General features: G+C 41.7%; 1 protein-coding gene across 2 annotated transcripts; it reads left to right on the plus strand.

The window, feature by feature from the left end:
• Positions 1 to 18,341: 18,341 nt before the first annotated feature.
• On the plus strand, positions 18,342 to 30,911 carry LOC308090995 (G patch domain-containing protein 1-like). 2 transcript variants are annotated; one of them, XM_080436280.1, is made up of 20 exons: positions 18,342 to 18,435; positions 20,124 to 20,258; positions 20,493 to 20,578; positions 20,954 to 21,114; positions 21,693 to 21,790; positions 21,888 to 21,949; positions 22,093 to 22,344; positions 22,750 to 22,900; positions 23,386 to 23,465; positions 23,715 to 23,922; positions 24,320 to 24,679; positions 24,768 to 24,946; positions 25,157 to 25,284; positions 25,728 to 25,834; positions 26,008 to 26,198; positions 27,094 to 27,379; positions 27,689 to 27,799; positions 28,865 to 28,983; positions 30,054 to 30,199; positions 30,651 to 30,911. In XM_080436280.1, exons 1-20 carry the CDS (start codon positions 18,366 to 18,368, stop codon positions 30,682 to 30,684), a joined length of 2,964 nt encoding a protein of 987 aa, XP_080292406.1. In that variant the 5' UTR covers positions 18,342 to 18,365; the 3' UTR covers positions 30,685 to 30,911. The 2 variants fall into 2 exon arrangements, with proteins under 2 accessions (XP_080292406.1, XP_080292407.1); XM_080436281.1 differs by having other exon boundaries at positions 30,057 to 30,199.
• The last annotated feature ends 41,178 nt before the right edge of the window (positions 30,912 to 72,089 follow it).

Consider the following 72,089-nt stretch of genomic DNA (forward strand, 5'->3'; position numbering starts at 1 on the left):
AGTGAGCCTTAAACTGGCGGCCTTGCGGTTGTCAGGCAGACGCTTAAGCGAGAAACCATTGGACCGACACACCTGAAACGGTGAAAAAGCAGCTCAGACAGATGATACAGAAAGAAGACCATGCAATAAACATGAGCATTTTAAACCCTCACTAACCCTAACCTCAGTAAAACTATGCCTACCCCTAACGTCAAGAAATACTATAAGTAAGAATGCCAAATCGCGATCACCTCACACATCGTCGGGGACGGGGATCAAACCGGCGACCTCCGAACTCATAGGCTGCCTTTCTTCTCATTGAGCTAGAGATATGATAATCCTGGTAGTGTCTGTTGATATATATATATAACTCTTTCCGTCCCTGACGGACCAGGCCTTTGTTTTGTTAACTACTCTAGATCACTGGTTCCCTAGCCATCTACCGATAGAGAAATTGTATGTCTCCTCGGAACAGAAACCAGTGAAAGTAGCCGATCTACATGATGACAGAGAGAGAGAGAGAGAGAGAGAGAGAGAGAGAGAGAGAGAGAGAGAGAGAGAGAGAGAGAGAGAGAGAGAGAAAGAGAGAGAGAGAGAGAGAGAGAGAGAGAGAGAGAGAGAGAGAGAGAGAGAGAGAGAGAGAGACATGGAAACGGAATAGATTGAAGAGAGAGAGAGAAGAGAGAGAGAGAGAGAGAGAGAGAGAGAGAGAGAGAGAGAGAGAGAGAGAGAGAGAAATGGAAACTGAAGAGAGAGAGACAGAGAGAGAGAGACAGACATGGAAACTGGTGAGAGAGAGCTCACAAAACGTTGCTATCTGAAAAGTTTTGAGATTGTAGATCGGCTATTTTCACAATGAAGTATGTCATACATTGAAAAAATCACACCCTGTGTGAAGTGGGCGGTGTCTTGCTAGCTAATCACAATACTGAATGGAGTCGATCAATCATGTACAAAGGATAAATACATTTATTGAAACACTCTTTATGATGGACAAAACCATAACTTGAAAAAAACAAATTTTTGTTTTTTTTCAAGTTATGGTTGCTTATATAGGGCTATGCACATGTGTCATGTGACACTGGCCAATCACAGTCCTGAATAGGCTGTGATTGGCCAATCACAGCGCTGGATAATTCTACTAATTTCCTGGGCCCAGATCACAGCGCAGGAAAATGTACATTTTTCCAAATCTCACTTATAGGGGCGGTTTCACCGCCCAAAAACAGGTTCTCAAATAAGCATTTCATGTTATCTTTAATAATTGCACATGTATTCATTGATACAGTCTTGTTGTTTGCAATGCACTTTAAATGAAGTCTGCACCAATGAGGCTTGAATCGGTGATCTTGAGGTTGTGAGGCATACACTTAAGCGGGAAGCCATTGGACCAACAGACCTGTTTTAGTGAAAACAGAGGTCAAACAGTTGATACCATTTCACGCAAATAGCTGAAAAATTCAGGGTTTAAGTGTTTTTCAAACTGCTCAAAATTGCGGACAATCTAAGGGCGGAGTTTACTGGTCAAAGCGATACATGTGTTCCTCATGAGTCAAGGCACAAGTGTAAGCAAGTTTCACGACTTTCGGCCAAACGAGGCATGACTTATGCCTGTTTAAAGTTTGCATTTTCAAAAAATCGCTATAGCGCCCCCCTTTGGCCAATTAGAGTAAGATTGGTTTCAGTGATATTTGGAATGACCCTCAACCTTTCTGCAAAGTTTCAAAGAAATGTGAGTCTGCATGTGTGTGTTATGGGCAGATGAATAGTTTTCATAAAACTGCAATAGTTAAAATCTATCTCCTCCTGGGATTTTTGAGTAATTTGCACGAAATTCTTTACACATGAACTTTGGACCTCTGCCGACAAAACGTTAGTAGCGGATTTTCCATAAGTGAAAAAATGCAGAAGTTATGAGCCAATGACTGTTTTTCATATAATTCAAAATGGTGGGAGATCTAAAGGTCAGAGGTCAAAGTTCAGAGGGTGAAAGTTGTTCAGCATGAAGAGATGTGTATCCAAGTTTCATGGCTGTAGGTCAAACAGGGCATGAGTTGTACCTGTTCAAAGTTGGCATTTTTCAATTGAGTGCTATAGCGCCACCTTTGGACGAAAGATTGTGAGAATTATTTCTTGATCGTTTTTCATGACCATCTACCATATGGCCGAGTTTCGTAAAAAGCGACAGCACGGTTCAGCCAGAACTGCGAAAAGTGGCAGAAGTGACAGAATAAAGCGAATAATAAAACAGGTCCAGAGCTGAGCTCTGGCCCCGTAATAAAAACAAAGGAAAAACCCAAAATACACTACAAGTCAGACAGGCACACCTGGCTCGGGGCCTGGGCACAGCCATGCAGAGTTCACAGTCAGTCTGTCCATCATGCTGCCTGTCCTCCCTAGTGAAGCCCTAGCCCTCAGAGGGATCAGCTTGCATAACACTCCATCACCCCCTCACCCTCTCAGCTACAGTACAACCACTCTGTCTATTCGATACTCTGTGTGTGTGTGTGTGTGTGTGTGTGTGTGTGTGTGTGTGTGTGTGTGTGTGTGTGTGTGCGTGCGTGCGTGCGTGCGTGCGTGCGTGCGTGCGTGCGTGCGTGCGTGCGTGCGTGCGTGCGTGCGCGCGTGCGCGTGTGCGTGTATGTGTGTGCGTGTGCGTGTGCGTGTGCGTGTGCGTGTGCGTGTGTGTTACTTGTATTACTACTTGTACTGTAAAGTGCCAAATGGGAGAAATAGACACTGTGGGGACTGAGAGTTAGGCTTACAATTAGTTAAAGGAGTAGTTCACCCAAACAATTACTTATTGTCTCCGCCAGGCCGAAGGCATGGCGAGAGAGTATGTTTTACCCCCTGTCTGTCCGTCCGTCCGTCCGTGTGTGTGTCCGTCTGTCACCAGCTTATCTCCGGCACCGTTGGCCTGGTCGCTCCGAAACTGTGCACACACACTCCCTGGATGCCAATTCAGAACCTCTGCCCCAAATCTTTCACATGGGCCTGTTATAGCGCAACCAGGAGGCCGATTTGTGCAATATTACTCCCACAAATTTTATCCAAACGTCATGCAAATCGGTACACAGTATCACTATAGTCATGTGATCAACACGGATCTGTCCGATTTCCCATATTCCATCCTCATTGCCTAAGGTTGGCTTCCAAAGTTTGCAGGATTGGTCCGTTTTGAACAAAAAGCCTCAAAGTATACACAGCTTGCGATTTCCCTGAAATTTCACACGCACATTCCCACTAGGCCGAGGAAGAAATGCCACCCTTCTCACATTGGCCTGTTATAGCGCCACCAGCAGGTCTAATTTAGAAAAACACATTTTTGGAACAAAATGCCTCAAATCATGAATGCAGTGTCAATGCAAGAATAAATGGCACGGTTGGCACCCTTTTCACATTGGCCTATTATAGCGCCACCAGGAGGCCAGAATAACGTACCTGACCTGGCGGAGACCTGTGCTCCGAGGAGCACTTTTTCTAGTTTTCTATCAATTACACACCCCATGAAGCCTTGAATTCGTGGATTTTGTTTTTGTTTTTGTCGCATCCGGTCGTCAATAATATCATTTAAAAAAAAAGAATGAACGAAATGAATTCAAGGCTTTGTGGGGTGTGTAAGTGATAGAAAATAAGTAATTTGTTTGGGTGAAGATTCATCTAGAGGTGCATTTTAGGGGTTGGGGTTGGAGTTATGCCTGATCTATACATAGTTGCGTGCCGGGGTTGCGCCACAAAAATAGCAGATGTACAAGTTGAGGCAGCACAACGCAATTGTGAACTTGTAGACTGTCTTTGGTTGAAGACTGCATATAGGACCAGACATACTGTAAACAGACTGGTCTGGTGTAGAGCAGTGGTTCTCAAAGAGGGGTCCTTGGGGAAGTTCCAGGTGGTCCCCAGCTAAATGATAGATAGTTATTTAACTCTCAGAGTTAAATTAACATTGATTTTACAATATAAATTGGGGTCCCAGAAATAGAAATTAAAATTAAATTAAATGGGTATCCGTAGCCTAATGCCAAAGGTCCTTGAAATTCTAATGGTTGAGAATCACTGCAAGAGCCGTAAAAATCTTCTCTTATGTTGGTCCCATGTTGGTCCCTGACCCCCAAATGGCAGTCCATTTGGGGGTCCTTGACATGAAAAAGTTTAAGAACCACTGGTGTAGAGGACCAACCAATAGATTGACATGTGTGGTATTTTAGGAGCGGTAGACCACAAGATTGACAGGTCTGGTGTCTGGGACCAGTAGGCCAATAGGCTGACAGCTGAGCAAACAGATACAAGGGTCAAAGTCCTGTTGCTAGGTAGGAATGGTTGCTAGGAAACAACTGCTCTCAACCAGACTCAAAGACATTAGCCCACTTATCGCCGGATGACCTCAAATGACCACCATGCCAATCCACAATGGAAGACATGCATTTCATGTATTTATTTATCCCATATGTATCTATCGTGCATTAGTACATGTCGACAATCCTTTCTTGTTAGACAGCTGAACCAAATTAGAATAATGTAAGGAACTTAACCTTGCATGATAACTCTGATGGCCAAGAAGTGAGTAAAGCTAGAGCTTTCCAAACATGGCCCTGTTTAGTAGGGGGTACTAAGCACAAAAAATGGCCAAATCGTTACGCGGCGGATAAAAGCATGAAATTTGATACAGATGTCCCTTGGGTCATCCTAAAACATCCTAGAAGGGGTGCCCAAAAAAATCTTAAACAGGAAGTGAGTTATGGACAAAATTCAAAATGGCCACCTAAACTGTTGACCGTTGACTCAAAAGACACCAAAAGAATCTCCAAAAAGCATAAAATTTGGCACATATGTCCCTTGGGTCATCCTAAGACATCCTAGAAGAGGAGCCCAAAGGAATCTGAAACAGGAAGTGAGTTATGGACTAAATTGAAAATGGCCGCCTAGTGTTGTCGATTGACTCAAAAGACAACTAAAGAATCTCATAAAAGCATACAATTTGGCACACATGTCCTTTTGGTCATCCTAAGACATCCTAGAAGGGGTGCCCAAAAAAATCTTAAGCAGGAACTGAGTTATTGACAAAATTGAAAATGGCCGCCTACAGTGTTATCTATTGACTCAAAAGACAACTAAAGAATCTCATAAAAGCATACAATTTGGCATACATGTCCCTTGGGTCATCCCAAGACATCCCAGAAGGGGTGCCCAGAAAAATCTTAAACAGGAAGTGAGTCATTGACAAAATTGAAAATGACCGCCTACAGTGTTGTCGATTGACTCAAAAGACAACTAAAGAATCTCATAAAAGCATACAATTTGGCATACATGTCCCTTGGGTCATCCTAAGACATCCTAGAAGGGGTGCCTGAAATGATCTGAAACAGGAAGTGAGTTATTGACTAAATTGAAAATGGCCGTGTACAGTGTTGACAGATGATGCAAAAGACACTCATAAAAAATAATCTCATATAAAAGCATGACATTTGGTACAAATATCCCTTGGGTGATCTGATTGCATCCTAAGGGGTGCCAAAAAAGTTTTAATAATCTCTCAATGGAAAACACTCCTCCCACACAGGCTGCACTGCTACAATATTCAAATCGAGCAGCCAATCTGGCATTTGGTCAGAAGCCTGAAAGCTATGCAATCTCTACCATCTCCTGACAAATATGGATGGATTAAAGTCGCTGATTCGTGGACACCTTTATGGACACACTTGCCAGAGGCTGCTTAAGTTTGTAGAGAACTCAAGTGTGGCTGCAAAGCTGAGCCCTTCTGTTCGAGAAAGTGTAGATGCCGGGATGCTGGGTTACCTTGCAGAGCATTATGCCAATGTGCTGGTAATTGCGAAATGGCACACATGAATACATGTAGTTACTAATCACAAAAAAAACAGTAATGATCAAGAACAAAATACATGAGAAGATAGAGTGTAAAAACAAGCAAGAAGATGTAGAGTGCAAAATAAATAAGATGCAGAGAGTAAAATAAGAATATGCAGAGTAAGATAAGATGCAGAGTAAAATAAATAAGAATATGCAGAGAGTTAGATAAATAAAGAAGATTCAAAGAGTACAATAAAAATAATAATGCAGAAAGTAAAATGAATAAGTGATGTAGAAATGAAAACAGAAGGTAGCTACAAAATACGGCAGGTTATGCACTGCATAACCTGTCGTATTGAGTCTGCATAATATGCAGACTGCCATGGTCAACTGTTTAAACAGCCATTTAGAATTTCTTCAACATGGTCCCTTCCTAAAAAGTTAATAAACAAGCAAATAAATAACCCCTTCTAGGATATATTAAGAAGCACTCAATGTACGTACCAAATTATACACTTTTATGACGTCCCTTTATGTTTTCTTTACTTTAACTGCTTTAGGCGGTCACTTCCTGTTTAAAACCTTTTTGGGCACCCCTTGTAGGATGCGTTCAGATCACCCAAGGGACATTTGTACCACATTTCATGCTTTTATGAGATTCTTTAGGTATCTTGCATCATCTTTCAACACTGTAGGCGGCCATTTTCAATTTAGTCAATAACTCACTTCCTGTTTCAGATTATTTTGGGCACCCATTCTAGGATGTGTTAGGATGACCCAAGGGACATATGTGCCAAATTGTATGCTTTTTGGAGATTCTATAGGCTTTTTGAGTCAATCGCCAGCACTGTAGGCGGCCATTTTCAATTTAGTCAATAACTCACTTCCTGTTGAAGACTTTTTTGGGCACCCCTTCTAGGATGTCTTAGGATGACCCAAGGGACATGTGTGACACATTTTATACTTTTTGGAGATTCTTTAGTTGTCTTTTGAGTCAATCGACAACACTAGGCGGCCATTTTCAATTTGGTCAATAACTCACTTCCTGTTTCAGAATTTTTTGGGCACCCCTTCTAGGATGTCATAGGATGACCCAAGGGACATGTGTGCCACATGTTATGCTTTTTGGAGATTATTTTGGTGTCTTTTGAGTCAACGGTCAACAGTTTAGGTGGCCATTTTGGATTTTGTCCATAACTCACTTCCTGTTTAAGATTTTTTTGGGCACCCCTTCTAGGATGTTTTAGGATGACCCAAGGGACATCTGTATCAAATTTCATGCTTTTATCCGCCGCGTAACGATTTTTCACTTAGTACCCCCTACTAGTTCCCCCAGCGGAACAGAGCCATAATTCAGCATGAAATCCAACAAGTGTGCATTCAACTTCCAAGCTTCAATTACGTCTTCCAATATTCTGCAGAGACAGTGTGATAAAACTATTTCAGTCATTTAGGTGACAGCCTTATCCAGAGTAATGCAGCACAGCAGTGGTTCTCAAACTTTTTCGTGCCAAGGACCCTGAAATTCGTATATATTTGGCCGCGGACCCCCATCTGAAAATGATTTGTGCTAGGCACCACCAAGATAGAAGATTTGTATTAAGAAAATACAAAATTATTCAAAATTGTGACACGCTGTGACACGCTGTGAGCTTGTAGATTTGCTATTTTTTAACAGCCAATATGTACATGGATAAAGTGGTGATGCTGTATTAACTACTTTTGCTGGGGACCCCCTGGAACCCCCCCAAGGACCCCTGGGGGTCCCCGGACCCCCACTTTGAGAACCAATGCAGTACAGGAATGCAAGCAAAGAATAAACGTTCAGTTCCTATAGGTCAGCAACATTTCATTTCAATCATCCAGCATTAGGGGACACAAGGAGTGCGAGCCACTGTCGACAATGTTCCTGTGATCCTACATCAGGAGCAAGTGACAATATCACACGGTAAAACGTTACTGAGTCAGATGTGATCACATGTGGGAGCAAGAAGGAGCAGGGGAGCAGGGAGCAGAGGGGAGGTGAATCAGGGGAGATAGATAGGAGGTGAGGCAATTCACACAGGGACTTTTAAGCCTGATTTATAAAGTACATAGTTGCACGCATGTCTACGCAAAATAGCAGAGATCTGCAAAATAGCAGAGATCTGCAAAATAGCAGGTCTACTCTGCGAGTTCACAACACGTCAGGCTGTGACGCGTTGTGAGCTTGTAGATCGGCTATTTTCGGTGTGCGATATGATGCATAAACATTTCAGGCATAAACATTTCTATACAATACATTTCAGTCAATTTTACAATAGCTTTTCGGGGTGCGACATGATACACATCCAAGTATAAATCGGGCATAGCGGTCTACATTTCAGTCAAGTTTACAATATCGCCGCCTTCTACAGAGGTAGACTACACTTCTCACTCACTCTTTGTCCCTGTCCTGCAGCTGACCTGGCCCAGCTTGGCCTGGCCTGGCTGGGTTAATGCTGACACACATGGCTCAGTAAGTCCGTGAATGAACGATAAGAGATTTTGTCCTGTTGGTTTATGACTCATATCTGTCTAGTGTAGGACTGCCATGTGGGGCAAAGGTTGCTATCAAATCACATTGATGTAGGACAGAGATCAGTGATACAGTAAGACAGACACACGCACACGCACACGCACACGCACACACACACACACACACACACACACACACACACACACACACACACACACACACACACACACACACACACACACAGGTTTGAGGAGGTGGTCTGATCGCCGTTTTTGCACTTTGAACTGGTTGAACTTTGTAATAAAATGGAGTTCTACCTCATATGAGAAAGCACATAAATCATCTTCAGTTTATGGGGCTGTCTAGGTTTCCTACAAGCTCTTTCTACGAAACATGTAGACATGCATACCTATATGCGTGCAGACACACACATGCCTGGACATACACACACGCACAGACATAAGTTATAAGCATGTGATGGTTGTATGTCACAGTGATATCATGTGTGACTAGCTGCTTTGAGTTACAGTAAGCTACCTGTCAATATCTCTACAGTTTAGTACCTATTCCTCCATCTACTGCACAGTAAAGTGTGTGAATGACTGTTCATTTAACTCACATTTGCCTCAAAATGACCCAAATGGACCAGCTAAAATTTGTACACTGGCATAGTGAAACTAACACTGACTGAGGGGAGTGGAGAGGTAAAAGTTCACTCTGCAATCAGAACTCACTGATCCTAATGTCCCCCCCCTCTCTCTCTCTCTCTTGAAAGCCAATGATTGAGCCAGTGTAACTGTCTCTTCCAACTGTACTTTACTGTCTACAGAAGGAGTACTGCCATGACAAAATGGTTTTGAACAGTGGAGTGAGATGGTACATATGTTAATGTAGAGGAGAGGGGTAGAGACGCATTTATTAGCCTTTCAGCATCTGTCACCTCTGATTATGTTTATCTAGGAGGAGAGAGAGAGAGAGAGAGAGAGAGAGAGAGAGAGAGAGAGAGAGAGAGAGAGAGAGAGAGAGAGAGAGAGAGAGAGAGAGAGAGAGAGATGGTTCAAAGCGGTAGAGAGGCTGGGGAAAGAGGGAGGGAGGGGAACAGACAGATGAAGACAGGAATGAGAAAAGTAGGGTAAAAGAGAGAGAGAATCAGAGGGAGGAGGACAGAGGGGAGGTGGTGGCAGCAAAGGTGAAAGGAGAGGGGACAAAGAAGAGAAGGTAAGAGAGAAGGAGAGAAAACAGGAACAAAGGTGGAGAGAAAGTCAGAAAGGTGAGTTATAAACTGGAGAGAGCGAATAAGAGAAAGGGGGAGAGAGAGGTGGAGAGATGCCAGGCTGTCAGACCATCTCTGAGACAGAGGCATACTGGGACATATCTCAATTCCACCCAAGCAAGACCTGAGATGGATCTCAATCAAATGTCAAGGGCATCATGGGAAATATTGTCATCTCTACACAAAACAGCTTCCTCCTCCACCTTCTCCTGCTGTCCTCTGCTCCTCAGATCTAAGGTGGGGGCAAGATGTAGTCTCTCTGTAAAGAGACAAAACATGCACAAACTTTTCTGACTCCAGTGCGTGCGTGTGCGTGTGCGTGTGCGTGTGCGTGTGTGCGTGTGTGTTTGTCTCTTATAGCAGTGCTGGCACATAAAACCCTAGCCCTTCCTCTAAACAGGGTTCATATCCTGCCCTTATGTCCACACCTACACCCCAGGAACAGTAGCTGCTGCTAATGCCCACTCTAGATACAACATTATTTACAGCATACTTGCACAGCAGCCACATGCAATATGTACATGCACACACACACACACAGGTATGCCTCAGAGAAGCCAGAGCACAGGGTAGTCGCTCGGGTAGTTAGGGTTAGTACTGCCGCTTGAGTATAGTTTGTGGGTGCGTTGCCTTGCTCCAGGGTAGTTGACAGGGTAGTTGACTGCATAAGTAACGTCAGCAACTCACCAGCCACCAGCACACAACTGGAATAACCACTTGTCAGAGCTGGGGATCGAACCAGCAGCCTTCCATCTCTTGGGCGGCCTCCAAGCCCCCAGAGCCACGGTAGAACAGTGAAGCGGTTGACTGGAGTTCAAATCTGAGATTGCAACATTTCTGCATTTAAAACGCTACTGCACGTGTTATAGATATATTATAACTCTATGGCGGCCTCCCCACTAAATCTAATCGAGGGGAGAGGGTGAATGCAGTCCCCTGCTAGCAGAAATGATGCAATCGATGCAATCCCTCTATATGAGGTATTTGCAGGGATCAGCGTGGCTGGAGAGCAGTTGCCAAGCCTCACCCTGGCTGAACATCATTGGTGATAAACATGTCTGCCCAGCCAGGTGAGTATCTCTAGACCTTAGTGATGAGCTGTGATCATTAAAACGCTAGCGTCCCTATTCTGGGCATGTCGTAATAGATGAACATTCTGTGAAAGTAGGTGAATATTCAGCAAAAATAGCAGATGTACAAGTTCATAACACGCTGTGTTGCAACATGTTGTGAGCTTGTAGATTGGCTATTTTTTGGCAAAGAGAATTAGTGTAGAGAGGGTGAAAAGGAAGGGACCGAGGATAGGCCCCTAGGGGACCCCTGTCAACATAGTGTTTAATTAGTTAACGTGAAAAGTTAAAACTTTACTGAGCTCAAGAGATCTGGTGTGAGTCACCAGGAAACCCACAGTCCAAACACTTTGCAGGTTTGCACTCAAAAAGATGACAAAGGAAGCCATAGATGCATTTAAATAGTCTTTATGAGGGGTTGACAAGTGTACAGACACTTCAGCCTGTGGCCATGAATGAGGGTTAATTTACAACCCTGGGTGTCCTCATACGACAGTCCCACACTGAAGACCTACATAGAACTGAAGTACTGCAGTATAGTCACTACTTTCTGTATGTTTTACATTTCACAGGAGTTTAGATTATTACATACCAGTAAAAACTACACTCAATGACTCAAAAATGCTACTTTATGATATACCGTCCACTTCTGTATATATCCAATAATAATTTTGACTGCAGAGGAGATCAACTTTTTCATTTTTTTCCTCAGTTTGTTGTTTACTGGTCTTTGGCTATATGGGTGGTATGTAGGGCAATTGGGGTCAAGGTTTACTGAGTTTTAACTGCACAGTTTAACTTTCTGATCTCTGCAGCTCCGAGGACAACTCTGATGTAAACCAAACAGTGTTATTGTTGTGGCTCTTTAAGATAAGAGAGATGAGATCAGCTGCTTTTATCCCAGGATGCACTGCAATTGTTCCGTGCCATTTTATATGGCACAGATCCATATGCCGCAACTGTTGTCCTAGGACCTAGAGAGCAAGGCACTTAACCCCCCATACAGTGCTGCTGCCCAAGTGGTCAACAGTGGGAGACTGGTCCCACTGGGTAGCTGCCAGTGGCCGGACTGTTGCTGTACTGGGCAGTTCCCAGTGGACAGCAATAGAAGACTGCCGGTCCTACTGGGAAACTGTGTTTACTGCATGAGCATGAAGCACTGCTGAAACACTGCTTCAGAAGCTGTGTTTCTGTAACAGAAACCTCTCCATGGTTCAATGACCATTAACCACTTAAAACCCCTATATACAGTACTTCATTGACCGGTGTCCCCCAGGGTCTATCCCTGGCCCTCTCCTTTGTTCCCTCTACACCAAATCTCTTCACTGAACGAGTTGCCTATTTTCAGCAAATTTTCACCTATAATGACATCCTCAGAATAAGTATGCTAGGGTTCATGTGGCCATAGAGTCTGTTCAGCAAATTTGAATTTGAACATCTCGTCATATAGTTAACGATCCACTCCATTCTCATATACTGCATCTTATTCCTTGCAGCTACGATGACCCAGTTTCACTCAGGGGGACTTAATTAACGTTTATCTCATTTCAGATCTAGTTTAGGAGCTGTGTGCTGGTATGCGGCAGTTAGTAGTAGAATGCATGCAAGCTTAACTGTCTCCAGTGTGTGCAGCGGCAGTGAGCAGTGGAGGCTGGTGGAGGAGAAGAGGCTGCTCCAAGCCAAACAGCTGCAAACGTTCACTCATTAAACCGAAGACTCCCCCAGCCAGCAACCACACTATAGCACCGCCAACAACCTCAACGTCCCAGGACACTTAAACGATTATAGATCATCCTCACAACGCAGGGACAATTAAACGACCGTGGATCATTCCCCACCCAATATTGAAAATAAATAGATTTCGCACATACGCTTCAAATAAACAGAAAAATGGGCCTAAAAATATGTTTTCAAGTATATTTTGGACCCTGGAAACATAGTTTTGATAGATGATGCTCTCTAAAAAGATTTTCTCTCTCCGATATATTTTGTCAGAGAACACTGTTTTGTGAAATGTATTTTCGGTATATGAGACGTCTCAGGGATATCTAAATGATGATGGAATGATCGACTCCCTTGAAGCAGAAAGAGGTGCATAATTTATGCCCCAATATTATACGATGGTGTCGTACAGAGAAAATAGCAGATCTACAAGTTCACAACCTTTAGCGATAGACCTCCACACAGGGGTCTTTCCCCTGCAGAGTCTCTCTCTCTCTCTCTCTCTCTCTCTCTCTCTCTCTCTCTCTCTCTCTCTCTCTCTCTCTCTCTCTCTCTCTCTCTCTCTCTCTCTCTGCATACTGCGGGTAATGTTATATAATATGATTAAGACATATAGAATCTGTAATTTATGTGTCATACATTGAAAGATATGCAGAACCAGGCCAAACATTTTAAAGTAAATGGAGAAACAAATCAGTGGCCAAAATATATCTGAAAGATTCTGTGAAAAGATCCAGATTCCAAAATAGATTTTTGGCCAATTATATATATATTTTTTGAACCTTAATGTGTGTTCTGTTTAATCTTAAATGTGTAGATCTTTCTATGAGTACACGCACACGCACACGCACACTCGCACACGCACACACGCACACACACACACACACACACACACACACACACACACACACACACACACACACACACACACAGTCCAACAGTGAGAGAAGTACAGTAACATTAATAAAACAGTAAGTTATTAAATAGTAATTTATGTCTCTGTAACTAAATGAAAAGCAGCTCAGGCTGTTTTTTATTAATCTCAATATTGGTTCTTCTCCTCTCCGTGAACGTTGGACAAAAGAGACTGCCCAAGATAATAAAGCTTCTACCATTTGGCAAAAAAATGACTTTTCACACATGTACTTAAGAAGAGATATTTTCCAAAAATATACAAAAATGCCCAGAAATGTATTTAAAAACTAATTTGGGACACTGAAAACACTTTGACAACATACTTTTTGACCACATATATCAACAAGCGGTCTTTCAAAATATGATTTCTCCCACAGGAGAGATCATATCCATGGTATAAATGTTTCCTGCCAACTTCCCTTTCATAAATCGTTCACGGTGTTTCTTTTTGTTTAGAAGAACAAAATGTTTTGTTTATACTGCAGTCACTAAACAATAGAACTGATTTATTCCATCTGAAAAGTATCCCCAAAGTGATTTTACACTAATGTCTTTCCCTTTGAGAGAAACTCTTTGTCCCCTTGCTGATGTAATCAGGAAGACAGTCAAACGTTTCAGTTACATTATCGTCATCAAATAGGCCAGTAGTTCTCAAACATGTTCACGTTGAGGACACCCAAATTAATATGAATTTAGCCGTAGCTCCCATTTGAAAAGATTTTGTGACAAGACAGGACCCCCATAAGAGTACTGTACATTTGTAAACATTTTCCAACTGTGTTGCAGTTTAGATATTTTTAAATAGCCGGGAGAACAAATAGGGCTAAAGTGTTAAACTGTTCCTCATTTTGCTGACCCCCTGGAGCCCCCTCAATGGCTATCCAGAGATAGACATTACAGCACAGTACAGTGAACAGGTATGTTCTAAAAACCACCGAGTGATACAGTTGAGAACCTGTGCATGCATTGCACACAATGCACAGTACAATCCTCAGTATTAATTTAACTCTCAGAATGTACCAAAGTAACCAAATGGGTTACAAATGGATAAATTAACACTGAGGGTTCTACTGGGTAGGTTTGCAATGACTATGTTGTTATGTATCCATAGTTAAATCAAAACAATTCAACATAACCAAAGATAGTGGAGATAACAGATTGTAGTGACAATCTCTCTTGAACAGAATCAGTTACACTGAGGGCTGGCACAGAACACAGTTCAGATTGGCTTATGGTTGAACTGTCTCCTAAAGCCAGAAATCGGCGGTAAAAGGTTTCTTGGACAACAGCATCATCTTGTGTCAGATTAACATATGGCATACAACTGACTGAGCTAAGCAGTTCGACAGCATTGACACCATTTATACTCAGGAGATCAGTTGTAGCTGTAGATCCACAACATTACAATCTAAGAGGGGCTGAGCTACGATCCTAGAAAGGTCATGCGAGGACAACTGACAATTCTCTATATCTATTTCTATGATTGCTGTATATTTCTAGGTTATTGTTTTTTGCAATATTGTGTGTGTGTGTGTGTGTGTGTGTGTGTGTGTGTGTGTGTGTGTGTGTGTGTGTGTGTGTGTGTGTGTGTGTGTGTGTGTGTGTGTGTGTGTGTGTGTTTTTTTTGTGTGACTGGACTTTCCGTGGTATCATGTACAGCAGAGAGCAGTGTGTTTATGGCCGTCCTTATTTGACCCTGCTGCGACGCTGTAATACACAGAAAAACAGCACTGTCCTAAACACAAACTGTAAAATCCTGAGAGGCCACTTGGTTACGGTTGCACACTCTGGGTGTTACAACAAATGGATAAATTATCACTGAGGATGTCCTGTGAAAGTATTGCTGGCATAGCACTGAATAGACTATTAGGTATACATTCTGATGTTAAGTCTATAATGATTACAATTATAATTTAGTCCCCACTCCTTTGGGGGATTTTTTTTGTCACTGTACATTTGCACCTACTCAAGGTAGTTGATGATTGTCTTTGTAGGTCAGGGCCTTTCATTATGGTTGGTGCTGTTTGTATCAAGCCCAGTATTAGTCTCCCATGAAGGAAAGGATTCCAAATAAGCCAGCCGCCTTCTTCCTTTCCTTGCGCATTAACTTGTCATTTAATATGTATTGTTTCTATATATTTTTTGTATAACAATGTGCTAATAAACTAAACTAAACTCCTACAGTATCTGTCATCTATCTGTGCATTATTATGTGAGGTGGAATTGCTTTGTTATCTAGATGAGCACTACTCGATACAACACACTTGATAAGAATGAAGGGTGTGTGTGCGTGCGTGTTGTGTGTACATGTGCAATGTGTGCGTTGTGTGTGTGTGTGTGTGGGAATTTGTGTCCACTGCATTAGACTTACAGCTGTATCACTGCAGGTGACATAAATGCACCTCTCTCCTGTTAACTTCTGTTGAGTTGTTGGGTTCTGTTGGGTTCTGTTGGGTTCTGTTGGGTTCTGTTGGGTTCTGTTGGGTTCTGTTCTGTTCTGCTGGAGTCTGTTGGGTTCTGTTGGGTTCTGTTGAGTTCTGTTCTGTTCTGTTGGAGTCTGTTGTTACTGTTTCTCCGCCAGTCAGCAGCTCCACAGTGATGATGGAGAAACAGGCTGTCAGAGAACAGGATAGTTTACTGTCCACAGGCAGACAGCATGAAACACATGGGATGGAGAGGAGAGGAGAGGAGAGGAGAGGAGAGGAGAGGAGAGGAGAGGAGAGGAGAGGAGAGGAGAGGAGAGGAGACTATTTGCACAGAATCAGGTCAAAGTATGGCCAGCGATTTTAGTGTTTCTTAGAAAGGGAAAGAAGCAGAAGAAAGGGAGAGAAGCAGAAAGAGAAGGCATAAGGGGTGAAAGACAAAAAGGGGAAATGTCAGGGGACAGGAGCGATAGAGGGACAGGGAAAGAGAGCGGGAGAGGGTAGATAGAGGGAAAGAAGGAGAGGGGGGTTGAGTAAGTGGTCTCATAGTAGACCTTAATGGAAGAGGTGTGAGGTAAAACAGGCCAAAATTCCACTTAACAAATGAACTATTATGAAGATTAAACAAACTGTAAAATGCTCAGTGTTAATGTATCTATTTGTAACTCTGAGGGTGTACAAATTAAATGTGTACACTCTCAGAGTTAAATTAACACTCAGGATTTTTATGTCTATGCACATTTAGACAACAGCACCTATTCCTACCTATTATTCTCGATCTACCCTTTGTCTGTCTATATTTCTCTCTCTCTCTCTCTCTCTCTCTCTCTCTCTCTCTCTCTCTCTCTCTCTCTCTCTCTCTCTCTCTCTCTCTCTCTCTCTCTCTCCCCCTCTCAACAGCACCAATATCCCCCCCAGCTCAACTTCACCACGAGGTGTTTCATAACAGCTGATGAACAGTGTGTGTTTCTCTGATGTGAGGTGAGGACAAGAGCCAAGACCACTTGAGTGTGATGTCATATAGAGGCGCCCTGATGTTCAACATTAGACCCCAACATGACACTTTGATTTAACCTTCATTTCTCCGGAGGAAACTGGATGAAAAACATATTGCTGGACACTGGGAGCTGCCCAGTACGTATAGCCGCAGTTTTCTACTGGTAGCCACTGGGAGCTGCCCAGTACGTACAGCCACAGTTTTCTACTGGTAGCCACTGGGAGCTGCCCAGTACGTACAGCCACAGTTTTCTACTGGTAGCCACTGGGAGCTGCCCAATCTAGACACAGTTTTCTTCTGGGAGCCCAGTGCTACCACATTCTAGGGATCGTCTTTAGCATTGGACAAACTATCCACAACACCTTTATACTACATGGGCAGACTACTATAATGTTGTCAACAGCGCATAGTTAAAACAAGTATTTTAAACTTCCAGGACTATTCAAATACACTCCTTGTCAGGTTTCTGTATATCTTGAAACTTATCTCTTAACATATTCCCAAGTGCGAGTGAGGTATATTTTTGTGGTAGAGAATTGACAAACTCCATCAACGTTAAGTTATTTTTACCCCCCCCTCTGAAGACAGACTGGTGGTGCAATCGTGTTCCAGAGCGCAGGGAGGATTGGGTTTTATGTGATACCAGGGGGGCCGTTTGGATCAAGCTTGTGCTGAGCTAGGCTGTTTGGTCTTTGTCAAACAGCATGTGCTTTTATACGACAGAAGGGATTGTCAGTGATTTCAGGGTCAAAGAAAACAAATGACAAAGCATTTTGTGCATTGGACCAACATTTGATAGCCACTGCTCTGCTCTTGGGAGGCAGAGGAAAATTTATATGGCTCCTCGCTTGGGGAACATGCCCCCACACTTTACTGTTATTCTCGGTGTATGTGAGTGTCCTGTGTCTTTCTCTGTGTAGTGTGTATCACTCTCTGTCTGTGACACTGCCAAAAGGAAAGTCTGGTAAATAATTGTGTGCTTATTTTCCCCACTGAAGTTGATTATGCTATTGAAAAACAAGGCTAAGATTTTAATCATAGAGGAAGTTGTAAAATAACAAGTTACTTTACCACAAGATGTCGCCAGTTTTTCCCAACTGTTTTTTTTTTGCCGTGGGGTGGGATCAGAGGGTGGGATGTATGTCCCTCTTTGGCTCCTGTTCACTGTTGCCATGTCCGCTTATTATAAGTGACTTTTTGCTTGTTTTTCTGTAAAGTTGCTTGTAAAGATTGGTAGTTGCTTGGGCTTGTTTCTAAAGTGTAGTTGCTTATTTGGGCTAGTTTCCAATGTTTTAAAAATATTATTTAAACCAGTGGTTCTCACATATTTTCATGTCATAGACCCCCAAATTAATATGTATTTGTCCCCCATCTGAAAATGTTTTGTTCCAGGGCCCGGAGGCAGGCCCAATACCAGATTTGTGTTGTTAGAATGTTTCAAAAAATCTTCAGAATATTCCACATTTTACTTCATTTTTTTTTTAAATAGCAGAACTACAAGCTCACAACAACGACGCGTTGAGAGCTTGTAGATTGGCTATTTTCAAAAAGCAGCTTAGGCTACAGTAGTCGCTTCTTTTGTGCTTGTTTTCCTGGACCTGATTGCTTGTTTCTCTCGCAAAACCTGGCAACAATACTTGGGACGTATGTCCCTCTTTGGCTCCTGTAGTTGTAGTGAAACATGGCGTCTGACAGCGACAGCGACGAGGATTTCGTGACTTATGGCACTCCTCTTGAGCCTCTGGAAGAAGGTAAAACATGTTTCAATGTCTCCATAATGGCTCCAACATTACATTCACACGTTCTCATCATTATTCTGTCAGGACTGAGTGTCTGGGAGGTCTCTGACAGTCATTTTAGGATGGATTTCAAGCTAGCATGCTAGACTTCGTTAGCTGTTAAGGTGTTAGCTAGTTAAACAACAAAGAGCCAAACAAGTTGGAGTAATGCAATTTATTATGCCATAGAACTTTTATGTTCCCCCTATGGCCTGAGTTATCCTAAAATAGCTGATATTCCATACATTGTGATTCCAGCCGCCATGCATTTTATTAGGGATACTTCATTTCGGCGTTCTAATCATTTGTGGCTCATTCGTGTGTATACTCACCCAATAACTAATTGCTGAGACTTTGAGTCAGCTCTTATCATCTATTCTCATATCCATTTGAAAGTTTTGTCCGAAAACTGACATTCAATCTGTATGGGACGGGGAGGCAAGTCATAGCAGCACTAAACACATACACTTCCTTCAATGAATACATGGGGCACACGTTTTGCTGTTGTTCCGGGGTAGATTATCATTTAATCAAATGATTGAAAACGAGCTCTTCCAAACTCCAACACTTAAAATAATCACTTGCACGGAATTTATTGTCAGAAAGTAGCTCATGTCTGTGGTGGAAACATAAACTCTATGAAACAAAAACTTTGCAGATAGAAAGAGGATAATTCTATTCTAGTTTTGTATAGGTCTGAGTCTGTTGTAGTCAAATGTTCCATTGAAAAATCTCAAAATAAATGATAAAAGAAAAGAAAAGAGATTATAATTCAAGCTTTCCGTACAGCTGCAAAGTGAGTTTAACGTTGTTTAATCCAATCAGATAGGACTTTTCTGTTTGAATGTATGGGCTGTCAAGGGTTGGTATTGCAACTCTAGATTCCAGATATTAATCTCAAGAGTTGCTTGTGGCTACAGCCATCAGTGCAACCCCATCACATACAGAAAATCTGGTCCGTGTGAATCTCGTGGAAAGTGGAGATATTTATTTTATTGAATAAACGTTTTCTGCCATAATTTTAAAATTCATATGAAAATAGACGACAAAAGTCACAGCAATTAATGAGAGGGAGAGAAAGAGAGAGAGAGAGAGAGAGAACAACAATGGTAATTAATTATAATGACAAAAGTAACAATAATAGCAGCTATGATTATATCACCTCATGGGAGATGTAAATACTAGTCCACAGAGCCATATTCCATGGAAACCATTGATCTGCTGCCGGAAGCTCTGACTGCCAAATGAGGAGGCACAAAAACTCAAGGAAAGTGGTCCCTGAATGTTGAGTTAGTTATAGGACATGAATGCATACAATATTAGTAAGATGCATTAATGCGACATGAGTAGAAACACCTATAAAGGTGTCATATTTGTTTCATGGTTCAAATCTACTGCCGAGCCAATTACATGCAGAGGAAAATGAACCAGAACAGCTAACGTGTATATGCCACCTTCTGGAAACCTGGGACTACAGTTATGCACAGAGCCTGCTTCTATGATGCTTAATTGTATTATTTATTTTAATTATATTCCGTCATCCGACCGTGTTACTCGCCAGAAAAAGCGAATCTACAAGCTTGTATATATCGGCTGTTTTCGGCGAGCAACACGCTCGTAGTTGATGATGATGATAATAATACAGACTTGTATTTGAACAGATGAGCCATTGAAGAAGCCGGTTCCAATCCACGAACAGACGGTGAAGGATGAGAAGGGTCGTTACCAGAGGTTCCATGGAGCCTTCACCGGAGGGTTTTCTGCTGGATACTTTAACAGCGTTGGCACCAAAGAGGGTTGGTGTTTGTTTTTAAACCTTTTTTTGTAATCGACACACAGCTAGGGGTTTAGATTTTGGCCGAACCACACCATGGAATACTACAAAACAAATTATTATATATTTCGAGTGGGGGAGGGGGGACATTGACTTTGAAGTCATGTTACACTGATCGGCTGGATACAGCTCTCGGTGAAGTGTGTCATTCTACGTATTTAAATGTTAAAGTCTGATTCATCTGTTGCTCCAACAGGATGGGCTCCTTCAACCTTCGTATCGTCACGGGGACAGAAAGCGGAGAAACCGCAAGCCAGACCTCAGGATTTCATGGATGAGGAGGTCCATATACATAATCTGTATAGATAAATATGCATGTATACCCTACATATTTACAATTTAGCAATTATCCAGAGCTGATTAAAATAAGCAAGATTAACATTGTAGTGCCCCTGTCTCTGCATTTGATGTATATGACATGCTACATACACATAAGTACACCTACTGTATATACATCACTTATACATATACTTGTATACATACTACACATACACCTGTACACATACTGGACACACATACATATACCTGGATACATACTGCATATGCCTGTGTACATTCTGTGTACATCTAGTCTAAAAGGAATTGACAGACTCTTTTTTTTCAAATGATATTTTATTTTACATCGACTATTCTAATGGTCTCTCTCTCTCTCTACAGGATTTCAGTGAACATGGTATTGCTCCCAGCGAGATCAGTCGGACAGAGGAGTTTGGGTCAGGGAAGAGAGACCAGCTGCAGGAGAAGGCCAGACTCATCAGCTCTCTGTCAGCTACTATACCTGGAGACACCCTGCTGAAGGAGCTCATAGCTCCAGCCAGGTACACTACAAACATTATCGTCATCATAATGAATAATAGCTTTTATTTGCATATTACCTTTCCAGATGTCAATAGCACTTGACAAAAAGTGACCAAAAGTGAAAAGAACCAGTATAAAGACAGGATTCAGCCCCATCATAATAATAATAAACATATCACTTTTCATAACCACATTGTAAAATCCTTATGTGTCCATTAACTCCATTTGTTTACATTTGTGTACACTCAAGACTTGCTCCTTTCTTCTTCTACACCAAAGCTCTTTGCAGAAAAATGGCCCATCTACAAGCTCACAAGGCGTCATGTTGCGACATGTTGTGATATTGTAGATCTGCTATTTTTGCGGAATATTTCTCTATTATGACATTCCTAGAATAGGGACGCTATGGATAAAGAGGTTACATTAACAATGAGGATTATCTTCTTCATGTCGGGGCTGCATGTTTGGAGTGTGTAGATGTGCTATTTTTTTAGGGGCTACAGGTTCACTTTGTTGAGCAGCTTACATACTCAGTAGCAGCTTTAACGCAGTAGTGCCAGTCTGTGTTATTTGATTGTTTGTTTGTTTTGCATGTCAGGACCTCCATAGGGGTGGAGCTACTGAGGAAAATGGGTTGGAAGGATGGCCAAGGGGTGGGTCCTCGAATCAAAAGGAAGAAAGGCAAGCAGAAAACAGGTATGTTACCCATGGAGACAGACACAGGTAATTCCTTGTACCTGAGATTCTCACTGGTTACACTCAGCATGTAAAAATACTCTTTTTCTCCTGTTAGAATCATCTGGTCACAGGATGTATGGCTGTGCTCCACCTCGTGCTGGCTCTGAGGACTCTGAGGTGTGTGTGTGTGTGTGTGTGTGTGTGTGTGTGTGTTAGAGAAACAGGCTTTTCCTTGGAGGGGAACTATATTCATATTAATACTTTTAAAAATATTTGTATAAGCTATATTCCTTAACCTCCCTCCTCTCCCTGTTGTCTAGGAGGATGATGAAGAGTTTGCGCCAGAGAACATGACCTTTGCCCCTAAAGATGTCACGCCCATTGACTTCACCCCTAAACAGAATGTTCATGGGTTGGGGTACAGCGGTCTCAACCCCCTCAAGGCCCTGCTCGCATCCGGGTCCAGTTCTGCTTCTGGACACATCAATCTGTTTTCTCTGGACTCAGACAGAACCACACAACTGTTTGGACAACAGGGAGCACACAGAAGTAGGAAAGGCCCGACTGGACAGGTAAGCTGTGCGTGCCTAGGTGTGTTCATTTTATCCTCAGACAGGTTTGGTGTGAAGCTACAGCTGGATGCTATGAGTTAGAAATTGTCTGCTTATTGTCACATTTTCTCTAAACTTCCTTTATTAAACAATTCAACCACACCCCTCCATGTTTATATGTTTTATGTCTATTTGTTGAAATCAGACTTCTGAATAACAGGTTCTGGGGGAAGCAACAGAAAGATTAAGAGTAGATAATTTGGGTGAATCATCTTTCTTTCCGTGTTGAAATGAAAATATGTGATATTGAATTTGTCATTATTGAGCTTTCAGATATACGGCATCAAATTGGAGAATTCAATATATTGCCCAGCACTTTGTGAAGCTACTGTTTTCTGATGCTCATTTCTGACCTTTCACCTTTAGGCATTTGGGGTGGGGGCGATGGAGGATGATGATGAAGATGTGTACCACAGAGACTCCATGTCAAACTATGACAAGGTCCTGGGGGGTAAGGAGTCTGGGGACGGACTCTATGGATGGACCGCCCCCCAGCAGTACAAGAAAAACAAGACAAGTGAGTGGATCTCTGTTTACAGGACTATTCAAACATAATATAATAGCGCTAGACCGATAAATCAGCCATTATTTAAAAAAAAATTGTACGACATCATTTATACAATTATATACGCTATAACGTTTTCAAAATTTAACAAACATTTTCTAAAATAGCTGATTTACAATCTCAAGAAATATAGCGAGCTCAAGCTCGTTGTCGTAAATTCTTTCTGCTCACTACATCGGATTTACAGCTGTATTGTCACTCCCTTCAGTAGAAATAATTCTCTCCAAGAGAGATTGACATTACTAATTTGATCGTACTGTTTAGCCCGGTTTTATGTGAATTTCTTAACAGCCTAAGTTGTTGTAAGTATGTATAACAACTAGTCTTTGTAAACTTAGGGTATGTTCACAGCAGTGTCATCAGTGGGGCTTTAGACCAGCTATTCATTTATTTTTCATCATCACTCAGCTACATTATTCCCCCTTCCTTTGTCCCAGACATGAGTATAGATGCATCCTATCTGGGGAAGATTCTGGAAGGATTCACTCTGTCCTCTCAGACGGTTGAAAAGAAGACAGTGAGTGTTCAATCTACGTCTCATTGAGTGAACAATATACAGTGTCTTCTTTCAATATTATACTGTCTCACCTATCACTTTTCTTCCTTCGTCTCATCTTTCTTTATCTTTTCCACTTCCCATCTCTTTCCTCTCCCCCTACCGATTCCTTTATCTTTCTCCTCCATCTCTCTTCCTCTCTCTTCATTTTTATAAATCTCTTCCTCCCTCTGTCTCTCTCCTCCCTCTCTTTCTGTCATGCTACTCAAGATTTTTCCACCTCCGGCCCTGCCCAATGACTATCGTCCAGTTCATTACTTCCGCCCGGTGTTGGATGTGTCCGGTGTGAGTCCCGCCCTTGCCCAGGCCCTGCAGGCTTCCAAAGGCCAGCTGACTCCAGACAGTGGCTCTCAGCCAGGCAGACACAAGCTAGATTCAGCCCAGAGAGGACAGCTGCTGGGAGAGACAGCACTACAAGGTACTAATCAGCCCTTTACATACTCTGTATACTATACTGTACACAGCTCAGTGACCTTGTGGTTATAGAGTGTCATCCCTGAGAGTGGCAAGTCGGGGTTCAATCCCTGGCCAAGTCATATCAAAGACTATAGTAATATGCCCAATGCCTCCCTTCTTGGCACTCAGCATCAATGATTGGATTGATCAGAAACAGGAGATCAACTCCTGACCTAGAGTCCACATGGCTCGGAACTGTTGATTAGCAAGGCTATTTACTTTACTCAAGTACTTAAGTTTTTTTTTGGTAGTCCTTATATTTAGTTTGATTTTAGTTTACAGCTCGTCATGGGAAAAATGCCCTTTAACAATACCTGCTACTGTTATTCCTTTTTGCTACAATCTGTCCCCCGTCTCAGGTCCTAGCTCCATATTTGAACTGCTGTCATCTGAAGACAGACAGAAATTGGCCAGCCTTCGAAGCACCTCCCATCCTCCCGCTGGCCCAGCCCCCTCTGCCCCTCCCTCCTCCTCGTCGTCGTCCCACGATGCCATGGTGTCTGCTGGTGTAGAAGCAGCCAAGCTAACGGCACAGAGAGCCATGGCCTCCAGGTTCCAACCACAACAATCACAGCAACAAAAACAAGAGGAACAGGCCCTGTCTGCCTGGAAGGCCCCGACCGCACAGGGGGCCCAAACCTTCAAACCGTTTGAGAGCAATGCCAGCAAACAGGCACGCTACGACCTGTACCTCAGCAAACTCAAACAGGGAGACAACGGTAATGTGCGTTAGTCTCGATATATTTTTTCAATACAAAACGGCCATAATTGTATGTATTTAACCCTGTGTCGTCTGTGTGTCCTTAGATTCGTTGGACTTGTGTCTGGACTCTAACATGACTGAGTGGGAGAGGAGCAGAGAGAGGGATGAGTTTGTTAGGGCAGCGGTGCTCTATAAGCCTGCCTCCTCCTTTCTCTCCTCCCGCTTCACAAGCGCAAAACAGGGAGATAACGATGCCAACATAGAGGTCAACAGAGACCAGGAGGTAGGAAACTGTATATCGTCACTGTCGGGCAGAAACCTTGTATCTCCATATTATTATTTTTGTTTTGCATTTGTATTCACACCACGTGTGTGTGCTGTTAAACATAAATGATGAATTTATTTAGTCATTATTAGCTAAATCAGTAATATTATGTTCGTGCTTTTGCCCTCAGAATGATGTAGATGACAATAATAGTGTGTGTGTCCCCAGAATGATGTAGATGACAAACAAGCAGCAGTCAAGATGAAGATGTTTGGTCAACTGACCCGAGACTCGTTTGAATGGCATCCTGATAAACTACTCTGTAAAAGATTTAATGTCCCTGACCCTTTCCCTGGGTAAGACACACACACACACACACACACACGCACACGCGCGCACACACACACACACACACATGCAAACACTCATACACACACTCTTACAATGACTGATCAACTGCGTGTAGCTTTTTTTTAATGTACTAATAGTTGTAATAAACACATTAATGTTTGTAATCCTGTAACTTCACTACTATTTTTACCACTTACCACCACCCTATGCTTTGTTATGCCACCCTATGCAGATTCCCAAAGGCTCTATTTAATAGGGCCTCTCCTGTTTCCACTCTACACTAAATATGTAGCTCACAGCGTGTTGCAATGCATGTGAATATACTATTTTTGCAGAATATACCAGAATCAGGGTGCTAGTGTTCATGTGGTTAAGTGAGCACTTTTCCACAGTGTGCCGTGTACCTGAAACTGTAACCTGTAACTGTGTTATTTAATTGGTTGTTTAGGTCAGGTCTTGTGGGCATGCCCAAGGTGAAGAGAGACAAGTTCTCTGTCTTCAACTTCCTGAATGTCTCAGAAAGTCCAACAGCCACCGCCTCCCCACAGACTCACGGTAATATCACATACGATTACAACATAATATGATTTCATGTAAAAATACAAGTTCAAACAAAAACTGAAATAAGAGTTAACTCTATTTGTCTCTTTCTCATACCTATCTTCATCCATCTATCTTTCCTTTCTTTTCTGTCCTACCTTCCTTCCTCCTTTCCTTCCTTCCCGCAGCTCTTCCCAAACCTGCAGAGACCAGTCGGAGGTCCAGGTGGGATAAGGAGGAAAAACAAAAGGATCCTCTCAGTGAGTTCCTCAGTGTGGCTCGGAACACAGCATCTGGACCCCAACCTGACCAGAGCACCTCCACAAACCCCAGCACCACCAGTAGTAGTACTGCCCCGACAACAGATATCAAAATTGAGGTAAGTCTTTCTAACTGCCTTAGCCTACCATAAAAGCTCCAATAGCCAGGCTTTAATCTACAGAACCAGCCCTCAATCGAAGACCTGCCAAGTTGAGGTAGTATTTCAACAAAAACGTGTTGTCGTATCGTCTGCATGTTTAAATATATTAATCCCTGGAGATATGTTGAATCCTGTGAAATCAAACTGTCAACTCACGAATACCTGTATACTGCCTTTAAACACATACAGTTTAGTTCACTTTGATTTGATTAAAGACCAGCTGAAATGGCCTTTCGTGACGCAATTCCTAGTGAAACTGGGTGCTTCTAAGCCAGTTAGTGATGGGGCGGTGGGGTCAGAATTAAACCAGCTGAGCACGCATTTGTCCCCCTCTGGCTATGAGATTTAAACGCAATCTAAACTCTGCATTGTAACAAGGCAGTGCTCACTGTAACAAGGCAAGTTTATGTCACTGCATTGCCTAATTCCCATCTCAAATGTTTTTAGTATATTGTTTACATTTAAAATTCGAACGTTTGAACTGTACGTCCGCCATCTTTGTGGATATTCAACAGTGCCAGTCATCATATTATTGGTTGAAATCGGTTTGCACCTGCTGGTGCAATCACGCATTACATTTTTGTGTAACAGAAAGTAATTAAAACTATGAATAAATTGTTTTTTTAGGGGGGGGGGGGGGCATCTATTGTTTCCATTAAGACAACCACACATACACCTTTTTCATTTCAGCTGGTATTTAGTTGATTGTGTTTTTGCTCATCTACATTGTTTGTGGGATATCTTTTCTGTTGGCTTGTTGCTTTTCTGCTCTTCATCTATTTAAAGGTAAAAGAAAAATAAATAAAATTGAATGCATTCTAAAGTGATAAGTAAAATGTAATTCCCACCACAGCCAAAGTCCCCAGAGCAGCTGGGCGGGGAGAAGAGTGCGGATGACGAAGATGCTGTTGAAGAAGAGGAGGAGACGAGGCCTCCTATGGACCTGTTCAAAGCCATCTTTGTCAGCTCCTCGGATGACAAGTCCTCCTCTTCCTCTGAGGGGGAAAGTGGTGATGAGGAGGATGAGAAGGATACAGAAGGTGCTAGTGAGGTGTCCAGTCTGTTTAACACAGTCAGCTTCAAGTCCACAGTCCCTGCCTCCACCCCTTTGACAGAGACCCCGCAAACACAGCTTACAGGTACAAAGTGGTAGTAATTAATTGACTTAGAATGATGATGATAATAATAATACACAAATTAATACTGCATGCAGTTTTCAACAAAAAGCGCCAGATGTGAATAATCTTTTTTAATTCATTCACTTTCAGCCTGGCGTCCCCATGTTGGGTGAAAATGTGAAACATTTTAATTCGATGATGTTTTTAATAGCAGATTTACATGCTCACAAAAGTTCACAACACATATTATTGTACAGCGTTAAAGTGCTCTATTAGAAATAATAGTTGTCATTCATTTCTAAACATTATCTCTCTTCCTTTTCTTGGCAGTGCTGCCTCCTGCTGGCCAAACTGTCCCTACTGTTGTCTCATCCTCTCAGAGCATGGACCAGGAAGAGGAGGAATTTGGACCCAAGCTTCCGCCTCCTTCCTCTATCCCGAGTGAGTAGAACACATAAACAGAAATATATATATATATATATATATATATGTATATATATATATATATATATAAAATAACTAAACTGTATTCAACCCAAGCCTTCAATGCAACTGATTTTCCAAGAGCGATTTTCACTACATTCTGTAGTTCATAAGATATTTATCTATGTAGTTTATTTATTAATAGTATTAACTATTAACGTGTGTTGGTACTAGTGATAATATTACAGTGGGACAGATTCTCCCAAGGGTTTAGTGATATAGTCAGTAGCTCACAGCATAAGTCACAAGGTTAAAATGCAGCACAGCCAGTTGGTGTACTGACCACATGCTCTATGTGTGTTGCAATGACCCAGTTTGAATCCTACTGCTGTCATTTTTATTTATTTTTTCCCTTTAAAAAAACAAATACCCTGCCTTGCCCTGTGAGTGTTGAACTGTCAGTATTCTAGTAGCTGAGTAGCAGAACGGTTGAATGGTTAACCCATTCAGACCTGAGGCCGATTCTAAAAACGCCGTCTAAATCCTGACCTAAGTTTTCTGAAAACTTCAAATATTTATTAAATAATTACAACAAATGTATGTTGCTATATACAGTACATAGCAACAAGAACCCCAAAAGGGGTTCCCGTCCTGAAAGGTATAGTTACAAATAGGGGTTCCCGCCCAAATTAAACAGCATAGACAGTTCATTAGGTTGCCATTAGGGGTGCAATAGTTCTCGGTTGAATAGTGAACCATACAGTTGGCCATCCATGATTCAATACGCCCTTGTGAATCGCGGATTCTCGGTTTTGCACTCATTGTAATGTCTGAATGGAAAAACATATATATATTTGTATTTATTTCAAACTGTAACCAAGCCGAAACAAAACTGTGACCCAAAAACCGAGGTACGAACTAAACCATGGGCTAACTGAACTGTTGCAGCATGAAGCAGTACACACAGTAGTACAAGTAGCATTACAGTTACACACTCAAGCAGTAGTTTGAGAAGCAGAATGCGGTAATTTATGTTTTGCCAGCATTCAAAACTAAACATTCTGTTCTACTTCCTGTGTTCAGTTGGAGAAGGCATGTCCTCCCTGACTCCTCTCACCAAAGAGGAAGTGAAGCACAGCAGAAGAAGCAACAAGGAGAAACACAAGAACAAGAAACATCACAAACACAAGAAGGAAAAAAAGGTCAGAGAGAAACAGTAATGACTTTTATTTGACTGCTATCCAAAGAGATTTACAAGAAGAGAACGGGTAGGGATTGATTGATTGATTGATGTAGTTTATTTAGAAAGACATGAGAATAGTACAAGACAGTACATAACAGTACATGGAAGTACAAATTCACAATACAAGGTCTACTAAACTGGAACTCTCATTAAGCACTAAGCTTGTTTAAGATGAGAACCCCATGCACACAAATCATGATGTCATATAAGAGGCAGACAGATATACACACTACTATACAGAATGTCATACAATCAGCTTTCAGGTTACTGGTATGAAGAGAGAAAAAAGAAAAAAAAATCAGTGATTCAGTCACTCTTATCCAGAGAGTCCTGTGTGGAGTGAGCAGGCAGTGATTGAGATATTTCAATAGGATACATTGACAGTCAATAGTCTATAGAATACCCACAGAACGTGTTTAGATATTTCTCCTACCACCTTCTCTTCTATAATGTCGCCGTTCTGGTACAGTCACTCCATTCTTATGTGATCTTACTAGGATCACAGGGATATTGTCTGTCCACTTTGTTTGCGTCACCCTTGTACATACATTTGTTGATTGTTATGTTGATGTAGGAACTTAAGATTATGCTACGTACCACTTGACTTGTTTTAAGTCACTCTGTATAATGCCATCTGGCAAGTGACCCAAAAATACAGTCTACAGAACTGAAATTGGAAAGGACTGACATCTGTTAAAATCTGAATTCTAAGATGGCTGTGGTAACTGGTAACATACATTTTTGTGACTTTCAGCAAGTTGATCAAAGGCACTATTTGTTGTTACAAGGTGGTTTTCCTATTATGCTAATGACAGAACTGAAATTGGTTCATTATATACTTGAAGCCAGTATATTGCTTAATTTAGTGTTGCCAACATAGCAATTCCATAATGACATTTTATGCTCTTGTAGTTGAATTATCATAGCAGACAGTACACGCTTCAGACCAATTTCAGATCCATCTGTGGCATCATCAGACCTGGACTTTTACTTTTTAAATCCTTGTTTTCCTGTCACATTGTTCCATAGAAGAAGAAACAAAAGAGGCACAAACACAAAGGGAAGCAGAGGAAGCAGAGTAAGAAGGACGCATCGGACAGCAGCTCAGAAGAGAGTGAAGACGACGGCAACAGCAGACCGACTACAGACACAACAACACAGGAACTACTGAAAAGGTACCTGACTGAATACTCTCTCCACCACTCTTAAGCCTCAGTCATACTTAGTTATGTGCTGGCGTCGTGCTCAGTAAATAGCATATCTACAAGCTCACAACACGTCACAAATGTGACGTGTTGTGAGCTTGTTTATTTGCTAATTTACATCATGCAACACCAGCGTATAAAAGTATAAAAATCTGGCTTTACTCTGTGCTCTTGCTAAAGGTATGTGCATAAATATTGAAGTGCTGACAACAAAGTTGAAGGAAAAAGCAAAGGGACAACCCAAGTCTGATACGTTGATGTCTATGCAGTCCATTTTATCAAGGATCATATCATAGATTGTCACAAAATATTTTAGATCCAACATTTTGCAATGCTTCATAATGCAGCCCTGGTTGAATTGGACTAATCTCAAACTAACACATAAAACCGTTTCTAACTGTATTGGTCATTTACCTTTCAGGTTAAAGACAATCCGTTCTCAGCAGCAGTGGTGAACATGGAGACTACTATGTCCTCTGTGGGGACTGACTGTATGAGACTGGCTGAGGGCCAGAACCTCAAGGAGTCTTGTCCCTCGAAAGTCGTCGGTTTAAATCTGCTGAACAACAGGGTGGTGAAATGCTTGCCTCTCTGCAGCAACTACTCTCAACATGCAAGATGCTAATGCCACCAACTGCTATAGTGGTGTTGCTCACTGGACAAACGTAGAAGACTATGGCTGTGCAGCGAACAGCCTTTTTGCATGTAGTTGAAGCGGCAGGGGGCGGGGGGCGGGTGGGGAGAGAGTCAGCGCACTGAAGTCAAGGCACAGACTACTGTGTTGTTGACGGACAACGGATGCACGCTTATGAGAAACAACACAAATAAAACCTGGCAAAACAGTTGCGTGCATTAGCGCAAGATGAGGATAAATGAAACATTCAGTCTAAATGTCCAGCAACTACTACCAATACTTTTGTATTTGAAACTTTACATTTCTCTAAATATTATAAACTCTCAGTCAGGACAGCCTAATACAAATATAATTTATGAAAAGGCTACTATAGGCTACAGTGAAGTCGGACTGAATGACTGAAACGTTTTTTCTTTTTTAACTCTCTTGGTGATTATCTGGCACAGTAGCAAACTGGACATTAATGTTTCCTTTTCGCGTGCGAATTACTGGACATTTAGACTGAATGTTTCCTTTACCCTCATCGCTAATGCACGCAACTCTTTTGCCAGGTTTTATTTGTGTTGTTTCTCATAAGCGTGCATCCGTTGTCTGTCAACAACACAGTAGTCTGTGCCTTGACTTCAGTGCGCTGACTCTCTCCCCACCCGCCCCTTGCGCTTCAACTACATGCAAAAAGGCCGTTCGCAGCCACTCCCAGGTGTGACTGTATTGTGAGTGTATGTGTGAAGCACCCATGTACACATCTGTGCTGACACCCAGGTGTGTGCAGTGTAAGTGTGTGAAGCCCCCAGGTGTGTATGAAAATAAAATGAAATGGTACAAAGCTCTTTACAGTGTGCGTTACGTTCACCCACCAACGGCAGAGGAAACCGTGCAAGGCACCAACCTGCTCATCGGGGGCAGGTAGGGGTTAAGTGTCTTGCTCAAAGACCCTTTAACACGAAGCCAGGAGAAACCGGGATTCGAACCAGGAACCGTCCGATGCCACTGTTGCTGTGTGTCTCTGTGTGAACCTTTTCAAGTTTTCAATTTCACTGTTTTGTTACTGTAGAAGGAACTGGAATCTGTTATGTGCAGTTTATTTTATAGCTACAATGCAGAACGTGTGTTAATGAATAAAGCATTTTTAAACAATCTGTAAGGTACGCTACATTATAAATAGCACATCTGCAGTGGTTGATGTGGTCTCCCTGCACTTCCAAGTGTACCTCCTGTTGTTTGGTAGGACACTTGGCAAGTAGCCGTGACGGAAGCTCATAAGCCCAATATCTCCCCCGCCAAGCAGGGATTTCCACATGCCTACCCATGTGGGAGACCCGGGTTTGAATCCTGGGCGTTAGTTGCAAATAATCCCTCCCAGCTTCCTTGGCCTCATATGGGTTTTGTCTGCTCCATCCTCAACTGAAGGATGGTTGACTGGCTCTTTGGTTGTGAAAAGTGTGTCCTGTTGACAGAACCAAGAGCACAAGAATAACATTTAGGTGAATGTAATCAAAGTAAATAATAGCAGTTCACTATCATTAAATGACAACTGTGGCCAAACACCATTGTGACCCAATACCTATTGAGCTTCATATCTATTATGTTACAAGAAAATTGTTAAAAAAGTGAAAACCTTAACTTTATTTCAATTCAAACTGATATCCAATATATCTGGCTAAAAACATGTAAAAGGACAATTATATTTCATAACCACTGGACTAGCTAATTAAGCGAGTTCACATACTAAACATTAGCTGACGAATATTTGGCATTTTTGGGTCGTTTGTCAGTGTGTTTACGTTTGTGTTACTTCCACAAAACAACCTCAAATGACCAATTTCAGTGTTATGAAGAGCTACAGCAGCCTGTAGTAAAAATGTGTGACACACACACACACACTGTAATAATATTAATATTGTGTAATGTTAAAGTTATATTATGATTATTCTGTTGATGTTCATTCCATATGCATTCAGATCTAATGTTCTTGGGTATCAAACATGTTTATCTAATGGTAAACGCCATACTAGTTTTTCAAACGTTATAGAATCCTTGATGACCAACTTAATTTGAAGTACTGTGCAGTGTATAGCCGATATCTTAACTTTGGTTTGTACATTGTGCAGTTAGGAGAACATTTTAGGTGTTCATTTTACATTTTAACTTATTACAGTAATTGATGGAAAGGGGTGATTGTACGGAAAAGCAATGGAAAGAAATTATGCACAGTGCATCAAGAGCAGCATAGTTTTGCTTCTTTGACTTATTGTTTGAACATTGTAGTCATTCTATCAAAGTGGATTGGGTCCGTTTGAGGAAGGAAGCAGTTAGGCCCAGTTAGGAAGTTACATTATTCGTGTGGCCTGCCTTATTATACTATGGTGTGCCTTTGCTGAATCACAGGTAATGGGTAAAACCATCCTGTAACCTCGATAAGGTTACAGGAGTAACAGGACAACATTGATTAACAAATCAGCCTAAAGTTTGGAGAATTTCATAATTTAATTCAGATATTAATTATCAGTATATCTACATAGTTTTGTTTACAGAGTGGCATAATGGATATGAATTATTAGTTATACAATTACCTCAGCAAGTCTTGATCCAGGTATTTTGAGAGCATCAAATTACCAGGGGGTCCTCACTAAAATGAGTTAATAAATAGATGGCATCAAAATCACTTTATAACCACAATAACCCTATACACATTGACTATTTGAAATTAGTGGATCTACAACTCAACGAGCCACAATGCGTTGTTAGCTTGTTTATGTGCTATTTTCAAAAAATCTAGAAAAAAGGTGAAACAAGTTAAAAACACACAACTTGGCGGTCAGGGTCATTGACATGAAAAAAATTGAGGTTGGGCTGGAAGCCCAGAGAGCCCTGCGCTATCCTATCCCCCTCTCCACTATACGGAGTTGAAAAGCTCAAGACTTGAGGACTGAGCTGGGCCATCAGGTGTATGGGGAACATGGGCTCCGTGGGGATATAGAGAGGGTGAGGTCAGACAGTCCATCAGCTTTGATCTTACCTCCTCTGATGGAGTGAAATTACCTAAATGCCTTCATATCGAACAAATACCTCATCTTCTCTCCATCTTCATGTTCTCTTTACCACTTCACTTCCTCCTCTCTTCTACCATGTATCTTCCCTCCTTCTCCATTTCAGTTTCTACCTGTAAAATGACAGAAAATGTAAAGATGATAAGAATACCCATTAAAAACAGCAAGAGCAAAACACAATCATATATGCTACTAAAAACAACACAGTTAAAGTGGAAATACTTTCATACCTTACCAAGATCACACTTACATACAATCAAGCATGTGTAGTACTGTACTGAAAGGAAACAGTTTCATAATTACCAGTTAACAAGCTGGGAAGCATTATCAAAATGTTAGTTTGATAAATTGTTGTCCTTGGTAACACATTGGAAACAAAAATAAAATATTCGTCTGAAATTATCGTTGGCCTTGAGAAAATGTCAGTCAGCTTTGATCTTACCTCCTCTGATGGAGTGAAATTACCTCAATGCCTTCAGATCGAACAAATACCTCATCTTCTCTCCATCTTCATGTTCTCTTCACCACTTCACTTCCTCCTCTCTTCTACCATGTATCTTCCCTTCTTCTCCATTTCAGCTTCTACCTGTAAAATGACACAGAAAATGAAAAGATTATAAGAATACCCATTAAAAACAGCAAGAGCAAAACACAATCATATTTGCTACTAAAAACAACACGGTAAAAGTGGAAATTCTTTCATACCTTACCAAGATCATACTTACATACAAATAAAGCAAGTGTAGTACTGTAATGAAAGGCATTATAAAAATATTCGTCTGAATTTATCGTTGGCCTTGGAAGCACATCGGTCCATCAGCTTTTATCTTACCTCCTCTGATGGAGTGAAATGATCTCAATGCCTTCAGATCGAACCAATAAGGAGGCACAAAACATAATGTTCGTCTGAAATTATCGTTGGCCTTGGGAAAATGTCAGTCCATCAGCTTTGATCTTACCTCCTCTGATGGAGTTAAATTACCTCAATGCCTTCAGATCGAACAAATACCTCATCTTCTCTCCATCTTCATGTTCTCTTCACCACTTCACTTCCTCCTCTCTTCTACCATGTATATTCCCTCCTTCTCCATTTCAGTTTCTACCTGTAAAATGACACAGAAAATGAAAAGATTATAAGAATACCCATTAAAAACAGCAAGAGCAAAACACAATCATATATGCTACTAAAAAAAACACAGTTAAAGTGGAAATACTTTCATACCTTACCAAGATCATACTTACATACAAATCAAGCATGTGTAGTACTGTAATGAAAGGCATTATAAAAATGTTCGTCTGAATTTATCATTGGCCTTGGAAGCACATCAGTCCATCAGCTTTTATCTTACCTCCTCTGATGGAGTGAAATGATCTCAATGCCTTCAGATCGAACCAATAAGGAGGCACAAAAAATAATGTTCGTCTGAAATTATCGTTGGCCTTGGGAAAATGTCAGTCCATCAGCTTTGATCTTACCTCCTCTGATGGAGTGAAATTACCTCAATGCCTTCAGATCGAACAAATACCTCATCTTCTCTCCATCTTCATGTTCTCTTCACCACTTCACTTTCTCCTCTCTTCTACCATGTATCTTCCCTTCTTCTCCATTTCAGCTTCTACCTGTAAAATGACACAGCAAATGAAAAGATTATAAGAATACCCATTAAAAACAGCAAGAGCAAAACACAATCATATATGCTACTAAAAACAACACAGTTAAAGTGGAAATACTTTCATACCTTACCAAGATCATACTTACATACAAATAAAGCAAGTGTAGTACTGTAATGAAAGGCATTATAAAAATATTCGTCTGAATTTATCGTTGGCCTTGGAAGCACATCGGTCCATCAGCTTTTATCTTACCTCCTCTGATGGAGTGAAATGATCTCAATGCCTTCAGATCGAACCAATAAGGAGGCACAAAACATAATGTTCGTCTGAAATTATCGTTGGCCTTGGGAAAATGTCAGTCCATCAGCTTTGATCTTACCTCCTCTGATGGAGTTAAATTACCTCAATGCCTTCAGATCGAACAAATACCTCATCTTCTCTCCATCTTCATGTTCTCTTCACCACTTCACTTCCTCCTCTCTTCTACCATGTATATTCCCTCCTTCTCCATTTCAGTTTCTACCTGTAAAATGACACAGAAAATGAAAAGATTATAAGAATACCCATTAAAAACAGCAAGAGCAAAACACAATCATATATGCTACTAAAAAAAACACAGTTAAAGTGGAAATACTTTCATACCTTACCAAGATCATACTTACATACAAATCAAGCATGTGTAGTACTGTAATGAAAGGCATTATAAAAATGTTCGTCTGAATTTATCATTGGCCTTGGAAGCACATCAGTCCATCAGCTTTTATCTTACCTCCTCTGATGGAGTGAAATGATCTCAATGCCTTCAGATCGAACCAATAAGGAGGCACAAAAAATAATGTTCGTCTGAAATTATCGTTGGCCTTGGGAAAATGTCAGTCCATCAGCTTTGATCTTACCTCCTCTGATGGAGTGAAATTACCTCAATGCCTTCAGATCGAACAAATACCTCATCTTCTCTCCATCTTCATGTTCTCTTCACCACTTCACTTTCTCCTCTCTTCTACCATGTATCTTCCCTTCTTCTCCATTTCAGCTTCTACCTGTAAAATGACACAGCAAATGAAAAGATTATAAGAATACCCATTAAAAACAGCAAGAGCAAAACACAATCATATATGCTACTAAAAACAACACAGTTAAAGTGGAAATACTTTCATACCTTACCAAGATCATACTTACATACAAATCAACCATGTGTAGCACTGTAATGAAAGGAAACATTTTCATAATTACCAGTTAACAAGCTGGGAAGCATTATCAAAATGTTAGTTTGATAAATTGTTGTCCTTGGTAACACATTGGAAACAAAAATGAAATATTCGTCTGAAACTATCGTTGGCCTTGAGAAAATGTCAGTCCATCAGCTTTGATCTTACCTCCTCTGATGGAGTGAAATTACCTCAATGCCTTCAGATCGAACAAATACCTCATCTTCTCTCCATCTTCATGTTCTCTTCACCACTTCACTTCCTCCTCTCTTCTACCATGTGTCTTCCCTCCTTCTCCATTTCAGTTTCTACCTGTACAATGACACAGAAAATGAAAGGATTATAAGAATACCCATTAAAAACAGCAAGAGCAAAGCACAATCATATATGCTACTAAAGACAACAGTTAAAGTGGAAATACTTTCATACCTTACCAAGATCATACTTGCATACAAATCAAGCATGTGTAGTACTGTAATGAAAGGAAACATTTTCATAATTACCAGTTAACAAGCTGGGAAGCATTATCAGAATGTTAGTTTGATAAATTGTTGTCCTTGGTAACACATTGGAAACAAAAATAAAATATTCGTCTGAAATTATCGTTGGCCTTGAGAAAATGTCAGTCCATCAGCTTTGATCTTACCTCCTCTGATGGAGTGAAATTACCTCAATGCCTTCAGATCGAACAAATACCTCATCTTCTCTCCATCTTCATGTTCTCTTCACCACTTCACTTCCTCCTCTCTTCTACCATGTGTCTTCCCTCTTTCTCCATTTCAGTTTCTACCTGTAATGCTTCCCAGTTAACAAGCTGGGAAGCATTATCAAAATGTTAGTTTCATAAATTGTTGTCCTTGGTAACACATTGGAAACAAAAATAAAATATTCGTCTGAAATTATTGTTGGCCTTGAGAAAATGTCATTCCATCAGCTTTGATCTTACCTCCTCTGATGGGGTGAAATTACCTCAATGCCTTCAGATCGAACAAATACCTCATCTTCTCTCCATCTTCATGTTCTCTTCACCACTTCACTTCCTCCTCTCTTCTACCATGTGTCTTCCCTTCTTCTCCATTTCAGCTTCTACCTGTAAAATGACACAGAAAATGAAAAGATTATAAGAATACCCATTAAAAACAGCAAGAGCAAAACACAATCATATATGCTACTAAAAACAACACAGTTAAAGTGGAAATACTTTCATACCTTACCAGGATCATACTTACATACAAATCAAGCATGTGTAGTACTGTAATGAAAGGAAACATTTTCATAATTACCAGTAAACAAGCTGGGAAGCATTATCAAAATGTTAGTTTCATAAATTGTTGTCCTTGGTAACACATTGGAAACAAAAATAAAATATTCGTCTGAAATTATCGTTGGCCTTGAGAAAATGTCAGTCCATCAGCTTTGATCTTACCTCCTCTGATGGGGTGAAATTACCTCAATGCCTTCAGATCGAACAAATACCTCATCTTCTCTCCATCTTCATGTTCTCTTCACCACTTCACTTTCTCCTCTCTTCTACCATGTATCTTCCCTTCTTCTCCATTTCAGCTTCTACCTGTAAAATGACACAGAAAATGAAAAGATTATAAGAATACCCATTAACTCTTTCACTGCCAGACTTATTTCAGACTGTGTCGTCCCAGTGCCAGGAAAAAGGTGCATTTTTCCTCTGTTTGTTTTTTAACATTGAAGTGAATGGAGCAGCAATTTTTTGGATAGCGTTATCTCCTAGTTCCTTTGAGATAACCCAAAAAAAAAATGACACAGAAAATGAAAAGATTATAAGAATACCCATTAAAAACAGCAAGAGCAAAACACAATCATGGAGTGAAATAACCTCAATGCCTTCAGATCGAACAAATACCTCATGTTTTCTTCATGTTCTCTTCAACACTTCACTTCCCGCCTCTCTTCTACCATGTATCTTCCCTTCTAATCCATTTCAGCTTCCAACTGTAAAATTACATTCAAAATGTTTGATGTTTTACACAATTATGTAGGAAACAGCTAGCCTGACACTCAGCCTGAATTTTCATTTCGTTTCGCTCCATTATTCAGTCTGAAAGCCCTCTCAATGCAGCGGAGTTCTGAGATGGGGGCGTGGCCAAAGTGGGACTCCACTATGAACCAACGCGATTGGTTCATACTGGATTCCCGATCCCGATTCGTCGTACAGATTTTCAACCGAGGAACACCCGCCTTCGAAAGCGTCACCAGACCCTGAATGCTAGGCAAAGGATTCAGGGGGTGGAGCCAGGCTAGGAAACAGCTCCTGGATGCACTGGTAATTTTTTTTATTATTATTTAAAAAAAAAACATTTACAATACAGATACATACAGTAAAGCAAAAAAAAAACATACAAAATAAATGAACATTTACAATATTATGTAGGAAACAGCTCCTGGATGCACTGGGAAGGATCATCAGTGATGATACAGGACCTGTAAGGAAAGGGGAAATGTTTTCATACTTACCCACTACCAAGTTTATACTTATGTAAAAAACAAGCACGCATACAACCTCCTCTTCATGGTAAACAGTACATTTATATAGCGCTTTTCTCCAAATCACTTTACAAAGATTGGGTGAATGTTCACACACACATTCACACAACGATGGCGGAGGAAACCATGCAAAGCACCAACATGCTCATCGGGAGCAATTAGGGGTTCAGCGTCTTGCTCAAGGACACTTCGACACTAACTCTGGGGGAGCCCGGGATCGAACTGGCTGCTCTACCGGCCACTCTAACCCAGAGCCACTGCCGCCCCTTCATCTTTGTATTCTCTTCAGTTTGTCCCTCTTCATCTTCGCAGCCTTACTAGGAGGCTGATTTGAGACGCCATACCGAAACCTGACTCAGAAATCGATTTGAGAAGCCACATCGCCACCTGACTCAAAAGCCGATTTGAGACGCCATATCGCCACTTGACTCAGAGGCCGATTTGAGACGTCATACATATTCTTCTTCTCTCTGCAGGACAAATATCGTCCAAAACAATTGCCTAATAAAAACATTCAACGATTGTTGAATCATCATCCAATCGCCGACAGCCGATATATTCGTCCAATCGCCCAACCTTAGGCCAAACGCCCTATGGGTGATGTTTTTTCTAGTATGAAAAAATAAATTCACCCTGTAACAACTCACTACCTTCAACAGCAGCCAATATTTGAAATTGAGGGCTGTTATGTCAGAGCCCACAACCTCTAGCTTGAACTTTAAAGGAAATAGAAAACTAATTTAAGTGACCAAGAACCACAACTCACTACCTTCAACAGTGGAAACAACACGGCACACACTGTAGATTCACATCAGTCTTCAATTCCACAGCCAGAAACAGCCACTGAACCACCCAGTCATTGGGTCTCAATAGTCATTGGGTCTCAATATGCCAGTAATAGAGCAACAGCTTGAATCACATAAGTACACAGCATACAACACAAGCAGCAGCAGCAGCAAAGAAAAAAAGGTTCCTACCTTGAGTCGTCTTCTACTTGACTTCATCAGTTGTGTAAGCGATGGTCAGGGTCAAACTTTGAAACCCATGCATAGAGATGCCCACCTCTCTCTAGTCCGTCCACGGGCAAGCCCACCAGTGGCGTCTCCAGTCATCTCCATCCTCCATACAGCTCTCGCCAGTACTTTCCTGGCCTGCTGGGAGCAGGAGAAAAAAACATTATTTCAAACGATTGCCAAAGATCTTTTACAATACAAAAGCTTTTTCAAAAAAATACACCTAAGAAATTGTGAAAATAGCAGATCTACAAGCTCCTCTTCATGGTAGACAGTACATTTATATAGCACTTTTATCCAAAGCGCTTTACAAAGATTGGGTGAATGTTCACACACACATTCACACAGCGATGGCGGAGGAAACCATGCAAGGCACCAACATGCTCATCGGGAGCAATTAGGGTTCAGCGTCTTGCTCAAGGACACTTCGACACTAACTCTGGGGGAGCCCGGGATCGAACTGGCCACTCTACCGGCCACTCTACCCCAGAGCCACTGCCGCCCCTTCATCTTTGTATTCTCTTCAGTTTGTCCCTCTTCATCTTCGCAGCCTTACTAGGAGGCTGATTTGAGACGCCATACCGCAACCTGACTCAGAAATCGATTTGAGAAGCCACACCGCTACCTGACTCAAAGCCGATTTGAGACGCCATATCGACACTTGACTCAGAGGCCGATTTGAGACGTCATACATATTCTTCTTCTCTCTGCAGGACAAATATCGTCCAAAACAATTGCCTAATAAAAACATTCAACGATTGTTGAATCATCATCCAATCGCCGACAGCCGATATATTCGTCCAATCGCCCAACCTTAGGCCAAACGCCCTATGGGTGATGTTTTTTCTAGTATGAAAAAATAAATTCACCCTGTAACAACTCACTACCTTCAACAGCAGCCAATATTTGAAATTGAGGGCTGTTATGTCAGAGCCCACAACCTCTAGCTTGAACTTTAAAGGAAATAGAAAACTAATTTAAGTGACCAAGAACCACAACTCACTACCTTCAACAGTGGAAACAACACGGCACACACTGTAGATTCACATCAGTCTTCAATTCCACAGCCAGAAACAGCCACTGAACCACCCAGTCATTGGGTCTCAATAGTCATTGGGTCTCAATATGCCAGTAATAGAGCAACAGCTTGAATCACATAAGTACACAGCATACAACACAAGCAGCAGCAGCAGCAAAGAAAAAAAGCTTCCTACCTTGAGTCGTCTTCTACTTGACTTCATCAGTTGTGTAAGCGATGGTCAGGGTCAAACTTTGAAACCCATGCATAGAGATGCCCACCTCTCTCTAGTCCGTCCACGGGCAAGCCCACCAGTGGCGTCTCCAGTCATCTCCATCCTCCATACAGCTCTCGCCAGTACTTTCCTGGCCTGCTGGGAGCAGGAGAAAAAAACATTATTTCAAACGATTGTCAAAGATCTTTTACAATACAAAAGCTTTTTAAAAAAAATACACCTAAGAAATTGTGAAAATAGCAGATCTACAAGCTCCTCTTCATGGTAAACAGTACATTTATATAGCGCTTTTATCCAAAGCGCTTTACAAAGATTGGGTGAATGTTCACACACACATTCACACAACGATGGCGGAGGAAACCATGCAAGGCACCAACATGCTCATCGGGAGCAATTAGGGGTTCAGCGTCTTGCTCAAGGACACTTCGACACTAACTCTGGGGGAGCCCGGGATCGAACTGGCCGCTCTACCGGCCACTCTACCCCAGAGCCACTGCCGCCCCTTCATCTTTGTATTCTCTTCAGTTTGTCCCTCTTCATCTTCGCAGCCTTACTAGGAGGCTGATTTGAGACGCCATACCGAAACCTGACTCAGAAATCGATTTGAGAAGCCACATCGCCACCTGACTCAAAAGCCGATTTGAGACGCCATATCGCCACCTGCCTCGGAGGCCGATTTGAGAAGTCATACATCTTCTTCTTCTCTTCATCTTCAATTCCTTGTTTCCTCTGCTCTTCTTCATTTTCATCTCGTTTCCTCATTTACAACAGTTATAATACAGATAATACCAGTAAAACACCAATATGATACAGATTAAACACAGATAAAAGAAATAATGAAAATTAACAATAAGGATTAAACCAGTAAAACAACAATATGATAAAATTAAGACATATTAAAAAAATTAACATTTACAATACAGATACATACAGTAAAGCAAACAACTACGATACAGATTAAAAACCATACAAAATAAATTAACATTTACAATATTATGTAGGAAACAGCTCCTGGATGCACTGGGAAGGATCATCAGTGATGATACAGGACCTGTAAGGAAAGGGGAAATGTTTTCATACTTACCCACTACCAAGTTTATACTTACGTAAAAAACAAGCACGCATACAACCTCCTCTTCATGGTAAACGGTACATTTATATAGCGCTTTTATCCAAAGCGCTTTACAAAGATTGGGTGAATGTTCACACACACATTCACACAACGATGGTGGAGGAAACCATGCAAGGCACCAACAAGCTCATTGGGAGCAATTAGGGGTTCAGTGTCTTGCTCAAGGACACTTCGACACTAACTCTGGGGGAGCCCGGGATCGAACTGGCCGCTCTACCGGCCACTCTACCCCAGAGCCACTGCCGCCCCTTCATCTTTGTATTCTCTTCAGTTTGTCCCTCTTCATCTTCGCAGCCTTACTAGGAGGCTGATTTGAGACGCCATACCGCAACCTGACTCAGAAATCGATTTGAGAAGCCACACCGCTACCTGACTCAAAAGCCGATTTGAGACGCCATATCGCCACTTGACTCAGAGGCCGATTTGAGACATCATACATCTTCTTCTCTTCATCTTCAACTCCTCGTTTCCTCTGCTCTTCTCCATTTTCATCTCGTTTCCTCATTTACAACATTTATGATACAGATAATACCAGTAAAACACCAATAGATTAAACACAGATAAAATAAATAATGAAAATTAACAATAAGTATTAAACCAGTAAAACAACAATATGATACAGTTAACATATAAAAGAAAATAAACATTTACAATACAGATATATACAGTAAAGCAAACAAACTATGATACAGATTAAAAAACATACAAAATAAATGAACATTTACAATATTATGTAGGAAACAGCTCCTGGATGCACTGGGAAGGATCATCAGTGATGATAAAGGACCTGTAAGGAAAGGGGAAATGTTTTCATACTTACCCAGTTTATACTTACGTAAAAAACAAGCACGCATACAACCTCCTCTTCATGGTAAACGGTACATTTATATAGCGCTTTTATCCAAATCGCTTTACAAAGATTGGGTGAATGTTCACACACACATTCACACAGCGATGGCGGAGGAAACCATGCAAGGCACCAACATGCTCATCGGGAGCAATTAGGGTTCAGCGTCTTGCTCAAGGACACTTCGACACTAACTCTGGGGGAGCCCGGGATCGAACTGGCCGCTCTACCGGCCACTCTACCCCAGAGCCACTGCCGCCCCTTCATCTTTGTATTCTCTTCAGTTTGTCCCTCTTCATCTTCGCAGCCTTACTAGGAGGCTGATTTGAGCCGCCATACCACAACCTGACTCAGAAATCGATTTGAGAAGCCACACCGCCACCTGACTCAAAAGCCGATTTGAGACGCCATATCGCCACCTGAGTCGGAGGCCGATTTGAGACGTCATACATCTTCTTCTTCTCTTCATCTTCAACTACTTCTCTTCATCTTCATCTCCTTGTTTCCTTTTTGTCCCTCTCCATCTTCGCAGCCTTACTAGGAGGCTGATTTGAGACGCCATACCATAACAGTGGTTTCGGGTACCCTCATTTTGTCCCCTGTTGTAGGTCCCCCACTGTCGGATTCAGTTTAATGTCATGCCCAGGACAGCTTTACAATACGGATTAAATCAGTAAAAAAAACACAATTAAGATATACAAAATAAGACAAGGAAAATAAATGAACATTTACAATACAGATATATACAGTAAAGCAAACAAACTATGATACGGATTAAAAACCATACAAAATAAATGAACATTTACAATATTATGTAGGAAACAGCTCCTGGATGCACTGGGAAGGATCATCAGTGATGATACAGGACCTGTAAGGAAAGGGGAAATGTTTTCATACTTACCCACTACCAAGTTTATACTTACGTAAAACAAGCACTTATAAAACCTCCTCTTCATGGTAGACAGTACATTTATATAGCACTTTTATCCAAAGCGCTTTACAAAGATTGGGTGAATGTTCACACACACATTCACACAGCGATGGCGGAGGAAACCATGCAAGGCACCAACATGCTCATCGGGAGCAATTAGGGTTCAGCGTCTTGCTCAAGGACACTTCGACACTAACTCTGGGGGAGCCCGGGATCGAACTGGCCACTCTACCGGCCACTCTACCCCAGAGCCACTGCCGCCCCTTCATCTTTGTATTCTCTTCAGTTTGTCCCTCTTCATCTTCGCAGCCTTACTAGGAGGCTGATTTGAGACGCCATACCGCAACCTGACTCAGAAATCGATTTGAGAAGCCACACCGCTACCTGACTCAAAGCCGATTTGAGACGCCATATCGACACTTGACTCAGAGGCCGATTTGAGACGTCATACATATTCTTCTTCTCTCTGCAGGACAAATATCGTCCAAAACAATTGCCTAATAAAAACATTCAACGATTGTTGAATCATCATCCAATCGCCGACAGCCGATATATTCGTCCAATCGCCCAACCTTAGGCCAAACGCCCTATGGGTGATGTTTTTTCTAGTATGAAAAAATAAATTCACCCTGTAACAACTCACTACCTTCAACAGCAGCCAATATTTGAAATTGAGGGCTGTTATGTCAGAGCCCACAACCTCTAGCTTGAACTTTAAAGGAAATAGAAAACTAATTTAAGTGACCAAGAACCACAACTCACTACCTTCAACAGTGGAAACAACACGGCACACACTGTAGATTCACATCAGTCTTCAATTCCACAGCCAGAAACAGCCACTGAACCACCCAGTCATTGGGTCTCAATAGTCATTGGGTCTCAATATGCCAGTAATAGAGCAACAGCTTGAATCACATAAGTACACAGCATACAACACAAGCAGCAGCAGCAGCAAAGAAAAAAAGCTTCCTACCTTGAGTCGTCTTCTACTTGACTTCATCAGTTGTGTAAGCGATGGTCAGGGTCAAACTTTGAAACCCATGCATAGAGATGCCCACCTCTCTCTAGTCCGTCCACGGGCAAGCCCACCAGTGGCGTCTCCAGTCATCTCCATCCTCCATACAGCTCTCGCCAGTACTTTCCTGGCCTGCTGGGAGCAGGAGAAAAAAACATTATTTCAAACGATTGTCAAAGATCTTTTACAATACAAAAGCTTTTTCAAAAAAATACACCTAAGAAATTGTGAAAATAGCAGATCTACAAGCTCCTCTTCATGGTAAACAGTACATTTATATAGCGCTTTTATCCAAAGCGCTTTACAAAGATTGGGTGAATGTTCACACACACATTCACACAACGATGGCGGAGGAAACCATGCAAGGCACCAACATGCTCATCGGGAGCAATTAGGGGTTCAGCGTCTTGCTCAAGGACACTTCGACACTAACTCTGGGGGAGCCCGGGATCGAACTGGCCGCTCTACCGGCCACTCTACCCCAGAGCCACTGCCGCCCCTTCATCTTTGTATTCTCTTCAGTTTGTCCCTCTTCATCTTCGCAGCCTTACTAGGAGGCTGATTTGAGACACCATACCGCAACCTGACTCAGAAATCGATTTGAGAAGCCACATCGCCACCTGACTCAAAAGCCGATTTGAGACGCCATATCGCCACCTGCCTCGGAGGCCGATTTGAGAAGTCATACATCTTCTTCTTCTCTTCATCTTCAATTCCTTGTTTCCTCTGCTCTTCTTCATTTTCATCTCGTTTCCTCATTTACAACAGTTATAATACAGATAATACCAGTAAAACACCAATATGATACAGATTAAACACAGATAAAAGAAATAATGAAAATTAACAATAAGGATTAAACCAGTAAAACAACAATATGATAAAATTAAGACATATTAAAAAAATTAACATTTACAATACAGATACATACAGTAAAGCAAACAACTACGATACAGATTAAAAACCATACAAAATAAATTAACATTTACAATATTATGTAGGAAACAGCTCCTGGATGCACTGGGAAGGATCATCAGTGATGATACAGGACCTGTAAGGAAAGGGGAAATGTTTTCATACTTACCCACTACCAAGATTATACTTACGTAAAAAACAAGCACGCATACAACCTCCTCTTCATGGTAAACGGTACATTTATATAGCGCTTTTATCCAAAGCGCTTTACAAAGATTGGGTGAATGTTCACACACACATTCACACAACGATGGTGGAGGAAACCATGCAAGGCACCAACAAGCTCATTGGGAGCAATTAGGGGTTCAGTGTCTTGCTCAAGGACACTTCGACACTAACTCTGGGGGAGCCCGGGATCGAACTGGCCGCTCTACCGGCCACTCTACCCCAGAGCCACTGCCGCCCCTTCATCTTTGTATTCTCTTCAGTTTGTCCCTCTTCATCTTCGCAGCCTTACTAGGAGGCTGATTTGAGACGCCATACCGCAACCTGACTCAGAAATCGATTTGAGAAGCCACACCGCTACCTGACTCAAAAGCCGATTTGAGACGCCATATCGCCACTTGACTCAGAGGCCGATTTGAGACATCATACATCTTCTTCTCTTCATCTTCAACTCCTCGTTTCCTCTGCTCTTCTCCATTTTCATCTCGTTTCCTCATTTACAACATTTATGATACAGATAATACCAGTAAAACACCAATAGATTAAACACAGATAAAATAAATAATGAAAATTAACAATAAGTATTAAACCAGTAAAACAACAATATGATACAGTTAACATATAAAAGAAAATAAACATTTACAATACAGATATATACAGTAAAGCAAACAAACTATGATACAGATTAAAAAACATACAAAATAAATGAACATTTACAATATTATGTAGGAAACAGCTCCTGGATGCACTGGGAAGGATCATCAGTGATGATAAAGGACCTGTAAGGAAAGGGGAAATGTTTTCATACTTACCCAGTTTATACTTACGTAAAAAACAAGCACGCATACAACCTCCTCTTCATGGTAAACGGTACATTTATATAGCGCTTTTATCCAAATCGCTTTACAAAGATTGGGTGAATGTTCACACACACATTCACACAGCGATGGCGGAGGAAACCATGCAAGGCACCAACATGCTCATCGGGAGCAATTAGGGTTCAGCGTCTTGCTCAAGGACACTTCGACACTAACTCTGGGGGAGCCCGGGATCGAACTGGCCGCTCTACCGGCCACTCTACCCCAGAGCCACTGCCGCCCCTTCATCTTTGTATTCTCTTCAGTTTGTCCCTCTTCATCTTCGCAGCCTTACTAGGAGGCTGATTTGAGCCGCCATACCACAACCTGACTCAGAAATCGATTTGAGAAGCCACACCGCCACCTGACTCAAAAGCCGATTTGAGACGCCATATCGCCACCTGAGTCGGAGGCCGATTTGAGATGTCATACATCTTCTTCTTCTCTTCATCTTCAACTACTTCTCTTCATCTTCATCTCCTTGTTTCCTTTTTGTCCCTCTCCATCTTCGCAGCCTTACTAGGAGGCTGATTTGAGACGCCATACCATAACAGTGGTTTCGGGTACCCTCATTTTGTCCCCTGTTGTAGGTCCCCCACTGTCGGATTCAGTTTAATGTCATGCCCAGGACAGCTTTACAATACGGATTAAATCAGTAAAAAAACCACAATTAAGATATACAAAATAAGACAAGGAAAATAAATGAACATTTACAATACAGATATATACAGTAAAGCAAACAAACTATGATACGGATTAAAAACCATACAAAATAAATGAACATTTACAATATTATGTAGGAAACAGCTCCTGGATGCACTGGGAAGGATCATCAGTGATGATACAGGACCTGTAAGGAAAGGGGAAATGTTTTCATACTTACCCACTACCAAGTTTATACTTACGTAAAACAAGCACTTATAAAACCTCCTCTTCATGGTAGACAGTACATTTATATAGCACTTTTATCCAAAGCGCTTTACAAAGATTGGGTGAATGTTCACACACACATTCACACAGCGATGGCGGAGGAAACCATGCAAGGCACCAACATGCTCATCGGGAGCAATTAGGGTTCAGCGTCTTGCTCAAGGACACTTCGACACTAACTCTGGGGGAGCCCGGGATCGAACTGGCCACTCTACCGGCCACTCTACCCCAGAGCCACTGCCGCCCCTTCATCTTTGTATTCTCTTCAGTTTGTCCCTCTTCATCTTCGCAGCCTTACTAGGAGGCTGATTTGAGACGCCATACCGCAACCTGACTCAGAAATCGATTTGAGAAGCCACACCGCTACCTGACTCAAAGCCGATTTGAGACGCCATATCGACACTTGACTCAGAGGCCGATTTGAGACGTCATACATATTCTTCTTCTCTCTGCAGGACAAATATCGTCCAAAACAATTGCCTAATAAAAACATTCAACGATTGTTGAATCATCATCCAATCGCCGACAGCCGATATATTCGTCCAATCGCCCAACCTTAGGCCAAACGCCCTATGGGTGATGTTTTTTCTAGTATGAAAAAATAAATTCACCCTGTAACAACTCACTACCTTCAACAGCAGCCAATATTTGAAATTGAGGGCTGTTATGTCAGAGCCCACAACCTCTAGCTTGAACTTTAAAGGAAATAGAAAACTAATTTAAGTGACCAAGAACCACAACTCACTACCTTCAACAGTGGAAACAACACGGCACACACTGTAGATTCACATCAGTCTTCAATTCCACAGCCAGAAACAGCCACTGAACCACCCAGTCATTGGGTCTCAATAGTCATTGGGTCTCAATATGCCAGTAATAGAGCAACAGCTTGAATCACATAAGTACACAGCATACAACACAAGCAGCAGCAGCAGCAAAGAAAAAAAGGTTCCTACCTTGAGTCGTCTTCTACTTGACTTCATCAGTTGTGTAAGCGATGGTCAGGGTCAAACTTTGAAACCCATGCATAGAGATGCCCACCTCTCTCTAGTCCGTCCACGGGCAAGCCCACCAGTGGCGTCTCCAGTCATCTCCATCCTCCATACAGCTCTCGCCAGTACTTTCCTGGCCTGCTGGGAGCAGGAGAAAAAAACATTATTTCAAACGATTGCCAAAGATCTTTTACAATACAAAAGCTTTTTCAAAAAAATACACCTAAGAAATTGTGAAAATAGCAGATCTACAAGCTCCTCTTCATGGTAAACAGTACATTTATATAGCACTTTTATCCAAAGCGCTTTACAAAGATTGGGTGAATGTTCACACACACATTCACACAGCGATGGCGGAGGAAACCATGCAAGGCACCAACATGCTCATCGGGAGCAATTAGGGTTCAGCGTCTTGCTCAAGGACACTTCGACACTAACTCTGGGGGAGCCCGGGATCGAACTGGCCACTCTACCGGCCACTCTACCCCAGAGCCACTGCCGCCCCTTCATCTTTGTATTCTCTTCAGTTTGTCCCTCTTCATCTTCGCAGCCTTACTAGGAGGCTGATTTGAGACGCCATACCGAAACCTGACTCAGAAATCGATTTGAGAAGCCACATCGCCACCTGACTCAAAAGCCGATTTGAGACGCCATATCGCCACCTGCCTCGGAGGCCGATTTGAGAAGTCATACATCTTCTTCTTCTCTTCATCTTCAATTCCTTGTTTCCTCTGCTCTTCTTCATTTTCATCTCGTTTCCTCATTTACAACAGTTATAATACAGATAATACCAGTAAAACACCAATATGATACAGATTAAACACAGATAAAAGAAATAATGAAAATTAACAATAAGGATTAAACCAGTAAAACAACAATATGATAAAATTAAGACATATTAAAAAAATTAACATTTACAATACAGATACATACAGTAAAGCAAACAACTACGATACAGATTAAAAACCATACAAAATAAATTAACATTTACAATATTATGTAGGAAACAGCTCCTGGATGCACTGGGAAGGATCATCAGTGATGATACAGGACCTGTAAGGAAAGGGGAAATGTTTTCATACTTACCCACTACCAAGTTTATACTTACGTAAAAAACAAGCACGCATACAACCTCCTCTTCATGGTAAACGGTACATTTATATAGTGCTTTTATCCAAATCGCTTTACAAAGATTGGGTGAATGTTCACACACACATTCACACAGCGATGGCGGAGGAAACCATGCAAGGCACCAACATGCTCATCGGGAGCAATTAGGGTTCAGCGTCTTGCTCAAGGACACTTCGACACTAACTCTGGGGGAGCCCGGGATCGAACTGGCCGCTCTACCGGCCACTCTACCCCAGAGCCACTGCCGCCCCTTCATCTTTGTATTCTCTTCAGTTTGTCCCTCTTCATCTTCGCAGCCTTACTAGGAGGCTGATTTGAGCCGCCATACCACAACCTGACTCAGAAATCGATTTGAGAAGCCACACCGCCACCTGACTCAAAAGCCGATTTGAGACGCCATATCGCCACCTGAGTCGGAGGCCGATTTGAGACGTCATACATATTCTTCTCTTCATCTTCAACTCCTCGTTTCCTCTGCTCTTCTCCATTTTCATCTCGTTTCCTCATTTACAACATTTATGATACAGATAATACCAGTAAAACACCAATAGATTAAACACAGATAAAATAAATAATGAAAATTAACAATAAGTATTAAACCAGTAAAACAACAATATGATACAGTTAAAGGTAGGGTAAGTGATTTGCAATTATTCAAATAATTGCAAAATGGGTCTATGTTCTGATAGTGCTCGTTACTATAGAGTGTCCTGTCCATATAAAGAGTCTCCATGTCTCTCCAGCTCTTTATAAAACAGAAAATGTATTTTGTAGTTTTTTTTTTTTTTTTTTTAGTTTCATTTCCAATTTTATCCAACCAGGACAGAGAACTCAATCAGGATATAGATTAAACAAGTGAAATTGGAAGTGATGACACTAAGAAATGAGCAGACAAAATTTTAACTGGAACACTATACAAATTAAGCTTAAAAATGGGTACTTTCTCCTGATTGGCTGAGATTTTGACACCTACCGAAAAATGTATTTTCTGATTATTAAAGAGCTGGAGAGACAGGGAGACATCTGTTACTGAACAAACACTCTATAGCAATGATTACTATCAGAATATAGTATTTTAACCTTTTAACAAAATACTTTTTGTTTTAACCAAAAAATATCACTTACCCTACCTTTAACATATAAAAGAAAATAAACATTTACAATACAGATATATACAGTAAAGCAAACAAACTATGATACAGATTAAAAAACATACAAAATAAATGAACATTTACAATATTATGTAGGAAACAGCTCCTGGATGCACTGGGAAGGATCATCAGTGATGATAAAGGACCTGTAAGGAAAGGGGAAATGTTTTCATACTTACCCAGTTTATACTTACGTAAAAAACAAGCACGCATACAACCTCCTCTTCATGGTAAACGGTACATTTATATAGCGCTTTTATCCAAATCGCTTTACAAAGATTGGGTGAATGTTCACACACACATTCACACAGCGATGGCGGAGGAAACCATGCAAGGCACCAACATGCTCATCGGGAGCAATTAGGGTTCAGCGTCTTGCTCAAGGACACTTCGACACTAACTCTGGGGGAGCCCGGGATCGAACTGGCCGCTCTACCGGCCACTCTACCCCAGAGCCACTGCCGCCCCTTCATCTTTGTATTCTCTTCAGTTTGTCCCTCTTCATCTTCGCAGCCTTACTAGGAGGCTGATTTGAGTCGCCATACCACAACCTGACTCAGAAATCGATTTGAGAAGCCACACCGCCACCTGACTCAAAAGCCGATTTGAGACGCCATATCGCCACCTGAGTCGGAGGCCGATTTGAGACGTCATACATCTTCTTCTTCTCTTCATCTTCAACTACTTCTCTTCATCTTCATCTCCTTGTTTCCTTTTTGTCCCTCTCCATCTTCGCAGCCTTACTAGGAGGCTGATTTGAGACGCCATACCATAACAGTGGTTTCGGGTACCCTCATTTTGTCCCCTGTTGTAGGTCCCCCACTGTCGGATTCAGTTTAATGTCATGCCCAGGACAGCTTTACAATACGGATTAAATCAGTAAAAAAAACACAATTAAGATATACAAAATAAGACAAGGAAAATAAATGAACATTTACAATACAGATATATACAGTAAAGCAAACAAACTATGATACGGATTAAAAACCATACAAAATAAATGAACATTTACAATATTATGTAGGAAACAGCTCCTGGATGCACTGGGAAGGATCATCAGTGATGATACAGGACCTGTAAGGAAAGGGGAAATGTTTTCATACTTACCCACTACCAAGTTTATACTTACGTAAAACAAGCACTTATAAAACCTCCTCTTCATGGTAGACAGTACATTTATATAGCACTTTTATCCAAAGCGCTTTACAAAGATTGGGTGAATGTTCACACACACATTCACACAGCGATGGCGGAGGAAACCATGCAAGGCACCAACATGCTCATCGGGAGCAATTAGGGTTCAGCGTCTTGCTCAAGGACACTTCGACACTAACTCTGGGGGAGCCCGGGATCGAACTGGCCGCTCTACCGGCCACTCTACCCCAGAGCCACTGCCACCCCTTCATCTTTGTATTCTCTTCAGTTTGTCCCTCTTCATCTTCGCAGCCTTACTAGGAGGCTGATTTGAGACGCCATACCGCAACCTGACTCAGAAATCGATTTGAGAAGCCACACCGCTACCTGACTCAAAGCCGATTTGAGACGCCATATCGACACTTGACTCAGAGGCCGATTTGAGACGTCATACATATTCTTCTTCTCTCTGCAGGACAAATATCGTCCAAAACAATTGCCTAATAAAAACATTCAACGATTGTTGAATCATCATCCAATCGCCGACAGCCGATATATTCGTCCAATCGCCCAACCTTAGGCCAAACGCCCTATGGGTGATGTTTTTTCTAGTATGAAAAAATAAATTCACCCTGTAACAACTCACTACCTTCAACAGCAGCCAATATTTGAAATTGAGGGCTGTTATGTCAGAGCCCACAACCTCTAGCTTGAACTTTAAAGGAAATAGAAAACTAATTTAAGTGACCAAGAACCACAACTCACTACCTTCAACAGTGGAAACAACACGGCACACACTGTAGATTCACATCAGTCTTCAATTCCACAGCCAGAAACAGCCACTGAACCACCCAGTCATTGGGTCTCAATAGTCATTGGGTCTCAATATGCCAGTAATAGAGCAACAGCTTGAATCACATAAGTACACAGCATACAACACAAGCAGCAGCAGCAGCAAAGAAAAAAAGGTTCCTACCTTGAGTCGTCTTCTACTTGACTTCATCAGTTGTGTAAGCGATGGTCAGGGTCAAACTTTGAAACCCATGCATAGAGATGCCCACCTCTCTCTAGTCCGTCCACGGGCAAGCCCACCAGTGGCGTCTCCAGTCATCTACATCCTCCATACAGCTCTCGCCAGTACTTTCCTGGCCTGCTGGGAGCAGGAGAAAAAAACATTATTTCAAACGATTGTCAAAGCTCTTTTACAATACAAAAGCTTTTTCATAAAAATACACCTAAGAAATTGTGAAAATAGCAGATCTACAAGCTCCTCTTCATGGTAAACAGTACATTTATATAGCGCTTTTATCCAAAGCGCTTTACAAAGATTGGGTGAATGTTCACACACACATTCACACAACGATGGCGGAGGAAACCATGCAAGGCACCAACATGCTCATCGGGAGCAATTAGGGGTTCAGCGTCTTGCTCAAGGACACTTCGACACTAACTCTGGGGGAGCCCGGGATCGAACTGGCCGCTCTACCGGCCACTCTACCCCAGAGCCACTGCCGCCCCTTCATCTTTGTATTCTCTTCAGTTTGTCCCTCTTCATCTTCGCAGCCTTACTAGGAGGCTGATTTGAGACGCCATACCGAAACCTGACTCAGAAATCGATTTGAGAAGCCACATCGCCACCTGACTCAAAAGCCGATTTGAGACGCCATATCGCCACCTGCCTCGGAGGCCGATTTGAGAAGTCATACATCTTCTTCTTCTCTTCATCTTCAATTCCTTGTTTCCTCTGCTCTTCTTCATTTTCATCTCGTTTCCTCATTTACAACAGTTATAATACAGATAATACCAGTAAAACACCAATATGATACAGATTAAACACATATAAAAGAAATAATGAAAATTAACAATAAGGATTAAACCAGTAAAACAACAATATGATAAAATTAAGACATATTAAAAAAATTAACATTTACAATACAGATACATACAGTAAAGCAAACAACTACGATACAGATTAAAAACCATACAAAATAAATTAACATTTACAATATTATGTAGGAAACAGCTCCTGGATGCACTGGGAAGGATCATCAGTGATGATACAGGACCTGTAAGGAAAGGGGAAATGTTTTCATACTTACCCACTACCAAGTTTATACTTACGTAAAAAACAAGCACGCATACAACCTCCTCTTCATGGTAAACGGTACATTTATATAGCGCTTTTATCCAAAGCGCTTTACAAAGATTGGGTGAATGTTCACACACACATTCACACAACGATGGTGGAGGAAACCATGCAAGGCACCAACAAGCTCATTGGGAGCAATTAGGGGTTCAGTGTCTTGCTCAAGGACACTTCGACACTAACTCTGGGGGAGCCCGGGATCGAACTGGCCGCTCTACCGGCCACTCTACCCCAGAGCCACTGCCGCCCCTTCATCTTTGTATTCTCTTCAGTTTGTCCCTCTTCATCTTCGCAGCCTTACTAGGAGGCTGATTTGAGACGCCATACCGCAACCTGACTCAGAAATCGATTTGAGAAGCCACACCGCTACCTGACTCAAAAGCCGATTTGAGACGCCATATCGCCACTTGACTCAGAGGCCGATTTGAGACATCATACATCTTCTTCTCTTCATCTTCAACTCCTCGTTTCCTCTGCTCTTCTCCATTTTCATCTCGTTTCCTCATTTACAACATTTATGATACAGATAATACCAGTAAAACACCAATAGATTAAACACAGATAAAATAAATAATGAAAATTAACAATAAGTATTAAACCAGTAAAACAACAATATGATACAGTTAACATATAAAAGAAAATAAACATTTACAATACAGATATATACAGTAAAGCAAACAAACTATGATACAGATTAAAAAACATACAAAATAAATGAACATTTACAATATTATGTAGGAAACAGCTCCTGGATGCACTGGGAAGGATCATCAGTGATGATAAAGGACCTGTAAGGAAAGGGGAAATGTTTTCATACTTACCCAGTTTATACTTACGTAAAAAACAAGCACGCATACAACCTCCTCTTCATGGTAAACGGTACATTTATATAGCGCTTTTATCCAAATCGCTTTACAAAGATTGGGTGAATGTTCACACACACATTCACACAGCGATGGCGGAGGAAACCATGCAAGGCACCAACATGCTCATCGGGAGCAATTAGGGTTCAGCGTCTTGCTCAAGGACACTTCGACACTAACTCTGGGGGAGCCCGGGATCGAACTGGCCGCTCTACCGGCCACTCTACCCCAGAGCCACTGCCGCCCCTTCATCTTTGTATTCTCTTCAGTTTGTCCCTCTTCATCTTCGCAGCCTTACTAGGAGGCTGATTTGAGCCGCCATACCACAACCTGACTCAGAAATTGATTTGAGAAGCCACACCGCCACCTGACTCAAAAGCCGATTTGAGACGCCATATCGCCACCTGACTCAAAAGCCGATTTGAGACGCCATATCGCCACCTGAGTCGGAGGCCGATTTGAGATGTCATACATCTTCTTCTTCTCTTCATCTTCAACTACTTCTCTTCATCTTCATCTCCTTGTTTCCTTTTTGTCCCTCTCCATCTTCGCAGCCTTACTAGGAGGCTGATTTGAGACGCCATACCATAACAGTGGTTTCGGGTACCCTCATTTTGTCCCCTGTTGTAGGTCCCCCACTGTCGGATTCAGTTTAATGTCATGCCCAGGACAGCTTTACAATACGGATTAAATCAGTAAAAAAAACACAATTAAGATATACAAAATAAGACAAGGAAAATAAATGAACATTTACAATACAGATATATACAGTAAAGCAAACAAACTATGATACGGATTAAAAACCATACAAAATAAATGAACATTTACAATATTATGTAGGAAACAGCTCCTGGATGCACTGGGAAGGATCATCAGTGATGATACAGGACCTGTAAGGAAAGGGGAAATGTTTTCATACTTACCCACTACCAAGTTTATACTTACGTAAAACAAGCACTTATAAAACCTCCTCTTCATGGTAGACAGTACATTTATATAGCACTTTTATCCAAAGCGCTTTACAAAGATTGGGTGAATGTTCACACACACATTCACACAGCGATGGCGGAGGAAACCATGCAAGGCACCAACATGCTCATCGGGAGCAATTAGGGTTCAGCGTCTTGCTCAAGGACACTTCGACACTAACTCTGGGGGAGCCCGGGATCGAACTGGCCGCTCTACCGGCCACTCTACCCCAGAGCCACTGCCACCCCTTCATCTTTGTATTCTCTTCAGTTTGTCCCTCTTCATCTTCGCAGCCTTACTAGGAGGCTGATTTGAGACGCCATACCGCAACCTGACTCAGAAATCGATTTGAGAAGCCACACCGCTACCTGACTCAAAGCCGATTTGAGACGCCATATCGACACTTGACTCAGAGGCCGATTTGAGACGTCATACATATTCTTCTTCTCTCTGCAGGACAAATATCGTCCAAAACAATTGCCTAATAAAAACATTCAACGATTGTTGAATCATCATCCAATCGCCGACAGCCGATATATTCGTCCAATCGCCCAACCTTAGGCCAAACGCCCTATGGGTGATGTTTTTTCTAGTATGAAAAAATAAATTCACCCTGTAACAACTCACTACCTTCAACAGCAGCCAATATTTGAAATTGAGGGCTGTTATGTCAGAGCCCACAACCTCTAGCTTGAACTTTAAAGGAAATAGAAAACTAATTTAAGTGACCAAGAACCACAACTCACTACCTTCAACAGTGGAAACAACACGGCACACACTGTAGATTCACATCAGTCTTCAATTCCACAGCCAGAAACAGCCACTGAACCACCCAGTCATTGGGTCTCAATAGTCATTGGGTCTCAATATGCCAGTAATAGAGCAACAGCTTGAATCACATAAGTACACAGCATACAACACAAGCAGCAGCAGCAGCAAAGAAAAAAAGGTTCCTACCTTGAGTCGTCTTCTACTTGACTTCATCAGTTGTGTAAGCGATGGTCAGGGTCAAACTTTGAAACCCATGCATAGAGATGCCCACCTCTCTCTAGTCCGTCCACGGGCAAGCCCACCAGTGGCGTCTCCAGTCATCTACATCCTCCATACAGCTCTCGCCAGTACTTTCCTGGCCTGCTGGGAGCAGGAGAAAAAAACATTATTTCAAACGATTGTCAAAGCTCTTTTACAATACAAAAGCTTTTTCAAAAAAATACACCTAAGAAATTGTGAAAATAGCAGATCTACAAGCTCCTCTTCATGGTAAACAGTACATTTATATAGCGCTTTTATCCAAAGCGCTTTACAAAGATTGGGTGAATGTTCACACACACATTCACACAACGATGGCGGAGGAAACCATGCAAGGCACCAACATGCTCATCGGGAGCAATTAGGGGTTCAGCGTCTTGCTCAAGGACACTTCGACACTAACTCTGGGGGAGCCCGGGATCGAACTGGCCGCTCTACCGGCCACTCTACCCCAGAGCCACTGCCGCCCCTTCATCTTTGTATTCTCTTCAGTTTGTCCCTCTTCATCTTCGCAGCCTTACTAGGAGGCTGATTTGAGACGCCATACCGAAACCTGACTCAGAAATCGATTTGAGAAGCCACATCGCCACCTGACTCAAAAGCCGATTTGAGACGCCATATCGCCACCTGCCTCGGAGGCCGATTTGAGAAGTCATACATCTTCTTCTTCTCTTCATCTTCAATTCCTTGTTTCCTCTGCTCTTCTTCATTTTCATCTCGTTTCCTCATTTACAACAGTTATAATACAGATAATACCAGTAAAACACCAATATGATACAGATTAAACACAGATAAAAGAAATAATGAAAATTAACAATAAGGATTAAACCAGTAAAACAACAATATGATAAAATTAAGACATATTAAAAAAATTAACATTTACAATACAGATACATACAGTAAAGCAAACAACTACGATACAGATTAAAAACCATACAAAATAAATTAACATTTACAATATTATGTAGGAAACAGCTCCTGGATGCACTGGGAAGGATCATCAGTGATGATACAGGACCTGTAAGGAAAGGGGAAATGTTTTCATACTTACCCACTACCAAGTTTATACTTACGTAAAAAACAAGCACGCATACAACCTCCTCTTCATGGTAAACGGTACATTTATATAGCGCTTTTATCCAAAGCGCTTTACAAAGATTGGGTGAATGTTCACACACACATTCACACAACGATGGTGGAGGAAACCATGCAAGGCACCAACAAGCTCATTGGGAGCAATTAGGGGTTCAGTGTCTTGCTCAAGGACACTTCGACACTAACTCTGGGGGAGCCCGGGATCGAACTGGCCGCTCTACCGGCCACTCTACCCCAGAGCCACTGCCGCCCCTTCATCTTTGTATTCTCTTCAGTTTGTCCCTCTTCATCTTCGCAGCCTTACTAGGAGGCTGATTTGAGACGCCATACCGCAACCTGACTCAGAAATCGATTTGAGAAGCCACACCGCTACCTGACTCAAAAGCCGATTTGAGACGCCATATCGCCACTTGACTCAGAGGCCGATTTGAGACATCATACATCTTCTTCTCTTCATCTTCAACTCCTCGTTTCCTCTGCTCTTCTCCATTTTCATCTCGTTTCCTCATTTACAACATTTATGATACAGATAATACCAGTAAAACACCAATAGATTAAACACAGATAAAATAAATAATGAAAATTAACAATAAGTATTAAACCAGTAAAACAACAATATGATACAGTTAACATATAAAAGAAAATAAACATTTACAATACAGATATATACAGTAAAGCAAACAAACTATGATACAGATTAAAAAACATTCAAAATAAATGAACATTTACAATATTATGTAGAAACAGCTCCTGGATGCACTGGGAAGGATCATCAGTGATGATAAAGGACCTGTAAGGAAAGGGGAAATGTTTTCATACTTACCCAGTTTATACTTACGTAAAAAACAAGCACGCATACAACCTCCTCTTCATGGTAAACGGTACATTTATATAGCGCTTTTATCCAAATCGCTTTACAAAGATTGGGTGAATGTTCACACACACATTCACACAGCGATGGCGGAGGAAACCATGCAAGGCACCAACATGCTCATCGGGAGCAATTAGGGTTCAGCGTCTTGCTCAAGGACACTTCGACACTAACTCTGGGGGAGCCCGGGATCGAACTGGCCGCTCTACCGGCCACTCTACCCCAGAGCCACTGCCGCCCCTTCATCTTTGTATTCTCTTCAGTTTGTCCCTCTTCATCTTCGCAGCCTTACTAGGAGGCTGATTTGAGCCGCCATACCACAACCTGACTCAGAAATCGATTTGAGAAGCCACACCGCCACCTGACTCAAAAGCCGATTTGAGACGCCATATCGCCACCTGAGTCGGAGGCCGATTTGAGACGTCATACATCTTCTTCTTCTCTTCATCTTCAACTACTTCTCTTCATCTTCATCTCCTTGTTTCCTTTTTGTCCCTCTCCATCTTCGCAGCCTTACTAGGAGGCTGATTTGAGACGCCATACCATAACAGTGGTTTCGGGTACCCTCATTTTGTCCCCTGTTGTAGGTCCCCCACTGTCGGATTCAGTTTAATGTCATGCCCAGGACAGCTTTACAATACGGATTAAATCAGTAAAAAAAACACAATTAAGATATACAAAATAAGACAAGGAAAATAAATGAACATTTACAATACAGATATATACAGTAAAGCAAACAAACTATGATACGGATTAAAAACCATACAAAATAAATGAACATTTACAATATTATGTAGGAAACAGCTCCTGGATGCACTGGGAAGGATCATCAGTGATGATACAGGACCTGTAAGGAAAGGGGAAATGTTTTCATACTTACCCACTACCAAGTTTATACTTACGTAAAACAAGCACTTATAAAACCTCCTCTTCATGGTAGACAGTACATTTATATAGCACTTTTATCCAAAGCGCTTTACAAAGATTGGGTGAATGTTCACACACACATTCACACAGCGATGGCGGAGGAAACCATGCAAGGCACCAACATGCTCATCGGGAGCAATTAGGGTTCAGCGTCTTGCTCAAGGACACTTCGACACTAACTCTGGGGGAGCCCGGGATCGAACTGGCCACTCTACCGGCCACTCTACCCCAGAGCCACTGCCGCCCCTTCATCTTTGTATTCTCTTCAGTTTGTCCCTCTTCATCTTCGCAGCCTTACTAGGAGGCTGATTTGAGACGCCATACCGCAACCTGACTCAGAAATCGATTTGAGAAGCCACACCGCTACCTGACTCAAAGCCGATTTAAGACGCCATATCGCCACTTGACTCAGAGGCCGATTTGAGACGTCATACATATTCTTCTTCTCTCTGCAGGACAAATATCGTCCAAAACAATTGCCTAATAAAAACATTCAACGATTGTTGAATCATCATCCAATCGCCGACAGCCGATATATTCGTCCAATCGCCCAACCTTAGGCCAAACGCCCTATGGGTGATGTTTTTTCTAGTATGAAAAAATAAATTCACCCTGTAACAACTCACTACCTTCAACAGCAGCCAATATTTGAAATTGAGGGCTGTTATGTCAGAGCCCACAACCTCTAGCTTGAACTTTAAAGGAAATAGAAAACTAATTTAAGTGACCAAGAACCACAACTCACTACCTTCAACAGTGGAAACAACACGGCACACACTGTAGATTCACATCAGTCTTCAATTCCACAGCCAGAAACAGCCACTGAACCACCCAGTCATTGGGTCTCAATAGTCATTGGGTCTCAATATGCCAGTAATAGAGCAACAGCTTGAATCACATAAGTACACAGCATACAACACAAGCAGCAGCAGCAGCAAAGAAAAAAAGGTTCCTACCTTGAGTCGTCTTCTACTTGACTTCATCAGTTGTGTAAGCGATGGTCAGGGTCAAACTTTGAAACCCATGCATAGAGATGCCCACCTCTCTCTAGTCCGTCCACGGGCAAGCCCACCAGTGGCGTCTCCAGTCATCTCCATCCTCCATACAGCTCTCGCCAGTACTTTCCTGGCCTGCTGGGAGCAGGAGAAAAAAACATTATTTCAAACGATTGCCAAAGATCTTTTACAATACAAAAGCTTTTTCAAAAAAATATACCTAAGAAATTGTGAAAATAGCAGATCTACAAGCTCCTCTTCATGGTAAACAGTACATTTATATAGCGCTTTTATCCAAAGCGCTTTACAAAGATTGGGTGAATGTTCACACACACATTCACACAACGATGGCGGAGGAAACCATGCAAGGCACCAACATGCTCATCGGGAGCAATTAGGGGTTCAGCGTCTTGCTCAAGGACACTTCGACACTAACTCTGGGGGAGCCCGGGATCGAACTGGCCGCTCTACCGGCCACTCTACCCCAGAGCCACTGCCGCCCCTTCATCTTTGTATTCTCTTCAGTTTGTCCCTCTTCATCTTCGCAGCCTTACTAGGAGGCTGATTTGAGACGCCATACCGCAACCTGACTCAGAAATCGATTTGAGAAGCCACATCGCCACCTGACTCAAAAGCCGATTTGAGACGCCATATCGCCACCTGCCTCGGAGGCCGATTTGAGAAGTCATACATCTTCTTCTTCTCTTCATCTTCAATTCCTTGTTTCCTCTGCTCTTCTTCATTTTCATCTCGTTTCCTCATTTACAACAGTTATAATACAGATAATACCAGTAAAACACCAATATGATACAGATTAAACACAGATAAAATAAATAATTAAAATTAACAACAAGGATTAAACCAGTAAAACAACAATATGATACAGTTAAGACATATTCAAAAAAAAATACATTTACAATACAGATACATACAGTAAAGCAAACAAACTACGATACAGATTAAAAACCATACAACATAAATGAACATTTACAATATTATGTAGGAAACAGCTCCTGGATGCACTGGGAAGGATCATCGGTGATAATACAGGACCTGTAAGGAAAGGGGAAATGTTTTCATACTTACCCACTACCAAGTTTATACTTACGTAAAAAACAAGCACGCATACAGCCTCCTCTTCATGGTAAACGGTACATTTATATAGCGCTTTTATCCAAAGCGCTTTACAAAGATTGGGTGAATGTTCACACACACATTCACACAACGATGGTGGAGGAAACCATGCAAGGCACCAACAAGCTCATTGGGAGCAATTAGGGGTTCAGTGTCTTGCTCAAGGACACTTCGACACTAACTCTGGGGGAGCCCGGGATCGAACTGGCCGCTCTACCGGCCACTCTACCCCAGAGCCACTGCCGCCCCTTCATCTTTGTATTCTCTTCAGTTTGTCCCTCTTCATCTTCGCAGCCTTACTAGGAGGCTGATTTGAGACGCCATACCGCAACCTGACTCAGAAATCGATTTGAGAAGCCACACCGCTACCTGACTCAAAAGCCGATTTGAGACGCCATATCGCCACTTGACTCAGAGGCCGATTTGAGACATCATACATCTTCTTCTCTTCATCTTCAACTCCTCGTTTCCTCTGCTCTTCTCCATTTTCATCTCGTTTCCTCATTTACAACATTTATGATACAGATAATACCAGTAAAACACCAATAGATTAAACACAGATAAAATAAATAATGAAAATTAACAATAAGTATTAAACCAGTAAAACAACAATATGATACAGTTAACATATAAAAGAAAATAAACATTTACAATACAGATATATACAGTAAAGCAAACAAACTATGATACAGATTAAAAAACATACAAAATAAATGAACATTTACAATATTATGTAGGAAACAGCTCCTGGATGCACTGGGAAGGATCATCAGTGATGATACAGGACCTGTAAGGAAAGGGGAAATGTTTTCATACTTACCCAGTTTATACTTACGTAAAAAACAAGCACGCATACAACCTCCTCTTCATGGTAAACGGTACATTTATATAGCGCTTTTATCCAAATCGCTTTACAAAGATTGGGTGAATGTTCACACACACATTCACACAGCGATGGCGGAGGAAACCATGCAAGGCACCAACATGCTCATCGGGAGCAATTAGGGTTCAGCGTCTTGCTCAAGGACACTTCGACACTAACTCTGGGGGAGCCCGGGATCGAACTGGCCGCTCTACCGGCCACTCTACCCCAGAGCCACTGCCGCCCCTTCATCTTTGTATTCTCTTCAGTTTGTCCCTCTTCATCTTCGCAGCCTTACTAGGAGGCTGATTTGAGCCGCCATACCACAACCTGACTCAGAAATCGATTTGAGAAGCCACACCGCCACCTGACTCAAAAGCCGATTTGAGACGCCATATCGCCACCTGAGTCGGAGGCCGATTTGAGACGTCATACATCTTCTTCTTCTCTTCATCTTCAACTACTTCTCTTCATCTTCATCTCCTTGTTTCCTTTTTGTCCCTCTCCATCTTCGCAGCCTTACTAGGAGGCTGATTTGAGACGCCATACCATAACAGTGGTTTCGGGTACCCTCATTTTGTCCCCTGTTGTAGGTCCCCCACTGTCGGATTCAGTTTAATGTCATGCCCAGGACAGCTTTACAATACGGATTAAATCAGTAAAAAAAACACAATTAAGATATACAAAATAAGACAAGGAAAATAAATGAACATTTACAATACAGATATATACAGTAAAGCAAACAAACTATGATACGGATTAAAAACCATACAAAATAAATGAACATTTACAATATTATGTAGGAAACAGCTCCTGGATGCACTGGGAAGGATCATCAGTGATGATACAGGACCTGTAAGGAAAGGGGAAATGTTTTCATACTTACCCACTACCAAGTTCATACTTACGTAAAACAAGCACTTATAAAACCTCCTCTTCATGGTAGACAGTACATTTATATAGCACTTTTATCCAAAGCGCTTTACAAAGATTGGGTGAATGTTCACACACACATTCACACAGCGATGGCGGAGGAAACCATGCAAGGCACCAACATGCTCATCGGGAGCAATTAGGGTTCAGCGTCTTGCTCAAGGACACTTCGACACTAACTCTGGGGGAGCCCGGGATCGAACTGGCTTCTCTACCGGCCACTCTACCCCAGAGCCACTGCCGCCCCTTCATCTTTGTATTCTCTTCAGTTTGTCCCTCTTCATCTTCGCAGCCTTACTAGGAGGCTGATTTGAGACGCCATATCGCCACTTGACTCAGAGGCCGATTTGAGACGTCATACATATTCTTCCTCTCTGCAGGACAAATATCGTCCAAAACAATTGCCTAATAAAAACATTCAACGATTGTTGAATCATCATCCAATCGCCGACAGCCGATATATTCGTCCAATCGCCCAACCTTAGGCCAAACGCCCTATGGGTGATGTTTTTTCTAGTATGAAAAAATAAATTCACCCTGTAACAACTCACTACCTTCAACAGCAGCCAATATTTGAAATTGAGGGCTGTTATGTCAGAGCCCACAACCTCTAGCTTGAACTTTAAAGGAAATAGAAAACTAATTTAAGTGACCAAGAACCACAACTCACTACCTTCAACAGTGGAAACAACACGGCACACACTGTAGATTCACATCAGTCTTCAATTCCACAGCCAGAAACAGCCACTGAACCACCCAGTCATTGGGTCTCAATAGTCATTGGGTCTCAATATGCCAGTAATAGAGCAACAGCTTGAATCACATAAGTACACAGCATACAACACAAGCAGCAGCAGCAGCAAAGAAAAAAAGGTTCCTACCTTGAGTCGTCTTCTACTTGACTTCATCAGTTGTGTAAGCGATGGTCAGGGTCAAACTTTGAAACCCATGCATAGAGATGCCCACCTCTCTCTAGTCCGTCCACGGGCAAGCCCTCCAGTGGCGTCTCCAGTCATCTCCATCCTCCATACAGCTCTCGCCAGTACTTTCCTGGCCTGCTGGGAGCAGGAGAAAAAAACATTATTTCAAACGATTGTCAAAGATCTTTTACAATACAAAAGCTTTTTCAAAAAAAAAACCTAAGAAATTGTGAAAATAGCAGATCTACAAGCTCCTCTTCATGGTAAACAGTACATTTATATAGCGCTTTTATCCAAAGCGCTTTACAAAGATTGGGTGAATGTTCACACACACATTCACACAACAATGGCGGAGGAAACCATGCAAGGCACCAACATGCTCATCGGGAGCAATTAGGGGTTCAGTGTCTTGCTCAAGGACACTTCGACACTAAATCTGGGGGAGCCCGGGATCGAACTTGCCGCTCTACCAGCCACTCTACCCCAGAGCCACTGCCGCCCCTTCATATTTGTATTCTCTTCTGTTTGTCCCTCTTCATCTTCGCAGCCTTACTAGGAGGCTGATTTGAGACGCCATACCGCAACCTGACTAGAAATCGATTTGAGAAGCCACATCGCCACCTGACTCAAAAGCCGATTTGAGACGCCATATCGCCACCTGCCTCGGAGGCCGATTTGAGACGTCATACATCTTCTTCTTCTCTTCATCTTCAACTCCTTGTTTCCTCTGCTCTTCTTCATTTTCATCTCGTTTCCTCATTTACAACAGTTATAATACAGATAATACCAGTAAAACACCAATATGATACAGATTAAACACAGATAAAATAAATAATTAAAATTAACAACAAGGATTAAACCAGTAAAACAACAATATGATACAGTTAAGACATATTCAAAAAAAAATGAACATTTACAATACAGATACATACAGTAAAGCAAACAAACTACGATACAGATTAAAAACCATACAACATAAATGAACATTTACAATATTATGTAGGAAACAGCTCCTGGATGCACTGGGAAGGATCATCGGTGATAATACAGGACCTGTAAGGAAAGGGGAAATGTTTTCATACTTACCCACTACCAAGTTTATACTTACGTAAAACAAGCACGCATACAGCCTCCTCTTCATGGTAAACGGTACATTTATATAGCGCTTTTATCCAAAGCGCTTTACAAAGATTGGGTGAATGTTCACACACACATTCACACAACGATGGTGGAGGAAACCATGCAAGGCACCAACAAGCTCATCGGGAGCAATTAGGGGTTCAGTGTCTTGCTCAAGGACACTTCGACACTAACTCTGGGGGAGCCCGGGATCGAACTGGCCGCTCTACCGGCCACTCTACCCCAGAGCCACTGCCGCCCCTTCATCTTTGTATTCTCTTCAGTTTGTCCCTCTTCATCTTCGCAGCCTTACTAGGAGGCTGATTTGAGACGCCATACCGCAACCTGACTCAGAAATCGATTTGAGAAGCCACACCGCTACCTGACTCAAAGCCGATTTGAGACGCCATATCGCCACTTGACTCAGAGGCCGATTTGAGACGTCATACATCTTCTTCTTCTCTTCATCTTCAACTACTTCTCTTCATCTTCATCTCCTTGTTTCCTTTTTGTACCTCTTCATCTTCGCAGCCTTACTAGGAGGCTGATTTGAGACGCCATACCATAACAGTGGTTTCGGGTACCCTCATTTTGTCCCCTCTTGCAGGTCCCCCACTGTCGGATGCAGTTTAATGTCATGCCCAGGACAGCTTTACAATACGGATTAAATCAGTAAAAAAAACACAATTAAGATATACAAAATAAGACAAGGAAAATAAATGAACATTTACAAAACAGATAATACCAGTAAAACATATGATACAGACTAAAGACAAAGAAATGGACCAACCTTTACAATACAGAAAAAAACAGTGAAACACATTAGAAAACAAATGAACAGTTTACAATACAGATACAACCAGTATAACACACATACAGTTTGAAGACATAGACAGACAACAAATGAAAACAAATGAACATTATAAATGTACACTCAAAGATGACTATGGACAGAGGGAGCAGCCCCTGTCATCTACGCAAATAAACATGTCTGGGGTACAGGAAGCGTAATATCCAGACTTGACAGCTAAAGTTAAGAATCAAGTGCTGGATCTTGTGAGACCAGGGAGACATGCATTCCTCCGTGATCAAGCTTGCACGTGCACAGCATTTGCAAAAACTAGAGCTGTAGTTTCAATTACATTTTTATATAAAAATATATATACAACTATCATCAAATGTACAGTAGCTGATAAACAGACAACTAGGAAAGCAAAAGCTATTCCCTTTTTCCTCTGCTCTCCTCCGCTCCATTCAGTAGCCTACCAACCGGGGAGGGGACTGAGTTTTGTAGCCTAGACTTGTCGGAAATAAGCATAACCAGAGTGTGCCTCCATCATCAATCATTATTAGAATGGCCCAATTAACATTTTTGCGCACTCTTCATATTGTGCTTTACATTTATTTGGTTATATTTGAAGAGTTTAATTCTGGAGGAGGCAGACCATTAGGATACATTTATTTTGCAAAATAAAAGGACAAATATCGTCCAAAACAATTGCCTAATAAAAACATTCAACGATTGTTGAATCATCATCCAATCGCCCAACCTTAGGCCAAACGCCCTATGGGTGATGTTTTTTCTAGTATGAAACAATACATTCACCCTGTAACAACTCACTACCTTCCAACAGCAGCCAATATTTGAAATTGAGGGCTGTTATGTCAGAGCCCACAACCTCTAGCTTGAACTTTAAAGGAAATAGAAAACTAATTTAAGTGACCAAGAACCACAACTCACTACCTTCAACAGTGGAAACAACACGGCACACACTGTAGATTCACATCAGTCTTCAATTCCACAGCCAGAAACAGCCACTGAACCACCCAGTCATTGGGTCTCAATATGCCAGTAATAGAGCAACAGCTTGAATCACATAAGTACACAGCATACAACACAAGCAGCAGCAGCAGCAAAGAAAAAAAGGTTCCTACCTTGAGTCGTCTTCTACTTGACTTCATCAGTTGTGTAAGCGATGGTCAGGGTCAAACTTTGAAACCCATGCATAGAGATGCCCACCTCTCTCTAGTCCGTCCACGGGCAAGCCTTCCAGTGGCGTCTCCAGTCATCTCCATCCTCCATACAGCTCTCGCCAGTACTTTCCTTTCCTGCTGGGAGCAGGGGGAAAAAAAACATTATTTCAAACGATTGTCAAAAATCTTTTACAATACAAAAGCTTTTTCAAAAGGATAAACGTAAGAAATTGTGAAAATAGCAGATCTACAAGCTCATAACGTGTCGTTTTTAAAGTTTGGGTCCCGGCCAGAGCCATAAACATAGTTCAGAAATGTGTTTGGTTGACTATTTCTCTAAATGTAACAATTTTAAGTTCTTGGCATTAACTTTAATACCATTGTAAAGTCTGTTTGTCCCTTTTAAATGTTGCCCCATTTGTCAAATTCTTTACTTCAGCTGCTGCTCATCCCACAAAATCATGTTCCTTACAAATGGCCTGGGACACCATTTAAAAAGGTAAATAAAAAGGCTTTCCATCTTTGTATAAAAGGTTATTGCCAAGAAGCACAACAGTGAAATTATCTACCAAATACACATTTCTGAACATAAGCCTACTTTCAACCAACGGTCATTTATTTTCTTTTACAAATTACCACACATAGCCTACATGTAGCCCGGTGGTTCTCAACCTTTTCAGGCTGTGACCCCCAAAATAATATTTGAACTGGGGACCCCCCAAAATAATATTTGAACTGGGGACCCCCCAAAATAATATTTGAACTGGGGACCCCCCACCCTGACAAGCACTTAGAATTGTAGGAGTTGAAGCATTACATTTAGTTTGACTCGGTTCCACAGATACAGAAATCGTCTTTCTTATAATTTGGCCAATGTTTGAGCAGTTTTTATAGTATAGTTTGTTGATGACTTTTGATGCAGTGATTATCTTTTTTTATTTCACTTTATTTAAGGTATTAAAAAGGTCTTAAAAGTCCATAAATTGTCACTTTACTGTCATTTGGGGACCCCTCAAAAATCCTGTGGGTCCTGACCCCACAGGTCAAGAGCATACAAGCCCCCACACACACACACACACACACACACACACACACACACACACACCCCCCCCCCCCCCCCTTGGGCCCGCATTTTGCCTCATGCATTACAATTAAACACAGCTTGATACAACAACGTTTACACATTACAACACGTTTACACATGATTAAACAAATCGGTCGGGATACCGTGTTTTTTTTATTGTTTAAATGCAAAACAGTTAGTACACCATCCTTTACATTATGAGTAGCTCTTGACCAGAGCTACATTATGAGGTAAAAAAATAACTAAATGCAACAACAACAAACTGTGCCCTATTTTCTCTCACGCTATCTCCCGTAAGAAAGCTCACTCACTCAGTGTTGCCAGCTCTTGCGAGAGAAACAAGCAATCAGGTCTATGAAAACAAGTCCAAAAGAAGCGACGACTAGGCTACGGCTATTTGAAAATAGCAGATCTACAAGTTCACAATGCATTGAGCTTGTAGATATTCTATTTTCAACTACAACAAAAATGCTATATTTTCAACAAAATAAATCGTGGGGGAAATAAAGTAATTTCGGAAAAAAAATAACACACATCTTGTGTGGGGGTCCCACTCCCTGGCACAACATATTTTCAGATGGGGGTCCGTAGACAAACACATATTCATCTGGGGGTCCCTGACGTGAAAATGGTTGAGAACCACTGGTTTAAACAACATTAGTAAACAAGCCCAAATAAGCAACTACACTTTAGAAACAAACCCCCCAAAAAACGCAACCACCAATATTAACAACACAAATGCTCCCTGGCAGTGAGAGCAAAACATTTTCATGAAAATATTTGAGAACCTCTGGTTTAAATAATAATTTAAAATGTAGGAAGCAAGCCTAAATAAGCAAGTACACTTCAGAAACAAGCCCCAAAAAAACGCAACCCGCAATTTTTACAAACAAGCCCCCAACGCCGACATGGCAAAACCGTTGACAGGCCTTCTAACGTTGTGAATTTAAAAAATGCCAGGCGCACTGAGCGTGCCAACCACGGTGCCAACTGCCAACCGAGAATCTCTCACGTAAATAATTACAACTGGCAGGCGTTATCAAGTAATGTTTAAATCAACGTTTGTTATCATTTGATTTCAAGGTTTCGGTGGTTTGTTTTCGTTTGAAAATAGGCTGGTCAACATCACAAATACAGTAAACGAAAGCTGCACTTTTACCGAAGCTTGCTAACTTTAGCAACGACAGTTAGCAGCACTGATACATGACTGTGACACACGACCGTCGTGTGAGCCATGGCTACAACAACAGCTACACATTTTATCAAGATAAAAAAAAACATGTACAAACTTAACAAACTTAACAACCGCAACCCGCAATTTTTACAAGCAACTTTACGGAAAAACAAGCCCAACGTCGCTTATAATAAGCCGACATGGCAACTCCGTTGACAGTCCTTCAAACGTTGTGAATTTAAAAAATGCCAGGCGCACTGAGCGTGCCAACCACGGTGCTGCCAACTGCCAACCGACAATCTCTCACGAAAATAATTACAACTGGCAGGCGTTATCAAGTAATATGTTTAAATAAATGATTGTTGTCGTTTGATTTCAAGGTTTCGGTGGTTTGTTTTCGTTTGAAAATAGGCTGGTCAACATCACAACGTTTACTGTATTACAGTAAACTAAAGCTACACTTTTACCGAAGCTTGCAAACTTCAGCAACGACAGTTAGCACTGACATGACTGTGACACACGACCGTCGTGTTCGCCATGGCTACAACGACAGCTACACATTTTATCAAGATTAAAAAAAAACATGTACAAACTTAACACTTAAAAAAACCCGCAACCCGCAATTTTTACAAGCAACTTTACGGAAAAACAAGCCCAACGTCGCTTATAATAAGCCGACATGGCAACACCGTTGACAGGCCTTCTAACGTCGTGAATTTAAAAAATGCCAGGCGCACTGAGCGTGCCAACCATGGTGCCAACTGCCAACCGACAATCTCTCACGCACACTTTTCCCGAAGCTTGCTAACTTTAGCAACGACAGTTAGCACTGACATGACTGGTACATGACTGTGACACACGACACGACCGTCGTGTGACCCATGGCTACAACGGCAGCTACAAATGACACCAAGATAAATAAAATAAAAACTGTTTCCACAAAAAAACATGCCCAAACTTAATCATACTGTAATTAACCTGAAATTGTGTAACCAAATGTACACACTCACTCACTCACTCACTAGCCCTCGCACTTACCCAGCGTTGAGCGTCGTCTGCCGGCTAAAGGAGTCGTTCATCCGGTATCAAGAAGACTCACTCCAAAACCAACTCACCCCATTGCTAGGAAAACTCACTCCGGAAAACTCACCCCACAGGGTAGGAAAACTCACCCCCAAGATTTTCGGGGGTAGGAAAACTCACCCCAGGACCTGAG

This window comes from Gymnoscopelus braueri, assembly GCF_963280865.1.
Source record: "Gymnoscopelus braueri genome assembly, chromosome: 1".
Lineage (NCBI taxonomy): Eukaryota > Metazoa > Chordata > Actinopteri > Myctophiformes > Myctophidae > Gymnoscopelus > Gymnoscopelus braueri.

Bases quoted from the DNA above. Each gene is read 5' to 3' on its own strand.
- LOC308090995 (XM_080436280.1), top strand. From the start codon at position 18,366: ATGGCGTCTGACAGCGACAGCGACGAGGATTTCGTGACTTATGGCACT. The intron at 24,680-24,767 runs GTAATGTGCGTT...GTGTGTCCTTAG, and splicing joins ACTCAAACAGGGAGACAACG to ATTCGTTGGACTTGTGTCTG. The intron at 24,947-25,156 runs GTAGGAAACTGT...GTGTGTCCCCAG, and splicing joins AGGTCAACAGAGACCAGGAG to AATGATGTAGATGACAAACA.